The 72,089-nt window shown below is 31.8% G+C and overlaps 2 protein-coding genes across 2 annotated transcripts; one reads left to right on the top strand and one right to left on the bottom strand.

Moving 5' to 3' along the window:
- Window positions 1–17,658: 17,658 nt before the first annotated feature.
- LOC120090346 (thyroid adenoma-associated-like protein) lies at window positions 17,659–32,280 on the top strand. The gene is made up of 4 exons (XM_039047941.2): window positions 17,659–21,115; window positions 21,673–21,920; window positions 23,020–23,616; window positions 29,746–32,280. The coding sequence occupies exons 1-4, from the start codon at window positions 17,798–17,800 to the stop codon at window positions 32,153–32,155; spliced, it is 6,573 nt and encodes a 2,190-aa protein (XP_038903869.2). The 5' UTR covers window positions 17,659–17,797; the 3' UTR covers window positions 32,156–32,280.
- An 8,619-nt stretch (window positions 32,281–40,899) lies between these two features.
- LOC120091420 (uncharacterized) lies at window positions 40,900–46,656 on the bottom strand. The gene is made up of 5 exons (XM_039049441.2): window positions 46,065–46,656; window positions 44,909–45,978; window positions 42,926–43,342; window positions 42,559–42,809; window positions 40,900–41,320 (listed from the first exon to the last, which is right to left on the bottom strand). Exons 1-5 carry the CDS (start codon window positions 46,181–46,183, stop codon window positions 41,063–41,065), a joined length of 2,115 nt encoding a protein of 704 aa, XP_038905369.1. The 5' UTR covers window positions 46,184–46,656; the 3' UTR covers window positions 40,900–41,062.
- Window positions 46,657–72,089: the final 25,433 nt, after the last annotated feature.

The following is a 72,089-nucleotide window of genomic DNA, read 5'->3' as shown; positions in this document are numbered from 1 at the left end:
AAATAAAAGTTAGATCAAGAAAATTTACACCTTCAATTCTTATTGAAATAAATGAAATCAGATAAGATTTTTATTGGAAACGCTAAAAAATTGACTAAATCCATTTCCAATAATGAAGCAAATCAAGAAAGAATTGATAAAATAAATCAAAGTCTAATTCACTTTATTTCAACTATCAAAAAGTCACTTTCCAATATTAATAATAAAAATGGAAAGATCTTTTGGGACTTATCATACTTGTTGCAAGCATATTTATTTTACAACTTATCACAAACACAAATTATTAACTTATCTAAGACCTGTCTTTCAACATCACGAAACATCTCGTTTTCTTAAGAATGAAATATAGGATTATTTTGTTGAAGTTGTTGGAGCACACGAAGTATTACATTCCGACTTAAAACAAAAGAATCTTCAAAATTCTGTAATGATAAATCAATGGAAAAACTGGTTAAGGGGTCATTATCACTCCGATTTAGATCCGATTAGATGGGCAAAATTACTCCCCCAAAAATGGCGAAATAGAGTCAAGCAAGATCGTAAAAATAAAGATTTTAACCAATGTTATTCATATGAAAAAAACCGATTAATTGATTACAAAAAACAAAATTCTTTTGAAACAGACTACTCATCACCGAATAAAAAAGATAATATAAAAAAATATATAGACATGATTTTTTATCATATAAATCTATTAATTATGAAGATAATAAAGATTCATATATTTATGAATTACCAGTACTAGTAAAAAATAATCAAGAAAGTTCTTATAAGTACAACACAGAGAAATGGAAAATTTTTTATATGCCGATTGCTATCCCTATCAATAATTATCTATGAGAAGATGATATTATAGATTTGGAAAAAAATCCGGATAGAAAATATTTTGTTTGGAGACTGCTGCATTTTTGTCTTAAAAATAAGGCCGATATTCAAGCCTGGATCAATATTGAGGCTGACATGACGAGTAATAAAAATACTAAAACTGGGGTTAATAATTTTCAACTAATTGAAAAAATCGATAAGAAAGATTTTTTTTTTATCTCACAATTAATCAAGATCAAGAAAGCAACCCATCCAACAATAAAAAAAACAAATCTTTTTTGATTGGATGAGAATGAATGAAGAAATACTAAGTCGTTCCATATCGAATCTGGAACTTTGGTTCTTTCTAAAATTTTTGATACTTTCTAATGCATATAAGATTAATCCGTGGATCATACCAATAAAATCACTTCTTTTAAATTTGAATGGAAACGAAATTTTTAGTCAAAATAAAAAAACTCATTGGAAAGAAAAAAGGATCTCTTTTTATATCAGCGAAGGAAAAAACTCTTGAATTCGAAAATGGAAATAATGGAGAAAAGGAATCTGTGGCCGCGATCAAGGATTACTCTATCAACCATCATCTACTTTAGAGATCATCCCTCTTGAAACTTTTTTTAAATACAAAAGTGCAGTCTCTTCCTAAGAATTAGTAAATTAGGCAGTATACTTTTGTACAGAATAACAAAGAACGAGTGAATCTTCATAAATTTTTCATTGTAAATGGGAAATACTTATACAAATAAAAATAAAAAAAATGGGGAAGATAAAAAAGATGCAGGGTCATTTGTCTTCTTGGCTAGTCAAACATGGACTGGTTCATAGATCTTTGGGTTTCGATTACCAAGGAATAGAGACTTTACAAATAAAGCCCGAGGAATGGCATTCCATTGCAGTCATGGTTACAATTATCTACGTTCCCAATATGCTTATGATGTAGCACCAGGCGGACTGTTAGCTAGTGTGTATCATCTTACGAGAATCGAGTATGGTATAGATCAACCGGGAGAGGTATGCATAAAAGTATTTGCCGCAAGGATAAATCCTAGAATTCCGTCTGTTTTCTGGGTGTGACCACGCATAAAAATGACATTGCCATAAATTGACAAGGTAATATTTCCACTTATTAATCAGAAGTGGCGTATCTTTTGAAACCAGAATAGATTTCCCTTGATATCGAACATAATGCATGAAAGGATCCTTGAAGACCCATAAGATAGCTGAAAAATAATTAGCAAACACTTTGACAAGATGTTCTATTTTTCCATAGAAATATATTCGCTAAAAAAGGTCCTTATAAGAAGTTAATCGTATATGAGAAGATTGATTACGTAGAAAAAGGAAAATGGATTCGTATTCACATACACAAGAATTTTATAGGAACAAGACTAATCTTCGATTTCTTTTTGAAAAAAAAGAAATCAATTTTTTTGAAGTACTAAGACTATTCAAATTACAATACTCGTGAAAAAAGAACCGTAATAAATGAAAAGAAGAGGCATCTTTCACCCAGGAGCGAAGGATTTGAACTAAAATTTCCAGATGGAGGAGATAGGGTATTAATACATCTGACACATAATTTAAATGTGGGAATTTATCCTCTAAAAAAGGAAATATTGAATGACGTGATTGTAAATTATAAGATTTTGCGATTTCTTCTTCCTCTAAGGAAGATACTAATCGTAGGGAAAATGGAATTTTCATAATGACTGCAAACTCTTCTGATAACATTTAAGAATACAAATTTTTGTTGTACCCAAAAATGGATTTTTTTTTAATAATAATTAGTGGAAAAAAAAATGATTATGGTGGTACATTCGAGTAATTAAATGTTTTACCATTAGTAAACTGTATTTTTTGTATAGGGATCATCTATAAAGCGGATCCTTTTGAATGCATTCAGACGAAAAGGTTGACATAGATGTTATGGGTGGCATTTTTTTTTGTTTACATCTTACATTTAGGAATTTATCCATCTTCCATAAAGGAGCCGAATGAAACCAAAGTTTCACGTTCGGTTTTGAATTAGAGACGTTCAAAATGATGAATCAACGTCTATAACCTCTAGCCTTCCAAGCTAACGATGCGGGTTCGATTCCCGCTATCCGCTTATCTTATTCTTATGATTTATATTTTATAATATATATTATAAATATAATAAATTATTTATTAATATTATATTAATGTATTAATGAAATTAATGTATTAATGAATTTCATTTATATTTATAAATTCATAATGTAATCTCAAATCAAAATTTGCAATTTACTTAATTTTAAGTAATGTATTAGTTAATGTAATGCATCATTGAATTGAATACGCAATTTCCGGAATTCTCACGCATTTTTTTCACGAACAAGAGAGGGGAAAATACGAAAAAATAAAATTGGAATGAAAAGCGTTCGTTGTCTAATGGATAGGACAGAGGTCTTTTAAACCTTTGGTATAGGTTCAAATCCTATTAGAGGCAATTTTTTTCCATATATTTTTTTAGTTTGAAATTTCTATATCATGTCACGAAAGGTATTTTGAATGATTTGAATAAGAGACGCTTATAGTTAATATAATAACTATTATTTATTAATAGTAAATTATAAATTCATTTTAATATTAATTGTCACTCTAGTTTTAGATTTATTTATTATATAAATAAACTAATAATTCGATTCTGTTTTATTTGAAGATAAGATAATAATAGAAAGAATATTCAAATTCGAAATATTAAGATATTTATGATATTCTAAATATATTATATATTATTAGAAATAGAATCTAATTTTCACTTTTCACTATTAAAAAATTTCTTAATTGTATTTACATTTCATTTTAATATTGATATATATTTCAAGAAATATTTTCTACTTTTTTTAATATATTTATATTTATATATATTTATGTTTAGTATTTTATAGAAATTATATATATTCTACCTAATAAAACCTAATACATGAAAAGAATGAAATTATTTCATGTTTAAATTAGAACATTTTAAAGTTCTAAAATTGATTTATACTTTACTGGTTTTCTTTTATACTTGGTCTTGAAGTAGAAAACGTTCCAGCTATTCCTGCTTCTTTCAAAAGGGCTTCCGCTTCATTGGTGAATGTCTTCGTGGAAGATATTATTTCTTGAAACTGAGGTTTATTCGTTTTTACGTAAGTACGTAACTCAACGAGAAATTTCCTTATTTGTCCAATTTCTAATGAATAAGATAACCATTAGTTTCGGTATAAATAGTCATTATCTGTTCTTCTACTGTGATCACTTTTGTTTTGATATAGATATTTTCTATAAAACTCCATAAGTCTAAATAGAATTTACCAATTCCTTTGTATTTCATTTGTAGTTGTTGCAAATTCCAATTTGAGTATCAAAGTCTCTTTATTCCTACGTTCATATGTATTTCATGCATTACATCTATTACACCTATGAAGTTAGGTAAAATTTCATGTGATTCAGTAAACATAATATAAATATCCATCATTGCTAGATCGATCCATTTTATGATGAATAAGCAAATAATGAGATTTTTTTTTTATAAATGGGAAATAAATAAAATGCTTGGGGGTGGAAATGAGAGAATGTCTACAATACCTGGGTTTAATCAGATACAATTTGAAGGTTTTTGTAGGTTCATTGATCATGGCTTAACAGAAGAACTTTCTAAGTTTTCAAAAATTGAAGATACAGATCAAGAAATTGAATTTCAATTATTTGTGGAAACATATAAATTGGTAGAACCATTGATAAAAGAAAGAGATGCTGTATATGAATCACTCACATATTCTTCTAAATTATACGTATCCGCAGGATTAATTTGGAAAACCCATAGGGATATGCAAGAACAAACAATTTTTATTGGAAACATTCCTCTAATGAATTCCCTGGGAACTTCTATAGTAAATGGACTATACAGAATTGTGATCAGTCAAATATTGCAAAGCCCCGGTATCTATTACCGGTCAGAATTGGACCATAACGAAATTTCGGTTTATACCGGCACCATAATATCTGATTGGGGAGGAAGATTAGAATTAGAGATTGATCGAAAAGTAAGGATATGGGCTTGTGTGAGTAGGAAACAGAAAATATCTATTCTAGTTCTATCATCAGCTATGGGTTCGAATCTAAGAGAAATTCTCGAGAATGTTTGCTACCCTAAAATTTTTTTGTCTTTCCTGAATGATAAGGAGAAAAAAAATTGGATAAAAAGAAAATGTCATTTTGGAGTTTTATCAACAATTTCTTGTGTAGGCGGAGATCCGGTATTTTCGGAATCCTTTTGTTCATTGCCCAAAAAAAGAAAGAAAGAAAGAAAGAAAAGTTTTAAAAATTAAAAGAAAAAAATTACAATCCATATTTTATTCAAACAAAGATTGGTAGAATTAGTGAACAAAAATAGTAATCATAAAAGCATATTATTCAAAGTTCAAAAAAATGCATCAGATATCCCAGACGTATGAACTCAACTCTGCACCCAAACATAAACATGTGAACTCAAACCAAATAATTATGTGCCACAAACACAGACATATGAACTCCAAACATCATATTTCAACTCAGCGTCCGAAACAACCTCAAAGAGTATTAAAGAACCATCGATACATCCTTTCTCGATGGTTGATGCAAATAAAATTAAAAAAAAAAAAAAAAAAAAAGTCTGCTTCCCCTGACGACTTTAGAAACTGTATGAGAAAGTTCACTTTTTTAATGCTAACTTAGAAGTGTCGGAAAAAATTACTTTTCCTAACATTTGAAAGCTAGTGTAAGATTTTTTTTTTTTTTTTCGATAGTGTGTATCTATCATTGGAAAATGGAACTTTTCTCGATGACAATTCAAAACGGTGATCAGAAGCCACTTTTTCCGACACATTTAAGTTAATATCATGGAAAAAGAGGATTTTTTGACCATTTAAAGAAAGCTCTCGACAAAACTTATCTTTGCGGACGCTGACAAGAACAACATTGGCAAATGTTGGATCAACAAAGGTCTTCTAAAGAGGTTTGTCATGATGGTTTGTGGCATCAATTTTTTTTTTTTTTTTTTTTTGGAATTCTTATTGTATACCTTTTTTGTTATATAAAGTGAAGATTTTGAAGTGGGTGAGCACTTGGCCCGACGAGCAAACATGAAAAGCTCTGGCTTAACACATCTAATAATATCTTTGGAAACACTTTCTAATATGCAAATTTGTCGTTCAACCCCATTAAGTGTTCAAGTCATTCTCTTTATGGGGCTAATCTTTTGAGAGGGTTCAGGACTTTTGGTGTGCCTTCTCTTCTTGAGGGTTGAAGTCACTTAGTTTTAAATTCATTCTTGTATGTTGTGTTGAAATTTGTGTCCTAAAACCTCATAATTAGTTAGTTGTTTAGAATTATTAAATATACAATAATAAATTATCCATTGTAGTAAAAATCCAAGGTTATTACATGAAACTTAAAAGTTTGTAGTTGACATACATGTGAATCATGTTCATATTATCCATCTAAAGGGTATGTCATATACGGATAAGATTGAATGTTTTATCTTAGTGACGTCATGGATACTACCCACTTTGTAAATGTTACAAATGATATGATCCAAATTATTCATGTGGAGACATGCGAGTGGGGATATCCTATACAAAGAGTTTGTATAAGATTGGACGTCTCTCTTTGTAACTTCATTAATTGAATAGATTAATATTTCATAGAATGATCGTATGTAACTTGATTTGAATCCTGAGTGAGTGATGAAATTATGTCTATTAGAGCTTGTCCTTTGATTTGCATGAGTGAGAATGGCCCACAAAAAACCTACCATTTTATGGATTTGACCGAATAGGGAGCTAGAAACGTAATTTCACAAGATGAAACTCACTTCTTCCCATTTAGGGTAAGTAGATGAGTAGATCTCTTAAGTGCTGGTTCTGGGACCTGAGTAATGAGGCCTCACCCTCTCATTGGCCTGAGAGGGACTTAGTTTTGTTAGGGTTGATGTCCTAAATCTCGTGGGTCATGTATTTTGTAATTGTAATGTACAAATGGTTTATTTATTTAATAAAATATGAGATATTTTATTCGATATTTAGTAGCATTAACCCACAAAACCAATAAATTAACATCCATTGTTATCATCTATAGCTTAAACATGTATGCTGAGACATACAGGTGGATCATGTTTAAGTGATAACCTAAATGGTCTGGAGTAGATGGATAAGATTGGATACCTTATCCTGGTGACACTACGAATACGACCTACTTTGTAGATGTTACAATTGTCGTAAAGTGCTACAGATGATCTGATCTTAATCATTTATATAGAGACATGTGAGCGGGGGTATTCTATACAAAAAGGTTTGTATAAGATCAGACCACAAAATGAATAGTCTCATTATTTAAATTCGCTAATAGTAGAGACTTACATTTCACCAGGATAACCATAGGTGACATGATCTGAATCCTGAGTGAGTTGTGAACTTCTGCATATGAAGGTGGTCCTTTGATTTGTATGGGTGAGAGTGGCCAGATCGTCGACTCAATAAACCTACCATTTTGGGAATTCGTCTAATTGAGGGAACTGGGAATACAGCTACACAAGACAGAATTCACTTCTTCCCTATTAGGGTAAGTAGATAAATTGCTTCCTTAAGAGCTAATTCTGGGGTTTGAACAATGTGGTGCCACACCCTTATTGGGGTTGATGCCCTAAATCTCGTCGGATTCTATAGTTTGTAAATGTTTTGAACTCTTTGTGTATTTAATAAAATATATATATTTTATTCCATATTTTATTTGCATTAACCACAAAACAATAAACTAACATCCAAGGTTATCTTATAGCTTAAACATGTATGTGAGACATACGGGTATGGATCATGTTTAAGTGATAACCTAAATGGTCTATAGTAGATGGATAAGACTGGATACCTTATTCTGGTGACACTACGAGTATGACCCGCTTTGTAGGTGTTACAATTGTTGTAAAGTGCTACAAATGATCTAATTCTGATTATTCATGTATAGACATGTAAACGGGGATATTCTATACAAAGGAGTTTGTATAAGATCGGACCATGAAATGTTTAGTCTCATTATATAACGTCGTTCATAATAGAGACTTATATTTCACCAGGATGACGATAAGTAACATGACCTGAATTCTGAGTGAGTTGTGAACTTTTGCCTGTGAGAGCGGTCCTTTGATTTGTATAAGTGAGAGTAGCAAGATTGTCGACTCAATAAGCCTACCATTTTGGGGATTCGTCTGATTGAGAAGTTGGGAACACAGATACACAAGAAGAAATTCACTCCTTCTTCGAGGTTAAGGTAAGTAGATAAATTGCTCTCTTAAGGGCTAATTCTGGGGCTTGAACAATGTGGTGCTACACCATCTCCTTGCCCGAGAAGGGTTAAGTCATAGTAGAACTATGATTTATTGTTCATTAGAGTGATCAGTGGTACTTAAGAAGTTCGATGTAACTACAGAGACGAAACGATAATTTTAGCCCATTTGTATTTACAAGCAATTTGTGAAGGGTCATTGTACTGTTGATTGGTTATATCCAATGAACACAGAAATATATTTGTAGTGCAAAGAGTACAGCTGTTGGTCTTTAGTGGAGTGCCTGACAATTAACAGATGATGAATAATTTAATTTAATTAAAGAGTTTGATTAATTATTCATGTATCGTTAGAGTTTCAAGCTACAAGTTTATGAGGTCCCCTTGGTAGCTCAATAGAATTAAATGAAAATTAGTTTTTGGATTAATTTGAATTGTTCAAATTAATAGAGGAATTTAATTATATATGATACAATTAAGTTATTTTAATTATATATGATATAATTGGTATAATATATTTTATACATTATGAGAGGAAATAAATATTTGAATAAGATTCAAATATTATTTATATGAATTGGATTCATAATTATTAAATTTGATATAAATGTGATTTATATTAAATGTCATATGAAAGAGAAAAGAATCTATAGGTTATATTGTATATGATACAATATTAAAACTATAGATTATATGTTATATTTGATATATTATATATATATATATATTAATTGTTATTTTAATTTAAATAAGGGAGGGAGTTATAACTCCCCCTCTCTTTTCTCTCCACTCACGTAAGTGGGTGGATGTTGTTATTTTGACTTTTGATAGGAAAGAGTCTCCTTCTTCTTTAGTAAGATAGAAACGTTTTGGTTGTGAGATAGTCTTAGAGAACAATCACATTCCAAATCTTTCTCTCTACTCTCAATTTTCCCTCATTTCAAAATAGTCAGAGTCCACCACTCCTAAATTCTCTACGGGGAATATCGATGTCGCCATTGTGGTAGTGCCCATTCTTGATCGAGGGATTCTTGAAGAAGGTCTTCAAAGATATGGGTTTCTGAAACTCTAAATTTATTTGAATTAAGTATGCTATAATTCATGTAAATGCATAAATTTGTTCTTTTTTTCCTGTAAAAATTACATTTTATAAGAAATGGAAATTGGGACAATCTCACTTCCGCTCAAGGTTCTCTTCAAAAAGATCATTCAACCCTCTCTTAGCTCGAAAAAGGTTTGGTCATAATTGGATTATGACTTATTGTTCATTAGAGGGATCAGTGGTAGTTAAGAAGTTAGATGTAACTATAGAAGCAAAACGGTAATTTTGACCCAACTGTACTTACGAGCAATTTGTAAAGGGTCATCGCACTGTTGATTGGTTATATCCAATGGACACAGAAATATATTTGTAGTGCGAAAGGTGCAGCTGTTGATCTTTAGTGGAGTGACCGACAATTAATGGATGTTGAATAATTTAATTAAAGGAATTTAATTAATTATCCAATTACTATTGGAGCTTCAATCTACATGTCCATAAAATCCCCTCTGTAGCTCAACAGGGGTTATTGAAAATTAAGTTTGGATTAATTTGAATTGTTCAAATTAATTGAGGAAATTAACTATATATAATATAATTAAGTTAAATTAATCATATGTGGTAGAATTAATATAATGTATTTGATGCATTATAATATAGAGTTTATTTTGAGAAGAATTAAATATTTGGATATGATTCAAATATTAATTATATGGATGAGATTCATATTATTAAATTTAGTATAAATGTGATTTATATTAAATACCATACATGATTGAGAGAAATTAAAACTATAGGTTATATTGTATTTGATGCAATATAAAAACTATAGATTATGTGTTATATTTGATATAATATATAGTTATATATACATATATTAAGTTAGTTATTATATATATATATATATATATATATACATATATAAAAATTAAATTTAGTTTAATTTAAATTTTTAAAAAATTCAACTTCCTCCCCTTAATTCTCTCCCAGAAAAATGTATGTGGTAGTGGGGTTTGTTTTTACGAGTTCTTCATCTTCTTCACAGAAGTTTTTACAGAAAACTCTCTGGTATTCTCCTAGCACTCACAGAAGAAAAAAAAATCCTCTCTCAAATCTCTCTCCCTCTACCCAAAAGATTACAGAGCTCACACCTGTGATTCTCATCCCCTACAGAGAATACAAAGGATTACCTCTTGGTAGTGTCCAAAGTGTTGGATCTTTGGTTCTTTGTTCGTGATCTTCAAAGGGTCCGTGATCGTGGTTGTTTCATAACCAGTTCGAGGGATTATGTGAAAAAGTAATTCTTCAAGGGTAAGTTAATCTGATAAAGGAACTACCTCAATCACGTTTGAGAACTCCCCTTATTCTAGGTGAACCCCCACAACAGTAATAAGAATAACCCCTAACTATTTAATAAGCAACCCAAGAAAGCTAAACAAATTTGGCTTGGAAGATTGATTGATGATCAAGAAGAAAGGAGAACTTGTTCCTAACTTCAAGATTTCGAATTTTCCACAATCTAATCGATCAAACTTAATTGAAAGTCCTAAAATATGCATTCTAAACACAAGAATACAAAGAAAAAGCATAAAGTTTGAGAGAATAAACTCTAAGGAAATTTCATTCAAATTCCAAAGTGTTGTTCCAAACAGATTACAACCCTATTTAAACTAATTGAATAGACACCATGAAATGATGCAACCTTTCACCTATATTGGCTACATTCATCTAATATCCTTTCAACTACTCTAATAAATGTAAATTCATAACATTAATTAAATACATGGGATATTAATAATGTAAATGAATCTAAATTTTTAGATTCATGATGGGTTTTGGATAACCAAATGACTCTTGGAGCTTCAATAGTTGCAACTCTTTACCATTGGCTTGAAACTTATCTTCAAAGCAAGCATTTAATCCTTCTAGAAGTCTTTTAACTCTAGCTCATCATTGGTTTTTGGGGCATAATGATTGCCTCATGATTAGATTGACTTGGAAAACTTTCTCATGGATTTTCAGCATGAGCTTTGATTGAGTTGGATTGATCTTGTTGAACTTCATTTTTCTTTTGTAAAACTTCATGATCTTCTATGATGGTTAGCTTCTTATTATTCTCCCCTTCTTCAAGAAGATTCATCCTCAAATCTTTGATGACCTTGTAACGTAACATTGTAATCATCATGTCGAGCTCTTTCAAATAAGTGGATTGTAATATATTCATGTTTATGGAATATGAACTTCATGTATTGAGTGATGCACTTTTTTCGTTGTGTCATCAATGATTCATTAAAAACGCGACAAAAAAATTGGAAAGAACATTATTTGGATAATAAATCCAATATGCATGATTTTCTTTACTTGATGATTGTTTTCTACAGTAACTCTTTGGTGTTTATTTTGTCTCACTTTTCTTTCTTGTTTTACCCTCTTCTCTCTCCTCGCTCCTATCTAATTTCTTAAACTTCATACTGCCTTCACTTTTCTTTAGAGAATTGGTTATGATCTCATTCTCTACACATACCTCAAATATTTCCCCAATCTCCATAACAACTTTACCTTTTGATTCCTCTCCCAAACTTTGATGATCAGAATAATTCATCTCAACAATCCCATCATTGGAACATTCATTTCTTGTTGGTGGTGCATTTCTCTCATCTTGAGGATCAATTTCTGGTAATGAATCATCTTCTTGATTTTTAATAGCTCGCATGGCATGATTCCTTCTTGCTAGCTTTTGCAACTTTAACGTTTCATTAATTGGCCTATGTAATCAATGAATTGGTGCAATTTAGTCAAACTTTCTCTAAGATTCTTCGAAAAATTATCATCATTGTCGTAAGTCGCATGACAATTTCTTCTTTGATGAGACATATAATAAGACTTCTAGTATCTCAATTTTAGCAAATCTTATAGTATTCTTATGAGAATCATGCGAGAAATTCCAATATAGTCTAGAATGTGAAATGTCAAAAAATCTCGAAGTTTTTCTTTTAAAAAAAACTTATGGAAAGATGAAAAAGACAATTTCTTTTTCTAATTTTTCCAGCAAGTATAATATCAAGGAAATAAAAGAAGATAAAAGGTCACTTTTTTTTTTGCTATTTTTTCACTTCTTCCTTTTTTTTTTTTTTTTTTTTTTTTTTTTTTTTGCAGCAAGCACAAATAACGTATGAAACAAGAAAATGAGAAGATGAAGAGTCACAAGAAATAAGAAATAGATGATATTAAAGAAAGAAAGATGTCATGTAAAAGAAACAAGTTAGGATATAATCTATTTAGAGCCAAAGGTCTTATACTAAATGATAAAGAGAACTACCTCAATCACGCATCTGAGAACTCCCCTTATTCTAGGTGAACCCTTATCCCCCCTAAACAAAGGTGAACCCCCACAACAGTAATAAAAATATCCCCGATTAAATAATTGGTAAGCAACTCCAAGAAAGCTAAACAAATTTGGGCTTAGAAGATTGATCGATGATCAAGAAGAAATGAGAACTTGTTACTAACTTCAAGATTTCGAACTCTCCACAATCTAATTGATCAAACTAGATTGAAAGTCCTAAAACATACATTCTAAACACAAAAATACAAAGAAAAAGCATAAAGCTTGAGAGAATAAACTCTAATGAAATTTCATTCAAATTCAAAGTCTTCTTCCAAACAGATTCCAGCCCTATCTAAACTAATTGAATAGATACCATGAAAGGATGCAACATTTCACCTATTGGCTACATTCATCTAATACCCTTTCAACTACTCTAATAAATGTAAATTCATAACATTAATTAAATACATGAGATGTTAATAATATAAATGAATCTGGATTTTTAGATTCATGATGACTTTTGGATGACCAAATGACTCTTGGAGCTTCAATGGTTGCAACTCTTCACCATTGGCTGGAAACTTATCTTTAAAGCAAGCATTTAATCATTCTATAAGTCTTTTAGCTTTAGCTCATCATTGGCTTTTGGGGCATAATGATTACCTCATGATTAGATTGACTTGAAAAGCTCTCCCATGGATTTTCAGCATGAGCTTTGATTGAGCTGGATTGAGCTTGCCAAGCTTCATTTTTCTTTTGTAAAACTTCATGTTCTCCTATGATGGTCAACTTCTCATCATAATCCTTAACCCTTCTTCTTCCTCTTTATCTTTAAGCATGTTGTAAATTATCTATATATGCGTAATTGTATGTTTATTATATTTAATTATGTGAAAAAAGAAATTGGAAACGATCCCACTTCCACTGTGAACCTCACGGTTCCTTCAAGTTTATGGTTTGACGTTCATTAGTGGATCAGTGATACTTAAGGATATAGAGGTAATTACAAGGGTAAAACAAACATTTGACCCAGTTGTAATTACGAACAACTCGTGAAAGATTGACCTAGATGAATTGGTTATATCCATGGACGCAATATGTCCTACAGTGCATAAGAGTGTAACTACGGGTCTATAGTGGTTTGTCTATAGTTAATGAATGTTGATTAATTTAATTAAAGAATTTAATTAATTAATCTCATATCACTAGAGTTTATAATCTATATGTCAATTAGGTTCCCTTACTAGCTCTCAGCGGATTAACAATGACCAATGTTTTGAAAGAATAATTTGAAGTGTTCAAATTAATTTAGGGAATAATATGTTCATTGTATATGATACAATTAACATAATGTATATAGATACATTATAATATATAGTTAATTCTGAATTAAACTATATAATATGGGAGATGTAATGTATTTAAATATGATTCAAACAACAAATTAATATGAATAAAATTGATATTAAAATTATCGGTTAAAAGTTAATATGAATAAGATTCATATTAGAACTCTAAGTTATGAGAGAAATAAATATTTAAATATAATTTAAATATCCATTTGATTAAATGTGAGATATTTACTTATTAATTAATAAAATTATTATTTATTTAACTAATTTATATTTAATTAATTTAATTAAATAACTCCCCTCTGAGAGTGGAAGAGAGAAAGGAAGTGAGGAGTTATCATACTCCAATTTAAAAGACAAAGAATGTCTATATTTTGTGGTTGGTTGTTTTCTGTAGGAAAGAAACTCATCCCTACTCTCAAGATCTCATAACACAGAGAAAAAGTTTTCTGAAGTAGTACTCTAAAGTTTGAACAATAATTCTTCTCTACCAAATTCCCTCCATCTCTTAAAAGAGGTTTCCATAAGTCGGTTTTGCCAGAGTTATACTGAGAAAGATTTCTTGAAGGCATTTCATTGCAATGAAGTGAAGATCGAGATTGCTAGGAGGGAGGAGAAGTTGCTTTAAGAGAAGTGTCCTACAAAAGTATTTTTTTCTCCTCTCCTAAAAAATTATGCTTAACCATTAACGTATTACAGCATATTTGATGTTTTTGTAATTTTAGTTTTCCTTTTTCTGGATTTTAATTCGAATCAAAATAATTGCAAAAAACGATAAATCATTTTCGTTGTGGGATTCGATTCCTTCATGTTGTCCTTTTTGTTTATTGACTTTCAATAGTTTAATAAGTTTATGTAGCTTCTACCTATTTCTTCTCGATAAACAATAATGTCACAGTGTCGTTTGATGTCCATTACCATTAGTATACCCATACCATATTCAAGTAGTTTATCGATGAACTTTTCTTCAAATAATAGATTTATCTTATGTCAAAAGCCTTTGGATGTTTTTGCATTTCTTAATATCCGTGTTCACAATTGAACGAGGCTCATATTTTGCTTCAAAAACAAAGAAGAAATTTCCTCAAAAGTAAATTAATTTTGTTTTTAAATTCAATTAAAATTGATCTTCTCTCATATTCTGCTTCAAAAACAAAAAAGAAATTTCCTCAAAAGTAAATTAATTTTGTTTTTAAATTCAATTAAAATCGATCTTTCTCTATATTCTGCTTCAAAAACAAAGAAGAAATTTCCTCAAAATAAATTAATTTTGTTTTTAAATTCAATTAAAATCAATCTTTCTCTTCTATTATAGTGTATTTCTAAAGAGGGGCCAAAAAATATTTCAATCATCATGATTCACCTAATAATAGGTAAATGGAGATTGATATATTACCTCTACACTACATCCTTTTCACATCTTAATACTTAGTTTCCATTCCTTCCATACTTCTGACTCTAGTGATTATCAAACTTCTTGCCAAAATCACAATCATGGAAATGCAAGAAACCATTGCAGCATATTCAACTTTTGGAAGAAGTAAATGCTAGTGAAATAATAGTAGAAAAAGGCAGAAAATATGAATTAAAATGTCTACTTTCTACATGGGAGAAGGAAGCAATAAGGCAGAGAAGAACAAGATGTTAATGTATATTGTTTCTTAATGAAGGTTCCCTCATGTAATCATGTAAGAGAGGTATGGGGATTACATCATAGTAGAGGAGCTTCGGCAAGAGATTAAAGATGTGTATTGGCCAAAATTATGCTTGTTTTGTTTAGCTAAATTTTAAAAATAAAAAATAAAAAATATTATTATTATTATTATTATTTATTAATTTTCAAAACTTAGTTGGGTCTTTTAAAACAGTTCAGAAAAGAAGATGATAAATCAATAGAATCAATAGATGAAAGTAGTATTTATAAGTTTAAATTTCAAAAACTAAAATCCAAAAAATCAAATGGTTATTGCTTCAAAAAAAAAAAAAAAAATCAAGCAGTTATCAGATAGATTTTCCTTTTGGAGATGAAAAAGGGCAATGGGAAATTCAATCCATTCTGGTAAACAAAATTCCTTTTCAATCAAGGATCTTATGCTTTTCCGGTGAACGAGGCCAAATGATTATCAAATGGAGTATTAAACATTTTTTAGAAGCTTAGGTCTCGTTTAATGACCATTTGATTTTTTGTTTTAGTTTTTGAAAATTAAACTTATAAACAGTACTTTCATACCTCTAAATTTTTTGCTTTGTTATCCACTTTCCATTAATGTTTTAAAAAATTAACTTGAGTTTTTCTTTTTAAATAAATTTTAAAATTTTCAAAATTTGGTTAAGAATTCATCTCTTTTATTTAAGAAAATAAATAAATAAAAACTATGGTAAAAAATTTAGAAAAAATATGCTTAATTTTTAAAAATCAAATGATTAACAAACAAGGGTTTAGAAATTGAAGATATAATTTAACCAAAAATGTAATCATCAAAGTTTTCCAAGGACCAACATTCATAATTTAGTTTTGCCAAAATGAGCTAGTTTGTAAGTATTACCTTCTTGAGGCTAGAAGTTTAAATCTCGAGATTTATGTAGAAATGACTTTGATGTTTTTTAAAAATGAATTTTTTTTATTCTAATTCTAATTCACTTTCTAGCTCTTAGCCTAATTTTAGCTCACTTTATAGCTCCTGCTTTGGTTATCACTCTTCTCCTCCGTATTTGGTTCATTTGACTTTAAAAAAACTTCATTCGTTGCCATCAATCGCAGAAAAAATAACTTGTTTATGTCGTTGGAGGCAGGGTTGTGAATGAAATATAGAGAAGAGATCAAAAGAAAGATAACAAGAGAAAGAAGATTTGGAGAGAGAAATAAGATGAAAGTTGAGAATAGGGGTGTTCGTGGGTTGGGTTTAGGGATATTTTAGGCCCAACTCTATGCTTCGATTTGTGTATTTTTCTAACCCAAACTAACCCTTGTTAAATTATGAACCCGACAACCCATAAAAAATAGGTTGGGTCGATTCCATCGGTTTCCTTAAAAAAAAAAAAAGCTTGGAATCACCAATAAAAAACACATAAGATTCCACAATCCACAAGAACGATATCCAAAATCTATTATAACAAAACAAGTCTCCAAAATTCACAAGAAAGACCATAATAGCATTTGAAACACTATTTGAAATTAAACAAAACAAGTTATTTATTTAAAATTTTATTCTAAAAGGAAGCAAAACGTAAATATGTAAAAGTCTAAATTATTTTCATATATTGAATTAAGATTAACAACTCAATTTCAATTTATATAATGAAAATTTTCTAGAAAGTATAAAGAAACTACTTCTAAGAGTTCGTTGAAAAATAAATTATTCAAAAAATATTGAAATTAAATAAAATTAAAATCAATATATGTATAAATAATTGTGTTATAAGTAAGAAAAAAATATATTTTAAAGTTAATAATAAATTCGGGTTGGTTCGGGTTATATTAGGTGAATCCATGAACCAATCAAATCCATAAAATTTTCATTTATTTGAACCAACCAACCCAAAGAGTTGGTAACCCAACACAAACCATAGGGTTGGGTTGGATTGATCGGTTTTTTCGGGTTATCGAGTTTTGAACGCCCCTAGTTCAAAGATATAGAAAGAAAACAAAATATTTAAAATAAAATTGAAAAAATTATAAAACCGATTTTTTCAAATACATTTTGGCCTAATTTTTTAGACAAAGGTTTCAAATAATCCCTAATCTCTTCATTGTATTAAAAAACAAAACTTGATTGTTTTGAAAACTAACCTCCTGGCAGCCCTAATATAAGTACTATTCCGGCCGCCATTTTCTCTCTTCTTCTCCCGCCCTTTGTCTCTCTCTCTAAATCAAGAGTTTTCAGCGAAGGGAGAGAGAGAAGGTAACCCCAACTCTGAATCATCGCATCAATGTCTGCTAAATGGCGAGCTCTGCAGCATCGCCACCGCTATACTTACAGTGCAATTGTTTTCCCTCACTCCTTCGTTGATTCTCTCAATTCCTTCCAATCCTCTTCTAAATTCTTCACTGAATTACTCCAACTTGTATCCTTGAACTCCGTTTACGCCCAAGTGAATCACGCCAAGAAAGTCGCTTCCGCTTTCTCCGAGTTACTAGCCAATGGAGACGAGGATTCCGTGTCCAAAGCCGCGCGGTTTTACTTGGAGGTTTTGTTCTGTGAGAATTCCCAGCCTTTGCATCGAACCCTTGTCTCCACTTTGGCCAAAAGCCGTAAATTTCAGGATTCTCTGGGAGAGTGTTTCAGGAATCTCTGTGAGGAGCACAGTGGGCTGCAACAAGGTGGAGAGAAGCGGTTCTGCGTGTCGAGGGTGGCTTTATCGGTAATGGGTATGCCCAAATTGGGATATTTAGTGGATGTTATTAAAGATTGTGCCATTTTGGTTGCTCGGGATATTGTCTCTAGCTTGGACTCTGTGGTTAAGGAAACCAATGAGTCCGCTAGGCCTTCTCCAATTATTATGGAGCAGTGTCAAGAGGCTTTGTCTTGCTTGTATTACTTGCTTCAGCGATTTCCCTCCAAGTTCCAGGAAGATTCTAGTGTTATGGGGATGATTGTGAGTACCATTTTAAGCATTCTAAAATCCTTGGCTTTTTCCAGGGATTGTTATGTGGCAGCTGGCGTGAGTTTCTGTGCTTCTCTGCAAGTTTGCCTCAACTCAGCAGAACTTGGGGTGCTCATCTTTTATGGAATTTTTGAACAAACTAACCACATTTCATTTTTGAAGTATGAAAGTGAATTTAAGAATGCTGTTCTGAAGGTTCCTCATCAAGCGAATGTCTGCACTGAAATTCAAACTTTTTCAGTGTTGAGTAGACTCTGCTTGATCAGGGGGATTCTGACAGCAATTCCAAGACCTGTGCTCAATATACCATTTTATATGATGGAAGGAGATTTGAATGGCCATCCAGGTTGTCTAAATAGCGGTGACTCAGTCAAGACGGTACTCTATGATGGCATTTTGCCTGAGCTGTGTAACTATTGTGAAAATCCTACTGATAGCCATTTTAACTTTCATTCATTGACTGTACTGCAGATTTGTTTGCAACAAATAAAGACATCTTTAGTTAGTAATCTTACTGATACATCCTGTAGTTATGATCCCCTCCCTGAGGAGATGGGAAGTCGAATACTAAGAATTATGTGGACTAACTTGGATGATCCTTTAAGTCAAACGGTCAAACAAGTGCATCTCATCTTTGATCTATTCTTAGAGATTCAATCGTCACTTTGCTGGTCAGAGGGTAGCGAGAAAATAAAGTCATACTTGCGGAAAATTGCTTTTGATCTTCTTCGTTTGGGTTCTCGCTGTAAAGGAAGATATGTTCCTTTAGCTTCTTTAACCAAAAGGTTGGGTGCAAAGGCATTGTTAGATATGAGCCCTTCCCTGCTTTTGGAAACTGTACAAGCATATATTGATGATGATGTGTGCTGTGCTGCCACTTCTTTCTTGAAATGTTTCCTTGAGCATCTGCGTGATGAGTGCTGGAGCAGTGATGGTATTGAAGGTGGGTATGCACTTTATAGAGGTCATTGCTTGCCACCCGTTCTTCATGGACTTGGTTCTGGGATATCAAAGCTTCGATCAAATTTGAACACTTATGCTCTTCCGGTATTGTTTGAAATTGACCTAGATAGTATATTCCCTATGCTTGCTTTTATCTCAGTCTGGCCTAGTTCAAGTGACAATGGAGTTCTCTATCCTGGTAATAATCAGGGTAGTATGGAACTGAGAGTTGAACAGAAAGTTGCCATTTTTATTTCATTGCTCAAAGTATCTCGTTCACTTGCTTTAATTGAAGGAGACATTGATTGGCTAGAGAAACCTAGCTTAGACGAGAAATCTGTCCATGAAATAGAATATTTTAGTTGTCATGCTCTTGTTTTTGTCAAGGGAGTAAAGGTCGAAATCCTTGTTGAGTGGCTTTTATTAGCATTAACACATGTTGATGAGTCACTTCGTGTGGATGCTGCAGAATTTCTTTTCTTGAACCCTAAAACTTCTAGTCTGCCATCTCATTTAGAACTTACTTTGTTGAAGAAAGCAATACCATTGAACATGAGGTGTAGCTCTACAGCTTTCCAGATGAAGTGGAGTAGCCTGTTTAGAAAGTTCTTTTCTCGAGTACGAACAGCTTTAGAGAGACAATTCAAGCTGGGTAACTGGATACCACTTGCTTCTTCTTGTAATAGTGAAAACTATCTGCCAAATGGAAGTGAGCACATTATAGCTGGTAGAGCGGATGATCTTTTCCATTTTATGAAGTGGTTAAGTTGCTTTCTGTTTTTCTCATGCTATCCTTCTGCACCTTACAGGAGAAAAATTATGGCGATGGATCTATTTTTAGTTATGCTTAACATTTGGTCAATTGTTCCTTCTAAAGAAAAGTTTAATGAAAATCTTCTTCTTCCTTATAATGAAGGAATTACTTTACCCGATTCAGTTCTTTTGTTAGTTGGATCCATCATTGATAGTTGGGATAGACTCAGAGAAAATTCTTTCCGTATATTGCTGCACTTTCCTACTCCACTTCCTGGCATTTCTAGTGAATATATGGTTGGAAAAGTAATCACATGGGCGAAAATGTTAGTTTGCAGCTCACGTGTCAGAGAAAGTGATGCTGGAGCATTGGCATTAAGGCTTGTATTCAGAAAGTATGTTTTGGATTTAGGCTGGATGGTCAAAGCTTCAGGTGTTGTTGTTTGCTTGGATTCCCTAAAAAAATTACCAAATGTGGATGAGGAAATAAAAAAATCAAACCATCCGGTGGCAGAGTATTTGAAATCTTTGATTGATTGGTTGAATATCTCTGTAACTGAGGGAGAGAGGAACCTCTCTGAAGCCTGCAAAAACAGCTTTGTTCATGGTGTGTTGCTCACTTTGCGGTATACTTTTGAGGAGCTGGATTGGAATTCAGATGTTGTGCTATCTAGTATCTCGGAGATGAGAAGTCTACTGGAAAAGCTTTTAGAGCTTGTGATGCGAATAACTTCCTTGGCACTGTGGGTGGTTTCAGCAGATGCCTGGTATCTTCCTGAAGACATGGATGACATGGTCGATGATGATGCCTTTATGCTGGATGTTCCAAATGAGGCTGATGTGTCTATGTCCTTGTCTGAGATGGAATACAGTGAGGAAAAAACTACAGTAAATTTAAGAACATCAGAGCAGATTGTGATGGTTGGCTGTTGGCTTGCCATGAAAGAGGTACTTTGCCTTTTGATGGGCTCCAATTATTCATTTGGCAGCCTTTTCACGTTATTCTGTCTTTCTGCTTTCCAGGCCGAGATTTTTTTGCTTATGACTAGCAAGAGTACATGTAACAAATTGGACTGAAGAAAATTCGACTTCCATAGTAATCTGTTCGGTACTTGATATTTAATATGGTGTTAGTTAAGGGGTATAAGGGTAATTAGATAAATAGGTAGTTACTGAGTAAAGGTAGTTATTGTGTAAAGGTAATTACTACATATTGTTATATATAAAGGGAGGGTAAGTGAGTGAAAGGGAGGTTATTCTGTGGAGTGATCTAGAGTTTGGGTGAGTACACTCAAGAGGGTGGTTCTAAGTTTCGTTATACTTGGATTATCTTGTATTTCTTCATAGTTATATTTCAATATATTCAGATCTTGTTCTTGTTAGGAAGTATACTAACATAATCATCAATATCTACTAGGAAATCATATTTAATCTGACCATGGTAGTTGGGACCATTTGTTCACGATGGATATTTCCCTCCATCTCTTTCTATTTGGCATTTGCAGGTTAGTCTTCTTTTGGGAACAATCACAAGGAAGGTGCCTTTGCCTGCTGCGTCTGATTCAGTCGAATCTGATCCCAGTGCTTCCATTATATCAAGACAAGAGGAAGTACTTGATTTAAGACAACTTAAAGTGATTGGGGACCACTTTTTGGAAGTTCTTTTGAAAATGAAACACAATGGTGCAATTGATAAGACAAGGGCTGGATTTACTGCTCTTTGCAACCGTTTACTCTGTTCAAATGACCAAAGGTAACTTTCTTTAATACTTTTTGCATGAGTGAAGCTTTCTCCTCCTATATTTGATTTCCTAGAAAGGCAGGGGAAATAAAATCATTTTGCTCTTCTTTTAATAATAAATCTTGTAGTGTCTTTATGTTTTGGAAAAAAATCAAAGATTTGGGTGAAAACTCAAATTTTATCCTTAAACTTGGCTAGGTTGATCGGCTTTTATCCTGAACTTTCAATTTAATTAAATCGAACCATAGATGTGGATAAATGTTGCAATTTTTACTCTCTATTCAACTTATGCTGCAATCACCCAATAATTCGTCCACTAATTGCAGCAAAATCTCTCCAGATTTGTTAATTTGAACAAAAAATTAAACTCTAACAAATCAAGACAGCAAATAAGCTTGGACAAATCAATACACTAGATCATTCATTGAACCAAAACTTACACATTCTCACAAAAGTTCCAGCTAGTGTTGTCTTTCTTTGAAGGGTGGTCAAATGTGTATTAGGATCCCATTGTAATTCATTGATTTGTGGGGTTTTTTTTTTCCTCTTAATATTAATGATTGTTCAAAAATTTTTAACTGAAACTAAAAGTTAGAATATTTAATCTAGGTCTAAGGCAAAAATTTCAATTCTCATGAAGTCTATGGTTTAATTCTTAAAAATCCTTCTACTTCTGTCCCCCTATTTTTTTATCACCGTCCTTTTGATTTTTCCAATTTAATCTCCATATATTGAGTATTGTCTACAAATGGTCGCTTTGCATAGTCTGCTATGTTAGCATCCATGTGAGTTGACATTCTAATAACTGAACCAATGATAGAGATCGACCTTGAGTTATTGATATTCTAAAGTATAAGAATTAAAATTAGATATGAGTAACAAAGTGATACTATGCTATTTGGTTACCCATCTTATTTAATCAAAAGAGAGATTTAGAGGTCTACATTTTCTTGATTAAATAATAGCCACTTAAATTTTATAAAATGTTATGAAATATCAACAAATTCTATAAAATGATCATGAAAATTCTTGTAAACATTTTTGAAAGGGCAGTAAAATTTTCTCGCATCTGAATCCTTTCCCAATTCTCTAACTTATCCTCTCTTTCTAGACTTTGTAAGTTAACAGAATCCTGGATGGATCAGCTAATGGAAAGAACGATTGCAAAGGGCCAGACAGTTGATGATTTATTGAGGAGAAGCGCTGGTATTCCAGCTGCCTTTATTGCTCTATTTCTGGCAGAGCCAGAAGGTTCCCCTAAGAAGCTTCTACCAAGAGCTCTGAAGTGGCTCATAGATGTAGCCGAGAGGTTGTTGCAGAATCCAATTGATACGAATCATAAAAACAGCAACTTCTCCAAGTTACCATCCACAGGGTTAGGCCAAGAAACAGAATCTGTTTTACCCCATGAGACTTATCCAAGTGAAAAAGCCTCTAAAATTCGTGATGAAGGGGTCATTCCAACAGTTCATGCGTTCAATGTCCTTAGAGCTGCTTTCAATGATACCAACCTAGCAACTGATACATCTGGTTTCTCTGCTCAGGCTATAATTGTTGCTATTCGCTCATTCTCTTCTCCTTACTGGGAGGTGCGTAACAGTGCTTGCTTGGCATACACTGCTTTAGTTCGGCGGATGATAGGATTTCTCAATGTTCACAAACGAGAATCAGCTCGTCGAGCTTTAACTGGACTTGAGTTTTTTCACAGGTACGATATCTTTGGTGTCAGTTCGAACTGCAAAATTTCATTGGTAGACAGCATGCATTTTACATTGTAGGATTTGCATGTATTCTGAAATTCCATACCACCATGTATGAGTGTCTTAATAATTAGATTTGGTAGAATTACTTATACTAAGAATATCAATATAATATGTTTCTTTTGGGCTCAAATGACGTTTATGATCAAGTCAGTATGACTTTTGGTTCTTGGAGTTAAATAAATTGTGAAATTGGAGAGTTACCGCTCATTGTTTCTTCTGTAATGCATTAACTGTGGTAGATGCCTTTCTTGTCATATCTGAGAATCATATTATTAAGTCTTGTGTCTGTTGAGCCATCTTAGTTCTCATTGCCTTCAATGATATGAATTTTTTTGTCTGATGCTCGGTTATATATTTATGTTCATGTGAGTCGTGAAATGTGTGTGATCCATCATTTAATTTTCCAAAGAAATAAGACTTCCATCGAAGAGAATGAAACTAGCAAGCAGATGGGTAGAAAGCAATTAAGAGTAGAAATTAAACGTGTGTATGGTGTTCATGGTGGAAAATAAGGTATTTCTTTGATTTGTATTTTGTACCTTTTAGATTCATCTTGATACATTGTGATAGAAATGGTATTAGGGTGGTAGAGGGATATTAAGGGTATATTAGTAATTAGCAAAGGGAGTTGGTTATGGAATTTGGTTATAAATAGAGATAAAGAGAATAGGGAAGATAGGCAATATTTTAATGAGTGATTTAGAGTCTCAGGAGGGGAGGGTCCAAGTACCTCGAATTACTTGGTTTATCTTGTATTTTGGTTATAGTTAATATTACAATATATTTGGGTTCTATCGCATTTTTTTATATAAACAAAAAGATCCCACCTATATTGAACTAGTGGCTTCACAAAAAACTTTGTAAACCACTACTATGTCCTTTCCTCTGACCGATCAGTTGAAGATTTCAAATATTTTTCGTTTTTGTGGGCTTTTTTGCCCCGTGTATTCTTTCATTCTTGTTCAAGAAAGTTGACTTCAATCAATATATATATTGATGAAAAGAGAAATGAGAAACGAACACATAGTTTACGTGAAAAACCCTAGAATAAGGAGAAAAAACCACGTTTGAGACTTATTTTTTTTATTATTGTTCAGAACACAAAATACAAGGGAACAAACCAAATAAATAGACAATGGGAAGCCCTAGGTGCACAGGAAATTACAAAAACGCCCCTAGGTTAATAGGCTATTTTCAACACCCCCCTTAAATTGGGGCATAAATATCAATAAGATAATAATCAAACTTTGTCTAAGCAACCCCTTTGTGAGCACATCTGCAACTTGTTGACTTGAAGGGACATAAGGAATGCATATGCTTCCATTGTCTAGTTCCTCCTTGATGAAATGCCTATCAATCTCAACATGTTTGGTTCTATCATGCTGAACTGGATTATTTGCAATACTTATTTGCTGCCTTATTGTCACAAAACAGTTTCATCGGAAGTTCACTGCCTTGATGAAGATCTGACAACACTTTAATCAACCAGATTTTTTCACATATCCCTAAACTCATGGCCCAGTATTCAGCCTTAGCACTACTTTTGGTCACAACTCCTTGTTTTTTACTTCTTCAAGTCACTAGATTACCCCAAACAAACGTGCAATACCCAGATGTTGACTTTCTATCAACAATAGACCCTACCCAGTCGGAACCGGTGTAAGCTTCAACGCATCGTTTATCGGACTTTCTGAACATCAAGCCCTTACCAGGGGTTTCCTTCAAATATCGTAGAATGTGCTCAACTGCTATCATATGATCCTCATAGGGGACCTGCATAAACTGACTGACAACGCTAACTGCATAGGATATATTAGGCCTCGTGTGAGATAATTAGATCAATTTCCTAATCAATTGCTAATACCTTTCTTTGTTGACAGGGACATTGTTACTTGTATTACTAACCTTTGAATTATACTCTATCAGGGTAGTCATACCTGTTTCTTTGAGTAAGGCAACAGTGTACTTCCATTGGGAACTGAAATCCCTTCTTTTGATCGAGTCACTTCCATTCCGAAGAAATATCTCAACTTCCCAAGGTCTTTAATCTCGAATTCAATGGCCATTTTAGCTTTAAGTCTCATAATCTCAGCATCATCGTCACCAGAAAGCATAATATCATCGACATAAACAATGAGAACTGCAATCTTCCCTGAAGTTGACTTCTTTGTAAACAGTGTGTGATTTGAGTGCCCTTGAGTATACCCTTGTCCTTTGACAAAAGTGGTGAATCTGTCAAACTAAGCCTTCGGGGACTGTTTCAACCCATATAGGTTTCCTCAGTCGGCACACTTGGTGTTTGAATTGACTCTCAAAACTGGGGGAGGACTCATGTAGACTTCCTTTTCAAGTTCCCCATTAAGAAACACATTCTTTACATCTAGTTGACAAAGAGGCCAATCCTTGTTCACAGCAACTGACAACAATACCCAGATAGTATTAAGCTTAGCTACGGGGGAGAACGTCTCGGAGTAATCCACATCAAAGGTTTGAGTAAAGCCTTTGGCAACTAGCCTAGTCTTGTATCGGTCAATCATTCCATCAGACTTGTATTTTATAGTAAAACCCATTTGCATCCAACTGTCTTGTGCCCTTAGGTAGACTCACCTGATCTCACATTTCGTTTTTCTCAAGTGCCTTCATTTCTTCCATAACTGCAGCCTTCCATTCAGGAGTTTCCATTGCAACTTGTATGCCACTCGGTACCATTACTGTATCTTGACTGGTGGTAAGGACCTTGAACTCGGATGACAAGTTACTGTACGTTATATAACTGTGCATGGGGTACTTCGTACATGATCGAGTTCCTTTTCTCAGAGCTATAGGGAGATCAAGGGATGCATGACTTTCTTCCATCCTGTCAAGTTTCCCACTGTGATTGGTTTTCTGCTCAACAGGGGTTTCACCTTCAGAGGTTCCCTCCATATCATCTTCTTCTATAGTACCACTCTCATTTTCCGGAATTGTTTCCTTATTATTATTTTCAGTTGTTTCTCCATCTGCCATGGTTCCCTTGGCGGTACTGTCAGCACCTTCTTTGCCTTTTTTCCTTTCTACAATCATTAGTCTCAGCACAAGTATCAATATCATTAGTTTCAAGAATACACGTACCTGATGTTGGGTCTGACTTATAGACCGGAGCCGGAGATACAACAAGTTGCGTTGTTTCCTCCCTGGGATTCTTCCTATAGTATGTTATCCGTGGGACTTGGTAGGAAGGATAGGACCGACATGTTCAGGAATAGGAGATGACTCTAAGGGAACTGCATATGTGGACCAGTTAGTCTCTTCACTGGGGTTCTCCCCCTGGAGATGATTAACGGGGAAGAACGACTGATCCTCAAGAAAGGTGATATCCATGGTAATAAAATATTTGCGAGACGACGGGTGGTAACACTTATACCCACGTTGGTGGAGAGGATACCCAACAAAGACACTTTTGAGCACGAGGGGTGAATTTCGTGCGATTTGGACTATAGGAATGAACAAAGGCAACACAACCAAATACCCGAAGTGGTACATCTGAGATTAAATGAGTGGTTGGATATGACTCTTTAAAACAATCCAATAGATTGTGAAAGTTGAGGACGTGAAAAGGCATGCGATTGATTTGGTGGGCGGTAGTGAGAATAGCATCCCCCCATAGGTAAGACGGAAGAGATGTGGACAATATTAAGGAACGGGCGACTTCCACCAAATAACAATTTTTCCTCTTGGCTACTCCATTCTGTTGAGGGGTGTAAGCACACGAGCATTGGTGGATAATCCCTTTAGAGGTGAGGAAGTCCCGGAAAGAGGCGTTAAAGAACTCCCACCCATTGTCACTTCTCAAAATTCCAATTTTCGTGTTAAATTGGGTTTCCACAGTAGTATAGAATTGCTGGAATACTGACGACACCTCGAACTTATCAGTGAGAAGAAAGACCTAAGTAAGCCGAGTGTGGTCGTCTATAAAGGTGACAAACCAGCGTTTTCCTGTGGAGGTGGTAGTTGCTGAGGGACCCCAGACGTCACTATGAACTAGGGTGAAAGGTCTGGACGGTTTGTAAGGCTGAGAATGAAAGGAGACACGACTCTGTTTGGCACAAATACAAACATCACAGTTTAAAGAAGATATATTAATATTGCGAAACAAATGCGGAAACAAATATTTCATGTAGTATAAGGGCGGCTCCGATCGGTTGGGCTTCAAGCGTCAAACGGCTCTGACCAACGATCGAAGCCCCGATCTGCAAAGGACGACCTGGCTGGCCTTCAAATGGCTGTTGGAATCAGATGAGGCAGCGTGGCTTGGAGGTAACGCTCGACGGCTGCCTGAACCGTTGCTGTAATATCGACGTTTGCAGCTCCACTAATCCCCACGGAGGTTGCTGAAGAAGACTGTGGTTGATTCTCGTCGATAACGGCTAGGGTTTCATCCCCTTGCTCTGATACCATGATGAAAAGAGAAACGAGAAACAAACAGTTTACGTGGAAAACCCTAGAATATGGAGAAAAAAACCACGTTTGAGACTTATTTTTTAGTATTGTTCAGATATACAAAATACAAGGGAATAGACCAAATAAATAGACAATGGGAAGCCCTAGGTGCACAAGAAATTATATTAATGCCCCTAGGTTAACAGGCTATTTTTGACATATATATATATAGAGAGAGAGATAAATAGAGAGAGGGAGAGGGAGAGGGAGAGGGAGAGGGAGAGGGAGAGGGAGAGACTAGTATTTTTATAGAAGCCTTAAGCAGTATAGTTCTATATGCTTGAAACTCGTAATCTGTTATAAGTTCTGTCCTAAAATAGTTGCCTATTTTTCTGTCAAAATGCCCCAAAATGGTATTTAAGATGAAAGATCCCTTGAACCCATAGTTAATATTTGGTTAAATTAAAGATTGAGTCCCTAAACTATGGTGATTTTGTTTCTTTAGTCACTAAACTCTTAAAAGTTGTAAGATCCCATGAACCCATAGTTAATATTTGGTTAAATTAAAGATTGAGTCCCTAAACTATGGTGATTTTGTTTCTTTAGTCGCTAAACTCTTAAAAGTTGTAAGATCCCATGAACCCATAGTTAATATTTGGTTAAATTAAAGATTGAGTCCCCAAAATATGGTGATTTTGTTTAGTTGCTAAACTCTTAAAAGTTGTAAGGACATCCTTGATCCATTGATTTTGATTCTAACAAGTCCCTGCCACTAATCTTCAGTCAAGTGTTAATGTGGGAAATGTGTAGAAGAAGTATATTGATAAAGAGTTTCTTTTACAAAATGAAAAGAGCGATTGAGTTGAAAAATTAAGGATTACTAACCGTAATTTTTATCCTAAAATACAAACTATTAGATGACAAAAGAAATAAAGGAGAGCATAAATAGTTTTCTAACTGGACTAATTGGTGATGGTTTTTATTTTTTGGCATGAAGTGGCAATGTGGGTCACGAGGGATAGGCCCACCAGAATTTTTAGTTTAAAATTTATTGTCCATCCATCCCAAGGATGTTTTTGTTAGGTACTTAAGCACCTTGGAAAACCACACCCCAAAATCAGCTATTAAGATGTGAGAGTCAAGTCACTTAAGTACCACATTGGTCATCCCATTCTAACCGATGTGCGACAAAGGTAGCTGAAACTACCTTGGTTCCTAACAATACCCCATCATCGGAAAGCTGACGTACCGATGGCTAGACCGGCGGTACTTCACTCAAAAACACCCGGTTAGAACTCTCCGCTGGTTCTTCTATTTGGACGATAACTGGTTCTAACACCATCGTTAGGTACTTAAGCACCTTGGAGAACCACAACCTCAAAAGCTAGCTATTGAGGTGAGAGAGCCAAGCCATTTAAGTAGCACATTGGTCTTTCCTTCTAACCGATGTGGGACAAAGGTAGTCTATATTACCTTCGTTTGCAACAGTTTTTGGCTTTGCATTCTACTAGGACCTTGCAAAGTGCCATGCCTAGAGAGTTCTACAGCATCTTACAATTTCAATTTCTTTATCTTGATGGTTCTTATTTCATGGGGATATTTTATCCATTTATAAGTTATGTTAGAGGAATCTAATGAAGTTTTATTTCCAACAGGTATCCCGCATTGCATCGATTTTTATTGGAGGAATTGGAAGTGGCTACTGAGTCTCTTGATGATGGCTATTCTGGAAATTCAAAATTCAATTTAGCAAATGTTGTGCACCCAAGCTTGTGTCCTATGTTAATTCTTCTATCCAGGCTTAGACCTTCTACGATTGCAAGTGAAGCTGGGGATGACCTGGATCCATTTCTCTTCATGCCGTTCATCAGGAAGTGCTCTTCTCAAAGCAATCTACGGATTCGTATTCTTGCATCTAGAGCATTGACAGGCCTGGTGTCCAATGAGAACTTACCATCAGTTATCCTCAATATAGCAGCCGGGTTGCCAGTTGATGACATCACAATGATGGCTCGTGAATCAAGCATCTCACTAGATGCGACTGAAACCCCTCAACATGCTTCATATAATAGGATCCATGGAATCTTGTTGCAGTTGATTTCCCTTTTGGATACAAATTGTAGAAATCTGGCAGATATTTCGAAGAAAAGCCAGATTCTTAGTGACTTGGCAGAGGTCCTTGCACGTTGCTCCTGGATGGCAAGGCGTAGATGTTGTTCTTGCCCAATTCTTAGTACGTCTGTCTTACGAGTCCTAGGTGATATGCTCAGTATTGTTAGAACATGCCCGAGAAGCAAAAGTTTCTACATCATCCGAAACCTGCTTCTGGATCTATCTACTGAGTGCTTAGATGTGGAAGCCTCTCACGAATTGTCATATTATGATCCAACAGTAGCAGAGCTTCGGCAACAAGCATCTATTTGCTATTTCAATTGTGTATTTCAACCATTTGATGAAGAAGATGATGCAGATCTTCAGACATCACAAAGATCTCGGTTTGCTGAAGATGTGCCAGCCACTCTAATGGATTATCCTTTTTCACAACTTCAAGAAAGGCTAATCCGCTCATTACAAGATCCCTGCTATGAAGTTCGACTTTCAACAATGAAATGGCTGTTTAAATTTCTGAATTCAACAGAATATTCTGCTGGGTTGTATGACTTGAGTTGTCATGAGATTAGGACTGTTTATCACTGGATTAAAACCAACCTCCAAACCTTACTGACAGAGCTTTTGTCATTGGAGAAGAATTATAGATGTCTATACTACATTTTAAAGAATATTTTTGCATGGAATATATCTCAGTTTCAGAAGTTTGGCAATGAGGAATGTACTGAAGAGGTAGTGTATATTGGTAAGATGGACTGTGGATCCGTGTTGCAGTTTTGGGATAAGTTGATTTCCTTGTACAAGCTCACAAAACATGCAAAAACTCGGGAAAATACCATTCGCTGCATGGGAACTTGCATAAAGCGCCTTGCTATGCAATATTCAGCCTGCATTGTTTCCGATGCCACGGTGACTGAGTCTTCAAATGATAGAATATCAGATAACTTGGCCAAATTCCACTCCTGTATTACCCTATTCACTGACCTGATAAGGCAACATAGTGCTGCATCAGAGCCGGTAAATATGCGTATGGCCGCTGCAGATTCTATTATAGCCTCAGGTTTGCTAGAACAAGCTGAAATTTTTGGTGATTTTGTGTTCAACAACCAAATCCCTCTGGAGACTGCTAACTCCCGTTTTGAACAGAGAGAGTATGTGAATATGTATGCTCATCAAATCCTTAATATATGGTCTACATGTATTATGCTTTTGGAGGATGAAGACGATGACATCAGGAAAAGGCTCGCAGCAGACGTCCAGAAGTGTTTTAGCTCGGAAAGAACTCCAAACCAAGTGGAGCAAGTTATAGGATCAAGTTTTGAGTATCTATCATCTATATTCGGCCACTGGGTTCTGTATTTCAATTACCTTGCAAACTGGGTGTTGAATACAGCGAATTATACTGTTTCGGCAGCAGACCCAGTTAGGAGAGTGTTCGATAAGGAAATTGATAACCATCACGAAGAAAAGTTATTGATCAGTCAGACTTGTTGTTTACACATGGAGAAGCTTTCAAGATCTAAACTAGTTGCTTTGTTGGACACCGAATGGTTCATAAACTATTTGGTTAGCTTGAGAAAGAGATTTTTCCGTCAGTTGATCAAATTTTCAGATGAGCATATGAACAAACATGGTGGATTTGATTGGATAGGTGGTGCAGGCAACCACAAAGATGCATTCCTTCCACTTTATTTAAATTTGCTTGGCTTCTTTGCCCTCTCAAACTGTATTGTGAATGGCAAAACCGAGGTCACTATGCAGCCTCTCGTCGCCGAGGTTGTCGAAATCGGTAAGATTATTATTCCTTTTCTTAGGAACCCTCTGATATCGAATCTGTATTGGTTAGTGATTAGAATACACAAAGAAGCCTTATATGTTAATAGAGATCACAGAATCCTTGAACTTGGACATGAAGCAATCTGGGAAGGTTTTGATCCATATTTTCTTCTCAGATAAGTTTCTTGTAGAATATTTCTTTTAATTTTCATTTGAGTTAGAGAATTTTGATGGAAATTACTATTATACTATTTGACAATATGAAAATGCAATATTACTACCCAGGCCATTGGATTTATCTACAATTTTCGCCGTCTAATGTGTCATCACGGGTAGTCTATTCTTTTTGTATATTTTGTTCATCAAATTCGTACACTAGCAAAAATTATACTTTAATTTGACTAAGTTATGTCTTATAATGACTAATGAGGAGAACAAGAATGATTATAAAAAGACAGTGAAGAAAATGTATGAAAATGGCTATTAATTTTTTAAAAGATATTTTTAATAACTAAGCTATGGTTTAAAATGGCTGATGTGATTTTGGATGGAACAAATGACCTGCAAAGACAAAAGAAGTGTGCTGGACAAAGGTGGTAGTGGTCAAACATGTTCCGTTTCTTAAGTGTCGGTTTGACGGAAGAAAATTGTTTTTCAAAAGATTCATTTTTATTTAAATACTTTTAACAAAGATAGTTAAAAATAAAACTTTAAATTTGATTGATTGTTAAATATTTTAATTTTTTTCAAAATGATTTATTTTTTAAATTAAACTTTTGAAAATGTATTTCAAACTTATTTTAGATCAATTTGAATTCTAAGTTTAGCATAGTTTTGGAACAATAAAATTTTTATCTTTCCTTCATCCTTTATATATGGAGAGAATGGAGATAATAGTTGTAGTTGTACACTAAGAAATGCAGTCACAGACATAGATACATAATATGGATACAATATAATATGGTGATACACTAATTTCTAAAAAGTTAAAATACAGCTACGTTGAAGATATATATATATATATATATAATAATGTTCAATTGATTGTTACAATACTTATTTTAAGTTAAATTAACGTGGTTGAGCGACTAGCTCAGGTAGGTAGAAAAGAAGTTGAAGATGAAGATTGAAGAATGAAGTTAGGATGAAGGAGTTGTGTGAATAATGATTTAGATAGTGAAAGAAGAGAATAATGAAAATTTAATTACGTTTCGGTTTTTTTTTTAATTTTTTTAATTTTTATTCTTTATTCTTTTTATCATTTTCATTCTATTTTGTTTTGGATTACTAGATTTAAGTGGACTTTTAAATAAAATGGGTCGTGGGTTGGGTTTTTTAAATAATTGATTTAATTTGAAAAAAAAAAAACACAATGTATCCCTTTCACGCACTTAGAAGTAGATATGCGTATTTGAAAATTAAAAAAATTAAAAAATCAAACACTTCAAATCATGTATCAAACACGTATATATTATATATCTGAACGTATCTGATATCGATTCTCTACGTAGTTAGAAATATATGTGTTTCCTAGATTGAAGGAGACCAACAGACCGGTTGGCCAATTGTCACGTAGCTCGAGTTAGGTAACAAATTCACTCGAGACTTGCTAAGGTACTAAATGTTGTACTGTTGCGAGTGGTTGCCAATAGATTGGCTAGCCAAGTGTCATATAGCTAAGTTGCCAAGATCTAAACTAGTTGCTTCACCTTTTTTTTTTTTTTTTTTTTTTTTTTTTTTTTTTTTTAATTTATGAGTTTGTCAGGTCAACTTACATGTACCTCGATTAATGACAATCCACTGACTCTACAACATTTGGGTGTTAAGAAAACTCGTAATAAATTAGTTTCTAGGTAGGTTGTCACTATAGATTGAACCCTTGACCTTTTAGCCATTTATTGAGATTATGTCTAATGTCTAATTTCTTACTACTAGGCCAACCCATGAAAACCTATTATGGTTCATGGGTTGGCCTAGTAGTAGTTGCTTCATGGATTAAAAAAAATAATAATAATAAACTAGTTGCTTCATGGGTTATACATCTTTTTGTTAATTGCTTGTAAGATGAAACTTCATGTTTCTCTAATAAATGAGATTGTGTTGCAATCTTGATCTTTTTTTCCCCTTAAATTTAAGTTTAATTCTTATTCTAAAGTGGACTTTTATAATTATCCTATTTTAGTCTTAACATTATATCTATGATAATTATATAAATGTCCATGCATAACCTCCATAGGTTAAAACTCATCCATTAACCTCTCTAATTAATCCTCATAATTATCTTGTCCCTTCTTTATGTTTCATTATTGTAACCACCATTCTCACAAATGTATAAATAGAGGTTGTAAAGATCATATGAAAATATACCTCAATTGAGCATAATACATATGTTTTCTCTTTCATTTTTCCTCCATTATCTATCTTTTTTATTATGTTTTTATATTTGTTCTTCTCTCATCTCTATTTTATAATACGTTATCACCACGAGTTTCTACCACTGAAATATTTGTAGAAATATATGTAGAGGTTGGAGTTGGTTCACTAGAATACCAAGAATATTAAAGACCCACCTGAATTATATACATATTTTCAAGGTATTTAAAACTAAAGTTCAAAGAAGGTGAGTATTCTATTTTAATCATATATGTGATTTATATGTTTAAAAATTGATTAGATTTTATATTTGATCTAATCAAATTATAAAACTCATACAAAGATTTATGTGAGCATTAAAACTAAAATCTTCGATAGTGACTTGAAGCATTTGTGCGCTTTTTTTTAAGCCTTATTTGCAATTTGTGTTTACATTCTTTGCTGGCAATTTGGGATTTTGCATTATTTGTTGGCTTATTATAAAATTAAAGAAAAATCTTTTATAACTTTTAATTACTTTTGTATTTAAATGAATTAGGTCGTTGTCCGTCTCCAAGTTTCTCAAGTATATTGAATTTGTTTAGACATATACTTGTTGGACTCCAAACCCCACTCCCTGAAAACTTAGCATGTTCATGATGAGTATTCCATGAGTTAGGGGTAAAAGTTAAATTGTTGAGTAATAAAATTTAGGTTTGAGAAACTCGAATAACCTTATTTTAAGTGATTATTAAATGATATCGAAAACCAAATATTTATTGACTTTAAATTTTTAGTTAAATTTTATATGGATATGTCAAATATATTATATAGTTTTATATGTATGTTTAAAATTGTTGTATAAAATATGTCATTTATATTAAAATTTATCATAGGTTGCAAATCATACATCTTATTTTTAAATATAATTATTATTTTTAAAGGGTTTGATTGAGATGCTTTTCGAATCAATTCATATTCCTATATCTTTGAATATAATTGTTATATATGAAAAATTAAATTAGGACATTTATTTTCTTAATTGGATTGCATACTTCTAATTAAGATTTGAGTTTCCTTTAAATAAATGTAAAATACTCTCATAATAATATTTTCTTTTATTCGTTTAGATTCTCTTCTAATAATATTATTATATCTTTCAAATATGAGAATAAATATTCAAAGTTATCTTTAATTTTATTTGCAAAGATTCAAGCTATTAAAGAATATTTCTTAAAGTGATTTTTTTAAATAAGATTAACAATGCACCTAAATTTATTAATCTATTAAATTAACTCTTAGTTAAAAAATCAATGAACTATAAATAAAAATGGACTAAGAGAACTCTGTCTAAAGATTGTTCTAGGCTGAGATATGTAAGTTAGGGAACCCCTCTATCTGGGAACTAACGTGAGAGTTGAATTAGTCAATTTTTGTTTGCTATGCTAGCATTGAAATTTATTTGATTGTTGAATATTTAAATTATTCTCATATGGATAAATTTGTGATATATATATATATATATATTTGATTGAATTCATTTATGACAAAGTTTAAAAGTTATGCATAATAGCCTATTACTCTTCCTAAAACTAATTTTGATTTGATACACATTATATATATCTATTTGATTGAATTCCTTTATGGCAAAGTTTGAAAGGTATGCATAATAGCTAATTACTCTTCCTAGAGCTAATTTTGATTTAATATACCTGAAGTTGCATTAATCAATTAATATTCATTATTTTTACCATGCATTGCACATATTTTAAATTAATAAATGCTTATAAACTAATAACCATATATCAAACATGTTATACTCTTGTATTAGCAGTTTGAGATTAAAGTTTGAAACAAGTGAATATTTATTTAATATCTTTTGAGGTTGAATAAAACATACTATGAAAAATAATGAATTTTGACCAAATAATATAATATCATTTTTTGAAGTGAATATTCCAATATTTAATAAGTGAGGTTGGAATCATGTTAATAAGGAAGAAGTAATTATTCTATTAAAACCACATACATATATAACGTTTTGAAGGAAAATTTCATTTTTCAAATGTGATGCAAAAGAGACAATGATCTTGTATATCTATCATACAATAAGAAATAAAATCCTTATTACTAAAAAGAAAAGGTATGTGGAAGCAAACTTTAAGAATTTATTTAAATCTTGAAGAGATCCTAACTTATCTTTTTAACCCCTAAATATGATATTATGTTACAAGTTTTTTAGAATCTCTTGAAGAGATTATTATTGTTTTTGAAAACTTGTATATGAGATATTTGGATTTCTTTTAAATCTCCGGAAGAGAATAAAAATAAATAATATTTATGTTTTGCATATAGTATATCTATGCATATTATAATTAAAAGTAGACAATAGGTTTTCAAAAATTCAAATGCTTGAAACAAAAAATCAAATATAATATTAAGTTCTGTATACTTGATTAAAGATTTTGAAAAAAGAAAAAGAAAATACTTTGCAAGAGGGTCAATTGAAATACTTTATTCTCTTGTAAATCAAAGAGAAGTTTAGTAAATTAGGAAGGTATACATTGTAATGAATATCATCTAGAAAGATTGATAATAAGAATAATATATGTTATTTATATACCATATATTGTCTTCAATGGAAGTGCATATAGAAAAATTATGTTTTTCATTCTAAATTGTATTCACACATATTTGTGTAGTTGAATAATAAACCTGAAGTTCATTGATCCAAATCTATCCTTTGACATCCTGAGTCATTTTGGGTCAATAGTGAAAATAATTATTGAAAACATATATTGACATCCATTGAAGATTCTTCCATCTAATAAATTGTCATGGTGTCGTATTCTCAAGAGATTAATTATCAAACTCTCACTAATTGAAATGGAACATTTCTTATTTTGGGAACAGGTTCATAGTTTTATGATTTTTGTTGGCGCATCTAGTTGATGGTCATATATATACTTATTATTTTGTTTTGATAATGCTAGTGAGTTTGCATCTCAAACATTTGATAATTGATTGGGATAAGTGTTGAACATCTTGTAGCTTATGTTCAAATAACAAAACTTCTAGATTTGAGATCATGTTATTTTGTATGCTCGACCAATGACTAATGAGCTTATGGCCAAAAGCCAAATATATTTCATCAAGATATGCAATAAATGTTTAAATTGTTCCACAACAACAATTAAGATGATCGAGCAATTAAAATCTATATTGAAATTAATTTTACATCAATTAATTAATTTGGACCTTGACGGGTGGATTATTTTCTATACAATTTAATTGTTATTAATGAGACAAAAATTTCAATATTAGGGAGGGGAATTAAGAAAAAGTTGGAAGAATAAATTGAATAAAATAGGTAAGTATTGTCTCATTTTGATCATCATACAAACCATTTTGAACCAGAAGTTTAAAAGAATATTGCAAATCAATGCTAGATGCATTTATAGAACATTTATAGTTGCAAGAAAGTGACCAAGTTGTATGCCAATGCAATAAGTTGTCAATGCTAATGAGCCTGAAGCGTGATAGACACCTAGGTTCCAAAGATAAAGATCATCGAAAAAAGTAATCAATAATCAAAATGACTCAGATAAGAATATGGATATTCCGGAAGAAATCTTAAATATGAGTACTCATGAAAATCTTGAAGTAAAAGAAGATAATGAAGAGATATCAATAAATTATATGCCATGACAAGAAAAAGATGGAACCATACTTAAATAAGTTGACAACATTTTTGCATACATTGTCGCTGATATTATTTATGAAAATGAGTATTATATACTCAAATATATTGAAAAATGCCGCGACATAGAAAGGATTAATTTATGTGGAAAGAAACAATCCAATAGAAATAAATTCATTTTCCAAATTGTGAGAACTGGTAGTTCAGGCATTAGAGAATGTCAAATATGTGGGGTACAAATGAGTATTTGCAAGAAAAACAAATAGAATAGGATCCCAATATATAAAGCGAGACAAGTTCCACAATACTTATCGCAAAGAACTAGTATTGATTATGATGAGACATATTATCCTATGGTGGATACAATACCATGGGATATTTAATTTATCTAATTGTGCATGAAAAGTTTAACATACATCTTATGGATGTAGTTATTGTACATTTATATAAATCTCTTAACAATATATCCCTGAAGGATTAGGATTAAAGGTACCAAAATCATATAAATAAAATATTCGAGAATGATATATTTATTATATATATATATAGAGAGAGATTTTTATAAAACACTCCTGATGAATGCAAAGTAATTATCTTATTAAATATTTGATGATATGAGAGTATAAAATAACCTTATTTGTCCATTTGCTTTTATAAAGAAATCACAACATGGGATTATATATATATATATATATATATATTGATGATTTAAGCATAAATTCTTGAAGAGATTTTAAAGGCAATAGAGTTTCTTAATAAAGAAATTGAGATGGTAAGTTTTGCTTTAGCTTGCAAATAAAGATAAAGCAAATGAAATTGGATCAATTCATACATAAAAGATCTTATATGGGCCATCTACATTACCATAGTGGTTCATTCACTTAGTGTGAAAAAAATTATATCATTTGATATCAGAAAGATAATGAAGAACTTAAGATCCTTAAGAACCATAATTTTGAGAAATAAGTACACTTATATCTTTACTAGCTATATACTACATTTTGTAGTATTTTAGTATTTTTTTATATAAATATAATATTTCTCCAAAGAAAGATATTGGAGTAAAGTTAAATATGTTCTATGTTTTTATTTGAGAATTAGTTTATGGATTTATTTTATTCTCATAAATCTAATTGTGATCTAGTTGGTTGTGAAGATGCAGGTTACTTATCTAACCCATAAGAACTAGATCTTAAACATGTTACTTAATACGTGGAGAAGAATTCTTTATATTATGGCAGTCTATGAAGCAGATTATAATAACTTCTACTTTAATTCATGTTGAAATCCTAATGATTTATGAGGCTAGCAAATAGTGTTTTTATATGAAAACAATAAAATATCAAATGACAACATCACTATTCAACAAATTTATTCAAAAGATGACTTGAAAGACTACCCTACTACAACATTTGAGAAGATAACGCACAACATTTTGCACGTGACAACCAAGAGTTATCAAGTGATGCTTTCATGAGGAGGAGTAAATATGATACACTCTTTTTCCCTTAACTATGGTTTTGTCCCACTCGATTTTCCTAACAAGGTTTTTAATGAGACAGTTATTAAAGTATATGAATTATGTACTTTTTTTTCTTCTTTAGGTTTTTATCCCATTGGGTTTTTCCTAGTAAGGTCTTAACTAGACATATTATATATACTATAAACATCTAAAGGGGAATATTATAAATATAATAATTATGTAGATGTCCATGTATTACCTCCATAGGTTAAAACTCATCCATTAACCTCTCCAATTAATTCCAATAGTTATCTTACCCTCTCCTTATATTTCATCCTTGTAACCACCATTCTTACAACCCAATAAATAGAAGTTGTAAAGATCATTTGAAAATACACATCTCTTATGTTCTTATGTTTGTTCTTCTCTCCTCTCTATTATATAACATTTAACACCTTTTTTAAATGATATTTTTAGTCTCCAAACTTTCAAATTCTTATACAAATTTAAAAAAAAAAAAAAAAATCAGTAAAACGATGTCTTTATCATTATTTTTTTTTTCAACAAATGGATGATATGACTTTGGGTATATGTATTAGGGTGATGACGTAACATGAATCAAAAATCGTACATGAACTTGCAATTTGTATACCTTGTGAACTGACTCCACGGCAAGAATTAATGCTTCTTATTTCACTTGTTATGCCTTCTCGTAGTTTGGGTTCACTGTCAAATTCCTGTCAAATATGTTGCACAATATACTTTGGTCTATTCGTACGTCCAATATCTTCGCAACTTAGACTTGATTAAATGACGCAGCCCAGTTTCTAGTCAGCTTGTAGTCATGGTTTACCTGAGTGTTAGAATATTTGAAAATCTTAAATATTTCACATCCCTTTAGCTTAACAGCTCAAAGTCTCCATTTGCATGTCTCATTAAAACAACTTCATGCAACTTTGTTAGACTTTTCAACTCGAAATCTGAAGTTTTTCTCATTGCTAGAATCAACACTTCATGCAACTATATTTTTAACAAAGAGTATTGGTCCAATTTTCATGTTATCAAAAGAAGAAATTGATCTAACATGATGATCGAGATTGAGTTACTCAAAAGGAACCAACAAAGTCGAACCTATACCATAATGAAGACTTCTTAAATTTAAGGAAGTTTCCATTACATCCTAAAACTAATGATTTTACAAATAGTGACATAATATATTTTTTCAATAAATTTTAGCTTATTAAGAATGTCCATGAAGAAGATGGTAAAAAGAATGACAAATTGAAAAATAGTTGTACATACTATAAACACGTGGATTAATTTTGTAGCCTATTTGACATTTCAAATTATCACATGATCTTATTATAAATTGTAAGTTTGAACATAAGTTAGATGGTTGAGACGATACTATATCTTGATTACAAGATTTATTTTCTTTGGTGTCAATTTAACATATACATACCTCTGAATTTTTCCGAAAAAATGGTTGGAAAAAGAAAGTAAAAGAAATAAAGACGGCCAAAAAATTCAATATACAAGGGAAAAATTAGGAATGCTAATTTAGTGAGCATGATCAACAGGGAAAAAGAAAAAAAGAAGGTTCTACATGTAATTTTCTGTTAGAGAAACTAATCCTACCCAATTTGTTCCTACACCAAATTAATTGATCGGTTGTTATTCTTGACATTTTAAGAACTCTTCCCACCAATTTCATATCCACTTCACTAAAGAAACACAATGCACCTCCTGTCTCTTCATTTTCTTCATTCTTTTGCAATTTTTTCAATATGCAATGCCCACTTCTCATGATTTCCTTTAGCTTCTTTTCTTTCTGCAACACGAAAATCGAAACCAATCAGATTATTGCGAGGATCTTAATTCTTACTATGTCGGTTTGATAACATTCATGTTTGTTCCTCTTCATTGTTTCCTGTTTGCTCATTTTTAAAATAGGAAAAAAAAAATCGACTATTTCTTGTTTCATTGCTTATTCATGGTTGGTAATTATTTTTTGTTTTTTACTCCCTAAAATTCAAAATAAAAAATCTAAGAAGTTAGGTGAAAATAAGTTTTTTAAATTAAATATTCAAACCTGTTTTAGCTGATATTTAATTTTAGATGTTTATTATCCATTTTAGAAGTAAAAATGATAATATAATACTTTTATTAAGTTTAAATTATAAATTTAGACCCCTTGAACTTTGAAATATGTATCTTATTTGATCTCTAGCTTTTAAAGTTGCAAATGTAGTCCCTGAATTTCGATTTTTGAAAAATAATCTTAGGGTCCCATATGACATTAACTTTTTAATTAAAAATTTTCTAATTTATCAAGAACCTATTAGAGACAAAATTGAAAGTTTAAGGATCTATTAGATACGAAATAGAAAGTTCAAGAACTTTTTAGACACTTTTAAAAGTTAAAAAACCAAATAAACACAAACCTCAAAGTTCAAGGACCGAATTTATAATTAATCTTTTATTTATAGAAAAAAAAACAAAACAACAAATATTTTAAAACGGGTTTAACTGAGAAACAAGAAAAAACAATTTAAAAAATATAAAGGAAACTAACAACAAAAACATAATCAAACAATCCATCCATTTCTCATTTCTTATTTTCAATCGTTTAGGTCTAGGTAACTTTTGGTTTTTGGTTTTTAGTTTTTTAAACCTATAAACAACCCTTCGACCTCCAAATTTCTCGCTTTGTTATCTACTTCTTACCAATATTTTTAAAAATCAAGCCAAAATTTAAAAACTAAAAAAAAAAGTAGTTTTTGAAATTCAGAATTTAGCCAAGAATTTAACTTTATTACTTAAAAGAGATGTCAATTATTGTAAAAAATTGAAATGAAATAGGCTTAATTCTAAAAAAAATTAAAATTAAAAATAAAATAGTTTACGAACACAGCCTTAAAAATTTTACACAATAGTAGTTACAATTAGTCAATACTTATTCCTCATAAAATTAAAAAAAAAAAAAACTAAAAACTAAAAACTAAATGGTTAATGTATGGTAAGTTTAAAAAAAAGGAAAAAAAAAAAAAGGAAATTAAAAGAGCTAACCTTTTGGAGATCTGTTTGGATGTGAGTAAGAAGTTGTTCATCAGCTGGATCTTGGAGTTCTACTTGCAACTTTTTTGGGCGTTTTAAGCTTCCATTTGAGTGGTGATGACAATCTTTATCTGCTCTAATGAATTGCCAAATTACTCTTATTGATTCTTGCAACATCTCTACAACCATATCACTTGTTATTGCTTCATATCCATCCTCTAATTTCCCTCTTCTTGCTTTCCTTCTATCCCCCTTTTTATCCTCTATACAAAACAAAAAAAAGGACCAGATTTATATTAATTGAAGTTTCGAGAAAACTTCATGTATAACTAAGCACTTGTCATTCCAAACAAACTCTTGATATGTTATGTAGTTCTACCTCTTATCACAGGAACTTGAAGAAGATTACGAACGACACATCGATGCTTGACGTAATTCTCGACTCTCGGGCCTTCGAAAGCTTCATTCTCCAAGAATCTTTGCAAGAGGACTTGGAATTGTTGGAATTCACCAGCAACTTCATTGTAATGGTGAAGCCCATGAGGTTCAGATTCCCACAAATCTAAAGCCTTTTGATATTGCCATTGAATGAATTCCCAAGAAAGACACATTTGCCCCACATATACCATCTCCAAATCACAATGAACTTCTCTTATGAAGTCCTTCATTGGGTCCACTTGACATTTCTTTTGTCTGTATAGCCTTAGGTTGTGTGAAAGAAGAGAGAGGATTGATGGGGATGAAGATTTGCTAGTGCTTGAAAATGATTTTAGTGGGTCCTTTGATTGCAAAACACCTATGATTTCCAAACAAATATTAGGAAAAAAAAAACATAATTAGAGTAGAAAACATCCAAAAGTAAAAGCCACACCTAAAAAATGTTACTTAAATTTAAATAGAGTAATCTAGTGGCATATATCTTAAGATTTAATTTTTTATCAACTGATCTAATTTCACGTGCGTAAAATTTTTATTACCATGTGAAAAGTCTTACAATCATTCAAGTTTTTACTGGCTATCAATATGTATTTTTATTGAATTTTTGTTCAAAAAGTAGTTTTTTTAAGAATAATTTCTACATAGCAATAGGGTTATGTGAAAAAGTCATACCATAGGTAAGAACCTAGGACATTAATTATATTTTAAAAAGAAGGAAGGGAGAAATAAAAAGTGGGGAATAGGTTAGAGACAAAAGCACTTTGTTGACCCCTAAGCATTATGAGATAAAAATAATATTATTGATAATTTTTTTTTTAAAAAAAAAAACCCAATAAAAAATTAAAGAAACCCCAAAGTGAACACATATGCATCAACCATATAAAACCCAAAAAGGAGTGACCATTTAAAACCCACAAGAAAGTTAGCTTTGTTTCTTCCTCAACTTTGTCTTCTATGTCACAAGGAATTTGGTTTATGCACTACATGACCAAACAATAAGCATTAAATACATTTTTCTAAAATAAACATGATGGACCATTAAATTCATTCATACAATATAATAAATCTTTCAAGTTCCAAAACCAAAGTCATCTAAAAAATTAAATAATTTTTTCCAAATAATTAATCTTTTTTAATCTTTTTTTTTACAATATAAACAAATAAAATAAAGAAATGGTAGGTAATAAAATTATAAAAGAAACATACACTACCACTCTAACTTTGAACTTTCAATGAACTACCCATAATTTGAAAAATGTGCAAAAATCCAAACAATAATATTTGTTGCATCTAGACCATAATTCCATTCAATTACAAAAGTTGTTGCATTTAGACCATAATTCCACTCCATTACAAAAGTTGTTGGAATTATAGACTATAAATCTATCCTAACTATCCCTAAACTATGGAAGTTTTGGGATAATACCCTCAACATATGAAAATGTTATGTCCACCAACAAAGTTGGATGTTAAGATTGGGTTTAATTACAGTGATTTTGTAACCTTTGTAGAAATAATTGATGATGAAATATCAAAAGATGATATTTTTAATTTTCTCAACATAAAATTGTCATCAAACAACTACTACCTCTCTAGAAAGTTTGGAACTTTCTCCTCCCAAAGAAAGTTCCAAAACAAGTTGAAAAATGAGAATCTCCCTCTCTCCCTCTCAGTAACTTCCAAGTTTTCAACCCTAAATTAAAATAAATGAAATAATATTTAAAAAAAAAATCCAGAAAGTGTTAAACCAACCCCCTCTTCCTCTCATATGATAATCTCCCTCTAACTTGTTTAACCAAACTAAGGTAAAACATACCCATCATCCAAATTAATCATTTATCTAATTAAAACATAAGAAAATCAAATTTAAAAAATTTAAGTTAAACAAGAAAAAAAAAATTATGAAGAACAAGAAGAAACTCACCCATTGCATACATCTTCTGGTAATTCAAGATATCCAATTTCCTCATGCGCTCTCTGTAAGTTCTATAGAATTTATGAAGCTCTTCCATTAAATCTCCATGTTGAAACCTCTCATCAATCTTCCATGGTTTCAATTCATCCATTATCTTTGGTGACTCTGATTCTTCAAAAATGGTGGCTAGCCCTGTTGCTCTCACTTTCTTCAATTCCATTTTCAATTGTTCAATCAGTTCTTGATGTTCCCACTCTGTTTCCAATCCTTCTGAATCCTCTTCATCTCCATTACCCTCCGGCGACTTCTCCAATTCTTCGTTTATCTCCTCGTCTGGTTCGTACCCGCCGATTTTGAAATCGAGATCGAAATCAGTATCGGAGAGAAACCGGCCTCCGATATCGATGTCGCCGTCTGAATCCGAACCGTTGAAATCTGTTTCCCTTAGAAAGTCATTGTCTTCCTCTTCTTCTCTCTGAATTTTCCCGGAAGATTCTTCTTTCCCATTTGTAAAGCTCTCTGTAATTTCTTCTTCTTCTTCTTCAATAGGTTGTGATTTCGAAACTTCCACAGGAAAGGTTTTTCCTTCCTCAATAACTTCAAATTTCAAAATTTTCTCGGAAAATTCCTCTGTTCCATCAGCAGAGGACTCTGTAATTTCCTGATCAACTGCTTCGAATTCCAAGACTAACTCAGAAAATTCTCGAACAGAAAAATCCCCATTTCCCGAAATTTCGTGATTCGAACAAGAATTCAGAACTTCCACCGTATAGCTCGGAATTTCAGTTTCTTCCACAAAGTGGCTCGTACTCTTCTCCGGCAAAAACTCATATCTGTTACTCAATGATGAAGAACAACCACTCCAATCCAGTTTCTCACAACCAAAATTTTTTTTACTCGATTTGCTAAATTCCTCATACGTTTGAAACCTAAAACTGAAGGCAAATTCATTCGTTCCCTTTTCCTCTAAATTCTCAGTCGCTCCCCGGCCGTCAGCCTCCTCCTCCAGCGGCCGTGAATCATCATCACCACCACCACCACCAACAGAACTTTCCACAACTTTCCCCTCATCAAAAAACCTACAAGAATTCGGAAACCCCATAACTAAAAAACAAAACACAAACAGGAGAAATCAAGGAGACGAGACAAAATCAAACAAACCCACCTGAAGAGGAAACTAAAAAGGGAAAGAAACAGAGAAGAGAGAGAAACCCAGAGAGAGAAATTATTAAAAGACACCATAACCACTGAAAACAAAAACAGGGGAAGAAACAGAGAATTCATCAACAGATTAAATCCATGACATCGTGAAAAAGGGTCATGGAAGCTCTGATGGCCACTTTGAAATCGAGTGGGAAAGATGGAGAAGAAGGGGACTTATCAACTGGGGAAATTGAAATGAGACCTAAAACTAAAAGAAGAGAGATTTGGGGAAAAGAACATTTGAGCGACTATGTGTGTGGGATTTGAACGAATCTTTTGACAAAGATTATGAATTCGGGGGGTTGCTTGGAGTTCGAGGAATGGGATTGTGTGAAATTCGTTATGTGATTTGGATATTTAGAAATAAATCCCCAATATGAAAATGGTTTGGTTTGGTTTCGTTGATCAGTGTTTGAGGGCTCTGTTTTACCTTCTTTGGTTTCTCCTACATCGATAAGTTCAAGAGAGAATGTTTATAAAATCGGTTTCAGCGTGTAAAGTACGGTTTTAGGGTTCATGTTGAAAAGTGAACAGACTACACGTATCAGACCCCAATTCAAACCCCTCGCGTTTATTCCTTTTAGTACGGGAACAAAATTGCTTAAAATACTATTTTGCCCTTCCTACATCTTTTGTTTTTGTACCATTTTCGTCTCTTTTAAGAAAAAATTAAAATTTCTTGTATAATTTTAATAAGTTTTAAATGGAGTATCGGAGATTTTGATTATTTAATTTTAAAATTATTAAACTAATTAAAAAAAAAAAGTTATTAGGGGACTATAGTAGTGAACTACAATCATATTTTTAGAGTGTGTTTGGTTCATCAACTTTATAAAGAGATAGTAAATAGCTCAATTTCAATATTAAATATTATTAAAATTTATTTATTTATACTTCGATATATGAACTCTAAATTTTATAATTCAATTTAAGATCCCAAACAGAAGTAAAATGGTTCCAAAATTGAGGAATAAAAAAAATTGAAAACTCAAGAGCTCAAAAATAGTTTAATTTTGTTTTATTTTGGACATTTTACTTTCGAATGTTGTATTTTAGTTTTAAATTGTGGCTTCAATTTATCCTATTCCTTGACATTCAATATATATAACTTAACCATGTGGGGCCTCACCATTTCCGTGAGAGATCCGATCTCAGTTGTTTTAAACTTCATCTCTGATGGGGCTCTTGGAGGAAATTGGATTCAGGTTGGTTTCCCAACCCAACGGATCGTAACTCTAAACCCTAAACCCTAATATGTATATGTATGACAATATGTAAGATAAAGATCAAATCTCAAACTTCGAAATCAATAGTATAAATTAATGTTAGTTTAGCTATGTTCTTATTGGCTAAACAAAAAAAATATACTTAGTTTAGAAACCTAGATCAAATATTTTCTATTTACATTAAGAAACCAGAATTGGTCTTTTGGATTTTTTTAAAATTTTTATAATATATAGAGTGTTGAAATTTCAAACTTTGAAATTGATAATATAAATTTAATCCAATAAAATAAGATTTTTAGGAAAGTAAAAAAAAAAAAATAGTATATTGTTAAACATAAGAAACAAAAGTAAAAAAGGTTAATGAATGACATAAAATTTTAACTTTTTTCCAGTTCACTTTTTTTTTCTTAATATATGGGATTTAAAATGTGTAAGGAAAAATTCTAATGATTTTAAATTTATAAATTCATTTATATGATTGGAATTGGGAATGAAGCTTTTTAGAAAGAAAATGAACTATTTAGTATTATATCTTTTGATTAACGAAAACTTTAAATCCAATAAGGCTAAAGTCAATAATTTGATTTTCTTCAAAATTAAACTTCTTCTATTTTAGGATGGAGGACATTTTTGGTTCGCTTAAAAAGGGAATTGAAATAAATGAAAAAGAAAAATTTATTTAAAATTCATATGAAACAAATAAATCAACTTCATTCAACATTCTAAAAATGCTAATAATATTCCGACTTAAATCATTCTTAGCTTCAATACTTTTCATTATTCCGGTTTCGTTGTCATCTTTTTTTAGGTAAGCATCTCTGTTTTCATAATTATTTTATCACTAACTCCTTATTTTTCAATAAAAACCATCCAACTTAGAAAATAAAAAAGTTAATATATTTGTATGCTAATTGGGTCACGCTCGTTTTAATTAAAACAAAACTTCACTCTGAACACACACACATACATATACATACATACATATATATATATATTAATGTATTACTACATCGATTCGATAAGTATTGTGTGGATGTATTTACACGTGACACAATAATAAAAAAATTATATTTTTTCAAAAAGAATAGGTACTTTTAGAGTTCATGAATTGACGAACATGTTGGACAAAAATTTCAAAACAATTGATTAAATAAAAACAAAGTTGTTTTCATGTTTTCATATATGTATTTTGTGGCAGATTTAGGAATCGGATTCTTAGTACTATATTTATAAATCATAAAACTGAAACGATTTGTAATTACTTACTAAATAGTAGTTAACAATAAATTATTATTAGTTTATTTATGAAAGATGATTTATATGTTAAAAGAATTTATGTAATTATTATTTTGTAATATCATATAATTTATAATGCATTACATATTACTACAACATAGCATAGTATATTTATAAATGGTTTTATATTTATTTAAAATAATGTTAATGTTGTTTTAAAAAATTGTATTGTTTGGATCATAAAATCTGAAAAACAGTTTTTCGTAATAAAATTTAGGTTGTCTATTAAATACATGATCTGAAAACATAAAACAGAATTTAGAAAGACAATCAAACATATTCTAAAATCTTTTTAGTATTAATATAAATGTTTTAAGAACATTGAGATCAAAATGATGAAAAAAGAATCAAATTGAGAACCCTTCTTAATTTTAAAGAAAAAATCAACTTATACTCATAATTCTTAGGGGTTGAAATCTTATTTATTTTGATTTTGAGTTGATATTAAATAAAATAAAGTAAAAAGTAATTATAAATAACTAATGGAGTGTCTTTCTTAAAAAATAATAACTAATGGAAGTTCTAAATTTATTTATTTACTTAATGATAGTTTAGAACACTAATAAAATAATTAATTCAAAATTTAAACGATACAACTCTAAAATTTTAGAGAGAGAGAATTAATTTTAGATCTCAATTTTATAAAGAAAAATATTCATGATATGTATTATGAATACAATTCTACGTGTTTTATAATCTATTAATACAATTTTTTAAGAAGAATAGGCTCGGATTTTATACTTTGTTGAACTAGAAATAAAAATGTTTTCTTTTTCTCACTCTTTTTTCATTTTTTTTTTCTCTAATTCAAAATTGAATACATCAATGGAATAAAAATCAGATTTATTGATAGTTCTGAAAAAGATAATAGTAGTTTGTAGGTAAATGAATATTAGTAAATGGAATTTATTAGGTAGAGATTTTTATTTGGGGACACAAAAAAAAAAAAGAAAAAAAAAAGAAAAAAGAAAAAAGAAGAAATTTATTTGGTCAAATAGAGAATGATAAAGACAAATGAAGTTTCAACTGTCACCGTGTTGGGAACGGGAATGAAGGATAGTAGCCGACTTTCGACTTTCAAGGTCCTGACTCTACTTTCCAATCCTATGAAACTAAGTCGGTTCTAATATAAAACTATATTTTTCACTCTGAAATTTGAGCGAGGTTTACCTCCGACCACCATTTGATCACCAAAATTTTAAATTGGCGTAAATAAACTTTCAATCGAGTTTCGGATTGAATTTCACACATTTATCGAATAATTTTATATTTTTAATTTTACGAATATAGTAAAATTTCAACTTCATAATTATCTATATTTCATATTTATCGTATTATTCTACTTTCTTCTCTTTTTACTTTTCACTAAAATTTTATTTTATAACTCTACATCTCAATATTAATTCTATACTTGTTAACTTCATTAAGTAGGTCAAACGCTTCATAAATTTTAAAATATTACATTTCCACTCTAATTTTTTCCGCTTAATTTTTATTTGGTATTTAGATTTTACATTGTTATATTATTATCATTGATTTTGAATTTTATTTCAATTTGATCTTTAAAGCTTCATATACTTTTAACATTGATTTTTCACTAAATATTCATTCAACATTGATTTCTAGATAAAAGATTGAGTTTTATTTCAATTTATCCATGATTAATGGATTACTAAATAGATATTCTATATAAGAGTACCATATCAAATCATAAAAACTAGAATTAAAAAGAAGACCCTTCTAGAGAAATGTGGGTTATGACCAATGACTGAACAATGGAATTACCCATCATACAAAATCAGATTGGATGATGCAAGTTGGAGGAGGTCCCTAATGAATGTGGATGTGTAGGTTTCAAAAAGAATCAAAAAAGATAAATTGAGGTTACGAGAGCAAGTGGGTTGGGAGAGTTACTATCTAGTGCCTCATTATATATAGATCTAAGAGAAAATTTTCAGTACTACACTAGAAAATTACTTGTCATAATAGTATTTAAAAATTATACGGGTCTACGAAATAAATAAATATAAATTAATAAATTATTAATAATATATCAAATAATAAATAGAAGGAGTTGACACTATGATGGTAGTAGATTTTTTTCCTACATCTAAAGGAGTGAGTAAGCGTTTTGACTGATTAAGAAGTTGTTAAGTAACAAAAGAGAGAATTAAAATTGGTCCATTCTAGAACACACAACTAAATAGACAAATTTAACAAACTCGAAGCATTTCCAAGAAGTAAAATGACTTGTAGTGGAACACACTAGCATAATTAGCATTTCCTCGTTTGAAGTTACCAAGTGAGCTTGATTTAATAATGTCTTATGAACTTAGGAAAGGTAATCACAACATTTGAAAATGATAAGGGGGTATTTGGAGTAAGAAGTTGGTTATTATAATTTTAAGTTATTATAGTTAGATTATAATAGTTTGTGTTTGGGTGTAGATTATTTTAGTTTAGGTTATAATTGTATATGTTTGAGGTATAAACTATTTTAGTTTGAAAAGAAAATAGTAAACACGGTAATAAAGAATAAAAAAAATATGAATATAAAATAGTAAATACTGTAGCAAATAAGGATTTTGAAATAGTATTGACTGTATCTAATTGAGGAATACAAAATAGTATTTACTATAACAAGATATGGTAATTATGATCTTAGAATAATTCTTGTCCAAAACACATCCTAAGTAATTTATAAATAAAACAAATAAATAAAAATAATTTATAATATTGAATCGAAAAATTAAGGACTTTTCTTTTAGGGCTTTGATAAATGTTTTAAGATGCTTTAATATTTAGCACGGTTTATAAGTATGGTTGTAAAGTGTACATTAAAAAAAAAAAAACTTATGAAACAAGTGATCATTTAGTTAAAATGAAATTGTATCAAAGAAATATGACAAAACAAAATCAAATACAAACTTTGGGATCGTGTAGCACTCTCGTTGTGTGATTTTCTTTAGTCATATATTCCTCCATACAACTTTGTTTTAGTTAGATGACTACTCGTTTTCACATGTTATTTTGTATATACAAACTAAGCAAAATGTTAAAGTATTTGTCAAAGCAAACATAACTCAAGAGGTATTTGAATATGTTAGCGATCAAAAGGTGTGTGACTCAGATTTCCCATTTTTATTGTATTAAAAAAAATATTAAGGTGTCTGAACTTTTAAATGAATACCACGACAATACAATATAATGATTAAAATAAATAAAATCTAAGGTTAGAAGCATTATAGAGAATTTGAACCCTTTGAAAATATTAAAACCAAAATACACATCAGAATACTTTCAAGGTATTAAAACCAAAATACACCAAAATCGAAATTACTATATCAAAATAATATTTGAACTTTTTAATTATGTTATATGTACATCCCCCAACATTTAAATTATAAATTTAATTTATGAACAAGGAGAACCTTCAAAAAAAATAAAAAGTCGCGATGGAAGAATTCCAATACGTTGTAGGTTATGAATGTCAACAAAAGTGGGCTCATCACAAATCAACAAACACGTGTCCATTAGTCCATGACGTTGATCCTTATTTTATTATTATTATTATTATTTTTGTGAAGCAGACGTTGATCTTTATTACTTATATTACTCAATTCCTTCTCTTTTTCCTTCCCAATTTTATTTCTAGGGAAAAAGAAAATTAAAATATATCACTTTCTATCCTACCAATAAAAATCTGAAATGTAACAAAACTTTTTTAAATTGCATTGTTTTTATTTATTTTTATTATTTTAGTAAAATTGAATCCATAATGTTAGATGCCTAACAAAAATTATTTATTTTTCCGTTAAATGACAAATTTATGGTAGGTTTAAAGTGGCCATTTTAAGGTCTTTTTATAAATGGTGTTTAAATAAAAATGAGTTTTTTATTTTTATTTTTATTTTATAAAATACATTTTTATCTAGTCAATTCAATTAGATCCTTGATCTCTTCACTTTTTTAATCACACCAGTTTAATAATGAATCTGTTTTTTATATATTACTTTTAGAAGTTTGGAGTTTTAATTTTTGGAAAATAATCATTTTTCACTAAAAATTTAGGAAGTTGTATTAATTTCTATGGAATGCTATTTCTTCTGTTTGAACTTGTATCCATTTATATTCTTGATTAAATTTTTGTTTCAATTTCTATTAGAAAAGTTTTCCACACATATTAAAAACCACGTGTTGCTCCATAATATGTACGTATTTACAATTTTGTTTTAAAAAAATAAAATTATAGTACACTCTCGAGAGTGTTTTTCAATTTCTAAGGCAAGGTTGTTCTTAAAATTTTTTTTAATCTTCATTGATCATGTTGTTTTTCTTTTTTAATTAATTAATTATTTCATTTTGTTTTATTAATGGCGAGTTTCTCAATTTCATGATATAATAATTTGACTCAATCCATTAGCTCTTACTATAAAAGAGACCTTATTTTCACTATTTTGTTACGAAATCGACAATTAAAAAGTACAAAAATCGTAAAAAGCGGAGAGAATCAGCATATAAATTTATGTGGTTTATTAACAATGTATTTGTTATGTTCACGGGTAGGGAGAACAATTTTATTGGAGAGGATTTTATAAATTACAGAACAAGGTGTGTCACCCCCGAACCCCACAGATGACCCACGACCCTTGGACTCCGACTCGCTGATCGAGTAAGGAGACCTCGTACTAGGTCGTTCAAAACGTTAGATAACATATTCAAGGTATTCCAACAATTATTATGGATGTTTTTTTTTTAATTATTGGCATCACACTTAATTTATCCTCCATTCATAGCAGCGGGCGCAAGCCTTCAAAATCACTCAAATTGGGATCTTGATAATCCAATTAACTTGTATACAATAAATTCATAAGCAATAATTGTTTAAAAGCCTCTTAAAAAAAGCCCAACATATTGTGAACTTGAGAAGTACAATAGGAACACGGATACCGATAACATATAATAATAATAATAATAATAAAATAAATCAATATTAAAATAAATTAAACATAATATATAAATAAACAAAATAAAATAAATTAGCAAAATATAAAATAAGAAATTTCTCTAAATTCTCCACTTTCTCCAATTTTCATGGAATTTGTCCAATGTGTGTATGTCTTCCAAAACCCACCAAATGTCACTATTTATAAGCAATTTGGCAAGTAGGAGGTGGATTATATGGACACTAATAATGTGTAATGTTGAGACACATGGACAACACTTTGGAAAATGGGAGCATGACACATGGCCAATAGACATTGAGCATAAGCATCTACTGGGTATCTATTATCATAATATTTATAATACTCCTCCTTAGATGTCCATTATATATATTGTAAAACTTACTGCAAAGCTTACTGACTTTAGAGAATCGAAAAAACACAACACACCCAACAAATCTTCCAACTATATCTAGTTTAAGAGCAAGGGAAGAGAGAACAAGATACCAGAAATTTATAGTGGTTCGACTATAAAAGTCTACATCCACTTTCAGTCACTTTTATTAGGATTCAGTAGCTCATACAATACAAGTGGTAGTACCAGCTCATTCAAGTGAAAACAAAGAAGATGAAGAAGATCAGTGAATAGTTTCTTCACTTACCACGACCAGTGGACTCTTCTCTCCAGCTTACAATCTTCTACTCTCTCTGGAAGAAGATAAGACAGTTACAACTCCAAATTCTTAGTCCAATGTTGAAGAATTTCTATATCTCTGAACAGAGAACTCAAGCACGATTTTCAGATCTCTGGTAGCTTAAAAAAACAGGTCACCACACTCGTAATTTTCCCTTGCCCTCCAACCTAGCCAAAAGTTGAAATATAAAGTGTTTTAAAAAGGATCACAAAAAATAGCCTTGGTGAAATGCGCACTTTTCCACCTGATGCCCAATAACCAAATTTGTTATTCTTCACATGATGTACAAACCCTTCCTGATGTATAACCCCTTCCTGACCTCAGTTGATGCCACCTTTTCTAGAAGGCAATTAACAAAAAGGATATTAGCTATCATTTATAAAATATATGAAATATGCCTCGTTAAAACCTTATTAGGAAAAAAAAAATCCAATGGGAAAAAAATCTAGTGAAGGGAAAATAGTATATATTTTATATAATTTATACTGTTAAAAAGTATATTTAGTCCCCATCATGGAAACATCACTTGAGATCTCCGAGTCGCCACATTCTAATGTTGTGCATGTTGGATCTACACCAGCACGCAGCGGAAGAAATTAGGATCCATAAGCATTCTAATTCATTAATTTTGGTTGAAAAGAAACATGCCAAAGAGTTTAATGGGTGTCATGAACATACCTTGGCCGAACCAACGAAATCTCCATTTTTAGTTGCAAAATCCTCTGAATCCTTGTGTAGACCACCACAAGATCTTCCCTACTATCCTCTTGGTACTCTAGATTGAGTTGTGGGACTCAAAATAAGTTGGAATCAAAGGGAATATGGAGAAAACTCACTGAAGAAAACCCATTGAAGAACACCTTCTTCATCCGAATTTTTCAGCAAAAATTCAGTCGATTCTCCTCCCTTTCTTCACTCTAATCTCTTCAATATATTGCAGATTATCATGCAAAGAGACGTGTTGCATGAGATGCAGCTCATGCTTGGAGTAAAGCAAAGGAGAAGTGGTGGGTTATTTGTAAGCTACTTGAAGATGACTTGAAAAAACCTATTTTTTCAAGTTTTGTGATTTTTCAATTTCCAAAAATCCAAAATTGATTTTAAAATAATATTTTATTTCTAAAATCAACATTTATTAATTTTACAATTAATTTTCTAATAAAATTAATAAATAATTATTTAAATAATTTAAATAATTCTAATTAATTTAATATCTAATATTAAATTAATTTTTACACAAATTCATCTTCATATATTTAAATATATTTTCTCCAATTTGATTCTAATTTGAACGTTTCAAATTAACTTATCACATTACTTTAGAGCTATCCATTTTCGAGCTAGTAGGGAGACCTCATGGACCTACAGATCATGGGCTTCAACGATTCGAGATTAATCGGCTAAACTCATTGGACCTATCTAACCCCTATTCGTTAACTAATGGGTCACTCCACTAAAGCCCATAGTTGAACTCTCCTCACTGTAGATATATTATGTCTACTCGATATACCCATGATTAGTAAGTAAACCCTTCACATGTTGTTCGCAATAACGGCTGGGTCAAATCTTTGTTGAAATTACCTCTTGTTCCTTAAGTCCCCACTGATCCCCTAATGAACAATTGTTTTGTGATCCAATCAAAAAACTGGGTCCCTCTCATGTCAAATGAGAGGGCGGGATCCCTTGTTCAAGCCCCAGAATCAGCACTTAAGGGAACAACCTCTCTACTATCCCTAGAGTGGGTAAGAGTGAATTCCCTCTTGCACTCTATGTCCCTAGCTATCTATCTAGTCTCACCCCTGAAATGACAATCATATTGGGCCGTCGTTGTTGAGCCAACCCTCACCTATGCAAATCTAAGGGCAATCCCGAATAAACAGGAGTTCATAGTTAGCTCAGGATTAAGGTCAAGTTACCTAGATAGTAAACAACGTTATAAAGTAAGAGTGACTCATTTCGTGGCATGATCTTGTATAGACTCTTTTGCACAAGGACACCCCCACTCCTCATGTCCAACATGAACGAATTAGGATCACTTCATTTGTAGCACTTTACAACTCCTTGTAACAACTATAGAGCAGGCCGTATCCAATAGTGTTACCAGAATAAGGTACCCAACCTTATCCATGTACTATAGATCATTTTGACTATTTACTCGAACCTGATCCACCTTTATGTCTCCACATAAAGTTTAAGTACTCATCCAATAGTCAAAGGACTTTTAGGTTTATTGGATTTCTATTCAATAACACCTTTATTGAATTTTAAGAATAAGCTTAATTGTTTACATACCACGAGTTTTAGGACATAAAACCCAACAGTGCACTAGTTTTTCAAAGATTACGATAGGTAATGCCTTTGTTGAAAGGAAACCAGTGACGGTTTTTGTGTGAAAGCGGGGATCGGTCCCATTTTTAATTTTCACAGAATTCAGAAATAATAGAATAACAAGAAGAAGATTATACATTAATAAATCTAAATTTACAACATGCATTTGAATAAGAAATAGGAAAGAAATCGCTTACCCTTGAAGCCAATTTCTTCACGTTTCCGAGGATCTAGATCATGGTCTCTTCTCTGATCAGGACACCACCACAAATGAACCTTCTGTATTCTCTAGGATTGAGAATTGACAGGAGTTGTGGGCTCTGCCCTAAATTTGGAAGATGGAGGAGAGATTGAGATGGAGGAGAAGAACCTTTCTTCTCTATCAAGTTTTTTGGAGAGAGACTGAGAGAGTTTTTCAGTTCCTCAAAATGGTGGAATAAGACAACTGAACTCCCTGTTGTGGTTGATACCATAAATCTCGTAGGGTTCTATAGTTTGTAAACACGTGTATGAAAAAACATTTGTGATATAATAATATGAGATATTTTATTCACTATTGTCTATAATATATGAGATATTTTAGTTACATTAACCATAAGCCAATAAACTAAGATCCCTGGTTATCATTGTAACTTAAGCATGTATGTGGAGACATACAAGTGAATTTTGCCTTAAGTGATAACCTAAATGGTTTGTAGTATATGGATAAAGAAGGGAAACCTTATCCTGGTGACATTACGAATACGACCCCCTTTGTAGATGTTACAAATATTGTAAAGTGCTACAAATGATTTGATCCTAGTCATTTATGTGGAGACATGCGAGCGGGGTATCCTATACAAAGGAGTTTGTATAAAACCGGACCACGAAATGTTTAGTCTCTTTATATAACGCCATTCATGACAGAGACTTTCATTTCACTAGGATGACTATGGGTAACATGACCTTAATCCTGAGTGAGTTAGGAATTCCTGCCTATAAGGACGGTTCTTTGATTTGCATGGGTGCGAGTGGCTTGATCGCCGACTCAAACCTACTATTTTGGGGATTCGTCTAATTGGGGAGCTGGGAACTTAGCTACAAAAGACGAAATTCACTTCTTCCCCGAAGCGAGGGTAAGTAGATAAATTGCTCCCTTAAGGGCTGATTCCAGGGCTTGAACAATGTGGTGCCACACCTTCTCATGGGCCGAGAAGTGTTTGCTCATAGTAGGACAATGATGTATTGGAGGAATCAATGGTACTTAAAGAGTTAGATGTAACTACGGGGGAAAAATGGTAAATTGATCCAGCTGTACTTACGAGCGATTTGTGAAGGGTTATCGTACTGTTGATTGGTTATATCCAATGGACACATAAATATATCTGTAGTACGAAGAGTGCAGCTGTCGGTCTTATTGGAATGCTCGGAAGGTAAAAGATGGTGGATATCGTGATTAAAGAGTTTAGTCAGTTATTCACGTACCATTGGAGCTTCAAGCTATAGGTCTATAAGGTCCCCTTGGTAGCTCAATGGATTCAAGTTGAGAATCAGTTTTTTTGTTAGTTTGAAGTGTTCAAATTAACAAGAGGGAATTTGATTATATATGATATAATTAAACTGATTCAATTATATGTCATATAATTGATTTGATGTATTAAATACATTAAATAGCGAAATTAATATAAATATGATTTATATTAAATGTCATAAAGGAGAAAAAAAATATGGTTTAAATATTACATATGGTGTGATATTAAAACTATATGTTATAAATATAATATGATAAATTAGTTATTATATTTATTTATAATAATACAATTATAAGATAATTGTTTGGTTTGTTATTATTTTCTCCTTTAGCCATGTTTGAGTGGGAAGTTAATATCAGTTTTAATAACTGATGAATAAAAGTGAAAAGGTTTCATTTTTTGATAATTGCATCACATAACGATTGAGTGTAAGAAAAAGCTATACGATAGCCTTTGAGAGAGTGAATGACGAGGCATCGAGTTTACTAGATGACAGCTTCTCGTTTACTAGATGATCGAGTACCTAGTCTATACGATAGACTTAGACATTCTCCCACTTACTCGATCATTGAGTTCCTTCTTCCATTTACCAAATTCACACAGAGCCCACACCTCTTGGATTCTTACACTGAGAATACCAAGGCAACTGAGTGGTAGTGTCAAGTGTTTCTGTTCGAGGGTCGAGGATCGAGTCTTACTCGATTGGGTTTGAGGATTTGACAGTTCGTGAGTTGTATTGGTTGTTCGTTTCGTTCGTGCTCGTGATTGAGTTTGCTTGGATGCTGGACTGGTATTGATCGAAGGAATACACATAGAATAATTCTTCAAAGGTATGTCACTCGATTCCTTTTGGTTTTAAAAAGGAAGCATGTTGTAATTTAGAGTTTATGTATAACTGGTGTTGTTTGATTGTAAATGTATATGTTCTGTTGTAATAGAGTTTGGAACGATTTTGCTTCCACTCACTGGTTCTCTTTTTCAAGAAATCCTTCACTCCCAACACACACACTACACGTTTTTCCTAAGAGAATTAGGGGGAGGGAGTTCTTTAATTAAATTAAATATAAAATTAATTTAGTTAAAATAATATATATATATATATATATACACACACGCTATATGTTATATTAAATACAATATATAACCTATAGTTTTATTATCTCTCAATAATGCATGGTATTTAATATAAATCATATTTATATTAAATTTAATTATATGAATCTCATTCATATAATTAGTATTTGAATTATATTCAAATTCCTCTCAAAATACTTTATATTATAATGTATCAAATACATTATATTAATTATATCACATATAATTAATTTATGAATTATATCATATATAATCGATTCCCTCAATTAATTTGAACACTTCAAATTAATACAAAACTAATTCTCAATTAAATCCCTGAGCTACAGAAGGGACCTTATGGACCCGTAGATTGAAGCTTCAATGGTACTTGGTATCATACCCCCTCCTAGATTACCCTCTTAATCTAGAAGAAGATGTGGCGGTGGTAGTTACTAGTTCTACTGCCAGCACTTCCCACCAAAGCCCTCTAACTTGAAAACTAACCTGTTAAACATTATTAATGTACACATACAACATACCTCCATCAGGTTCTACAAAAGTTTATATAGTCACATGCAAATAGTCATGACATAGCATCTACAGGTAAAATATTTACAGTTGGGCCCACACTTCACTAACGAAGCCCTAATCCCCTCAAAACATGTGTACATAGATAGACCATCAACTTAAATTCTTCTTAACAAGCCGGGCCTTTCAGTGGCAAGCAACAGTAGGATCAACCTTGAGGAATCTGACCGCTACTTGGAAAAGGAAAACATAGAAAATCTGTGAGCTAGTAGCCCAGTGAGTGACGATAGAATTATATTACACCATACATTATATCACTATAAACATGTAAATATATCAATGAGCATCTCAAGCAACTTCTTCTAAACATAAACATTGATAACCATTCTTAAACGTCATTAAACATCATTATTCCTTAGTTGAGAATGAGCATACATCGCTCTAGCTCCTAACGTCTGTTATCGGCCAAGAGACCTATACTTCGGCCTCCATTTGCTGGTATATGACCTAGGAGACCCATACTTCGGCCTCTCATTCAGAACTACCTACGTGCATGTGGAGTTTTCTAAGTACCGTCAACACCTTAGGTACTATTACCCAGATACCTTTTCCGTGTTCTTCAGTATTGGGTTATTTTCTAGCATCAAATTAAGCTTTATTGTATGCTATTTACACAAAAACCTCATTCTATCATAGCCTTTCTCTAAAACACATGCTTCAACATAGGAACTTAACTTTTGTAATGAATTCACAATATACCTTTGCATACGTTAAAACATATACAAGCTGGAAAAGATACGCTATGCTATTCATTAAACATTTGTTGCTTGAGGAAGTATAAATTCATCATTAACATAATTGTAACTTACATGGTATTTTATGCATAAGTATTGAAAACATTAGGTTCATTTTAGTCACTCACAGCTCGACGGGGCTCTTAACAGATAATATACCTCTCCTAGCTCCTCATGACCTGAAAGGACATAATTCGTGGTTAGATTCCTTAGAATTCTCAGCAAAATGCTTCAGATAGTTCGCTTACTAATGAAACTTTCATCAACAAAATCAGCATTACTAGCAAGATGATCATCATGAGCGAGATCACCCTCATGAGCGAGATTTACCACTTCTAGCGAGATTTACTACTTCTAGTGAGATTTGTGACTTTCCAGCGAGATTTGCGACTTCCCAGCGAGATTTATCACTTTCTAGCGAGATTTGTGACTTTCCAGCGAGATTCAGTGCAAAACCAGCGAGATTTTCCTCCTTAGCGAGATCCACCTCTTCCTTATCTCGCTCTCGCTCTCGCTCATTTTCTTATCTCGCTCTCGCTTTCGCTCATTATGGTGAGCTGCCTGCTTAATCTTTCCAAGCAGCTGTCTGTTTATGAACCGATTTCCTGTTTCAACTTAAAAAATTCATACCTCAAAATCCATGACTCTTTTTAAGAAACTTCCTTCTACAAACTTATTTATAATTGAGTTAGTTTTCTTACCTTAAAATATCAGCCAACAATTCCTTGTAGTTTGGCTTGGAGCTTCAAATCTTCACCTCTGGCCTTGCTTAATTCGAGAATATGCCTCTTCTAAAAATTCTTCACGTTTTGTTCTTCTCCCTATGAGATCTTTCTCTGGCAAAACAGCCATGAAAACTAGATTCCTCCAGCTTTCAAATGACACAAATCTCACTTAATTTGCTCAATTCATTTGCTAAAACCAAGCTTCTGAAATTTCTCTTCCTTTTATACTTCTTGCCGCCTCCGATGTTCAAAGGTCAAACCGCCACCTCATCCAGCACTTAGTGCCTAAACCCAGCTACTTCCTCTCTAATCCTTTCTTTTCTTTTCTTTTTTTACTTTATTTGTAATTTCCCTGTAACTATACCATAAATTTTTACTTATCAAATATTTAATATAACATCCTCAACTAAACATACTAATAAAGAAAACGTAAAATTCGGGGTTTACACTTGGATAATTAATTAAACTCTTTAATTAAATTACCCAATTTCCATTAACTATCGGTCACTTAAATAAAAACCGACAGCTGCACTCTTCGCACTACAGATATATTTTTATGTCCATTGGATATAACCAATCAACAGTGCGATGACCCTTCAAAAATTGCTCGTAAGTACAGTTGGGCCAAATTACTATTTTGCCCCTGTAATAACATCTAACTCCTTTAGTACCACTGATTTCTCTAATGAACAATAAGTCATAGTCCAACATGACCAAGTCACTCTTGGGCCAAGAAAGGGTGTGGCCACATTGTTTAAGCCCCGGAATCAACCCTTAAGGGAACAATTTATCTATTTACCCCGACATCTGAAGGAAATCAAACCAGAGGATTTCAATGAGCAGTGGAAGGGATCGTTCCAAATTCCATTCGAATTAAACACAAAACAATTACAGTCTAAACAGAAACTAACAGGTTATGCAAATACAGAAGTTACAGCATGTTATACGATGATACAAGGGATAGAGGATGCATACCTTTGCAGAACCATTCTTCAAGAATCCCTCGATCAGTCCAAAACGTCCAACAATGCACTTGAACGCAACGACCGGTACAGCCAACGAACACAAACACAACAAACACAACCAACAACTCCTTGAACCCAATCAAGTCCAACTCGATTCACAAATTGAGTAAAGACACTACCACAAGTGTTACCTTGGTATTCTCGGTGTGAGAATCCAGAAGTTGTGGGCTCTGTATGATCTTGGCTTGAGGAAGAGACTGAAGGTCTACGATCGAGTAAACGATCGAGCAAGTGGAAGATAAGAAGTTGGTCTATCCCATAGATGATATGCTCGATTGTTTAGTAAACGGCAGCCTATCGCATAGACTTTGCTACTCGATCATGTAGCAACAATCAGCTGAATGACTATCGTATAGTCAACTCTACACGATCGTTTCGTCTCTGTCAATGCTATCGCTTAGTAAAATTCTTTTACTTGATAGCTTGTCACCGTGAGTTCTTTTCAAATGAAGCAACATCTAAATTTAGTAAAACAATGTTCCTTTTATCTCACGGCTACCATAAAACTTCCAATAACCTCCCACTCAATTAGTTATTAGAGAAAAAGAATTAAAAGAATTAATTATCACATAATGAATTTATTATAAATAAATATGATAACCAACTTATCATATTATATTTATAACTTATAGTTTTAATATTTCATCATATGAAACATACAAACTATAGTTCTTTTTCTATTTTATGGTACTTGATATAAATCATATTTATATCAATTCCTCCATTTAATGTATCTCATACATTACACCAATTATATCATATATAATTTAATTTCCTCTTATTAATTTGAACACTTTAAACTAATCCCAAAATCTTATTCTCAACTTAAATCCATTGAGCTACCAAGGGGACCTTATGGACTTATAGCTTGAAGCTCTAACGGTACACAAATAACTGATTAAACTCTTTAGTCACGGGATCCACCATCTGTTAACTGCCGGACACTCCATTAAAGACAGACAGCTATACTCTTCTCACTACAGATACATTTTTGTGTCCATATTAACCAATCAACATCGCGATAACCCTTCACAGATTGCTTGTAAGTGCAGTTGGGCCAATTTACCGTTTTGCTTTTGTAGTTACATCTAACTCCTTAAGTACCATTGATTCCTCTAATGAACAATAAGTTATAGTCCTACTATGACTGAGTCATCTCTTCCTAAGAGAGGATGTGGCCACTATGTTCAAGACCCGGAATCAACCCTTAAGAAAGCAATCTATCTACTTACTCCTACTTTGGGGAAGGAGTGAATTCCGTCTTGTGTAACTGAGTTTCCAGCTTCCCAATTAGACAAATCCTCATAAAGGTAGGCTTGTTGAATTGGCAATCTGGCCACTCTCACCCATACTAATCAAAAGATCGCCCTCATAGGCAGGAGTTTCCAAAACACTCAGGATTAAGGTCATGTCACCTATGGTCGTTTTAGTGAAATGTAAGTCTCAATTATCAACGGCGTTATATAAAGAGACTAATCATATCATGGTTTGGTCTTATACAAACTCTTTGTATCGAACAGTCCCGCTCGCATGTCTCCACATGAATGGTCAGGATCAGACCAACTGTAGTAGTTTACAACACTTATAAATCTCTACAAAGTGGGTCGTATCCGTAGTGTCACCAGGATAAGGTATCCCTCCTTTATCCTTATACTATAGACCTTTTAGGTTATTACTTAAGGCATGATCCACTTGTATGTCTCACACACATGCTTAAGTTTACATACAATAACCAGGGATCTTAGTTTATGGATATGAGTAAATGCAAATAAAATAACTCTTATTTTATTAATAACAATGTGTGTACAATGTTTACAAACTATGAGACTCCAGGAGAATTAGGACACCAATCCCAACAACATTAGGGAAGGAGTGGATTCCGTTTTGTGTAGTTATGTTTCCAACTCCCTAATCAGAAGAATCCCCAAAATGGTAGGCTTATTGAGTTGACAATCTGGCCACTCTCAACCATACAAATCAAAGAACCACCTTCATGAGCAGGAGTTCACAACTCACTCAGGTTTCAAGCCATGTCACCTATGATCATCCTCGTAAAAAGTAAATCTCTACTATTAATGACATTATATAATGAGACTAATTATTTTGTGGTCCGATCTTATACAAACTTTTTGTATAGGATACCCCTGCTCACATGTCTCTACATGAATGATCAGGATCAGATCATTTGTAGTACTTTACAACACATGTAACATCTATAAAGCGGGCCGTATCTATAGTGTCACCAGGATACCAGTCTTATCCATTCACTACAGACCGTTTAGGTTATTTTTTAAACAAGATCCACCTGTATGTCTCTACATACTTGTTTAAATTACATAAAATAACCTAGAATCTTAGTTTATTGGATTGAGTGTATGTTCATAAAATAACAATTATTTTATTAACCATAATTTATTTATACAATGTTTACAAACTACGAGAATAAAAGAGATTTAGGACACCAATCCCAACATTTGTAAATAAGTCTGCCAGATTATCTTTCGAACAAATTTGTTGTATAGTGATATCACCATTTTCTTAAAGATGATGAGCATAGAAAATATTTGCTGAAATATACTTTGTTTTATCTCCTTTAATATATCCTCATTTGATTTAGGATATGCATGTTGTGTTGTCTTCGTATAATATCGTTGGAAGATTTTTATTAGAAAGACAAACCACGTGTTTCATGAATGTGCTGAGTCATTGATCTTAGCCATACACGCCATCAAACACTAATGACAAATAATTATTACCATTAATATCAAATACTATAAATTTTAATTTTATAATATTTTTCGTAATAACACTATTACAAAATATTATATTTATTTTAGAAATTTTATATATATCAAATATTTAAAACAACATTTAATTTATTAATTATAACGAAGAGAAAAAACCGCCGTACCTTTAGGATCAACCTTTAGTGGGGGAAATGAAAGAAACTCGTGCTAATAACATGTTGTGAACTTGAAGAGCACAACATGAATACGGAAACCAATAAAATATAGTATTAAAAAATATATAATATAATATAATAATAAAATAAATAAATTAAACATAATGTATAATATTTCCCACCAAATGCCACTATTTACAGTCAATTTGGCTAGAAGGTGGATTATATGTACACTAATAATGTATAATATTGAGGCACATACACAAAGCTCTGGAAAATAAGGATATGACATATGGTTAATGGACATTAAGTATGAACATCTAATGACCATTTGTTATTATAATATTTATAATGCAGCGTGAATTTTACTCAAACTTTTTTCCATGTATCAATTTTACTCTTGCTTAGGTCAACATTAGCCAACATTACCAAAATATCCTTAATTTTGTTTTGTTTTTTTTTTTTTTTTGCCTTCTTTCTCTTCCAATTGTCATCTTTCTCCATTTCTTTTCCAGTTGATACTGCAAAGGGGGTCGTCGGCCAAGTTTTCACCGGAGGGGTCGTGTGCTCGCTGGAAAGGAATCAAGAAAGTGGTCGAAGTCTTAAATGTGTGGGTTTTGGCTGGAACCTTGGTTTGTTTACAGAGGGGGTCACTCATTTTTCTTTCCCGGCCGAATCTGTGATTTTATTTTTTTTTTGCCAAAAGTGGGTTTGAAGCGAGATCGGGGATGTGTGAATTTTTCATTGAAAAAGGGCGAGAGAGCGAGAGAGATATAAATACAAGTAATTTCAAACTTTTGATTCTTTAGAAGTAAAGATGGAGATGCCTTAATCACTCGACTATCTTCTATTTTAAATATTTTAAATTAATTATTCATGAAAATGAAGAAGGGGAACCTAAAGTGCAAAACTCCTTTTTTATACTGCCCATCGTGGTTGATTAGATATGAGAGAATATATTTAATAAAATGTATGTGTTCAATTAATTAAAATCTTACAGAATATTTTTAAATAAATATTTTGGTTCTTACCACTCACAATTTGGAGTTTCGAGCCTACACCTTTTTAGAAAATAAAAATATCTTAATTGTTAAGTTAGGGTGAAATTTGATATTTAAAAGCACAAACTCTCAAAAGATTTTTCTTTTTAATTATAAGGTTACTTTTAAATAAAAAAAAATGAGTAAACTTATCTATAAATATAGCAAAATGTCACTATCTATCAGTAATAGATTGTGATAGACTATCGTACAATGATAGAAATCTATCGCGGTATATTAGTGATAGACAGTAAAATTTTGCTATACTTGAAATTATTTTTAATAGTTTTATCATTTAAATCAAATACCTTTATTTGAACCTATTTTAATTGAGTTTTCTTAATAAGTTATATAAGAATGTATATTTTATACATAGTTCCTTAACAAGACATAAATGGCAATGTGAGTCAAAAGGGGAGACTACTTTTTCTCTTTCTTCTTTTTTACTTTTTGCAAATGTTCAATGGTTTACCTTTTGCTTTCAAATAAAAAAACATATAGTTCATTTTTTTTTTAAAAAATCTCATAACAAATTGTATTAATTATAGACAATAAAAGGTTTACCCCCCTTTGTGGAGGTAAGGTTCATTTTTTTTTTATTTCTTGAGTGAGAATAAGATATCTTTATAAATTAATTAACTTAGACACATGTTAGGGATAATATAAGAGATACCATGAAAGTATATTCATATGGGTCTATTTAGGTGTACCTATTTAATTTGTTTTTAAATTGAATTAGGATAAAAATCACCTTGTTTGTTAATCATTTTATTTTTTATTTTTATTTTTAAAAATTAAGTCTATGAATACTACTTTTATCTCCAAATTTTTTTTTGTTTATTTATTTTTCACCAATGGTTTAAAAAATCAAGCAAAATTCTGGGAACTAAAAAAGGTAGTTTTCAAAATATTGTTTTTGTTTTTAGAATTTGGCTAAGAATTCAATCATTGTACTTAAAAAAGATGCAAATCATGGTAAGAATGTGGATGATATAGACTTAATTCTTAAAAACAAAAACAAAAAACAAAATGATTACCAAACGAGGCCTTTTAACTTTTATAAATTATTGAAGTATAATCAAATAAAAAATATTTGGAATTAAATAATATACTCAAGTACTTTTTTTAAAAAAAAAAAATTCTAACATCAAACTTGTATACAATTGTGTTATCATAATCTCTATTCTCATTAATAAATTAAGATGGACTTAGTTCAGTTAGAACCGAATAAAATATGAAAGGATCCTATAAACTTAGGGTTAATGGACTAAAAAATGTATTTATGTGACAAACACCATTTTTATTAGGAATGTTAATGAAAAACTGCAAATTTGTAAAAAGGTTAAACAATGTTGGTGAACTGATTCCAAATAAAACTACTTAGGGATTGTTTGGTTAGAAGATTTTTTTGAATGAAAATTGCACAGGCATTAAATATTTTTTTGGAGCATATAAGAGGAGTGATTTGAATTATTTAAATCAATTGCATATTATTGTGATTAATATAATATGGTTAATTATAGATTTGATCTATAATTAAAAGAGAAAAATATTTAAATAAGATTCAAATATTAAAGAGATGTATACATATAAATATGTGATAATTATATGTTTATTAATTCTATAATAAATATGATTTAATATAGTCGTTTAATTGATTAATTAATGTTAATTAATTTTTGAGAAGTAGAGATAAATAAACATGTGATGTTTATTAATTAATTAATTAATTAATTATATTAAATTGAATTTAATATATATGGTTATTTAATTATTGGACTAATCAATTAAATAAAAATTATTTAATTAAACTAGAATGGGAATAGGAAAGACTAGGAGAAGGAGGTCACCTCTCCTCTCTATAAATAGGTCTTCATGGCTCATGTTTGTGATACAGTTGAATTGAGAACTAGATTCTAGTCTCTTACTACTTCTCCCAAAATCTCTAATTCTTTGCTCTAGTACTTCTTTCTCTTCCAAGTCTTGGAGACCACACATCCAATTCTTGGGATTCTAGAGAATAACAAGGTTTCACTTACGGTGTTGTCTCTTGATCATTGAAGAGATGTTTCGAAGAAGACGCGGAGGGATCATGAAGAATTTGAGAATCTACAAAGGTAAGATTTAGTTCTTCCCTCTTTTCTTCTCTTAAATGCATGTTAATCTTGATTGTTTGTCCATTTTGTTATTATTTTTATACTGTATTTTATTTATGTAAAGTCAAAAACAAAATTGCAAGACGATCACACGCTTCTGCTTGGGATTCGATCCCTTCAGTTGGTAAAGCTCAATTTGTGAAATTTTGATTTTTGATTTTTCAGAAACAAAATCAGAATAGAATGACAGATTGCTTCTAAATTATATGCATGAGATATATGTGATTTTAATTGTGGTTTGCAGGTTGACTGTTTAGACTTTTGGCATTTATACAGCTTTAATTGATGACATCAATGTAAAACTAGTGTTTATGGGCATTTTTTCTGTAAATCGAGTCTATAAGTCCGTGTCTTTCAAGGTAAAAAGTTGTTGTGAAAAGAACCTGGGAAAACAAAGGTAAAACAAGAAAAAAAAGGAGAGAAACAATGCAGCAACTTTCACAAATCTGTTAATGATTAAAGTTCTAACCGTTGGATCATGTTGAAATTTGGATAGTATGTTCAAAACACCTAGAGTCTCGTTTTGAATGGATGGATCGTTGTTTTGTGCTCTGGTTTATCCACTATCACCACTAAACATAAATTGTTTTGTTTTATCTTTTTTTATTTTCTTTTAGGATTTTCTAAAATCTAGGGTTTTAGATTTTATTTGATTTTCTAGGAATGCCAATAGCCAGTAAACTTTGCTATTTTTTTTGTTAATTTAATTATGCATGAGATATATGATTTAAATTATTTTTGAATTGTGCATAAAGTCTGTCATTTAGATTGAAAATCCAACCTTAGGATAAACATGTTATGCATCATGTCAAAATGTAAGTGTTAGATTTTTTGGATGCATGATTAAATTAGCACGCTAATGTATCTTAATATAAGTGTTATATTATTTTAGATGTATGGTACATTAAGCATTTTCATGCATCATATTAGGTTATAATTGTTATAATGTATGATGACATGATGGATATGTGTGCTTAATAATTGTTAGATATAAGTGTTATATTTTTAAATTAAAATAAATTTTGAATTGAGCATGACATTACTTAGATAAATATAAATGTTATATTTAATCAATGTCTTTGAATGTAATTATAGATTTTATTTTTCATTATTTTATAATGGTTATAAGTATAATGAAATTAAAATTAAAATCTATAATAAAGAGTTGCATGCAAACATAGGACCAATTTAATTTCAAATTGTTTAAAATTGATTTACCTAGACTTGTGTTAAACGTGTTTCTAACGAGATTAGAAATGTGTTAAATCTTTTAATTCTTTTTAATAGGATTAAAATGAATTTCAATAAGAGATTAAATTTATAAAATAATTGTCCATAAGAGACCTTTGTATAAGGAAAGTTCTATCTAGACTGAGGTATTTAAGCTGAGAAAATGGAATATCTCTACCTGGGAACCGACCTGGAAGGTGAATTGAACAAATATTTTATAAACATGCAATAAGTGATTGACTTTGTCGAAAAGTTTAACAAATGAAGTTGCATATTGTTAAATATTTAACATAAGTGTTATTTGAGCAAATTAACAAAGATTTAGTTAAAATTAATAAGTCGATTTTTACTAAGTTAATAAACTCATTTTTGTAAAATACTCTATGAGAGGAAAAAGATATATACAATATGTCAGTTTTTCCACTCACGTTCTCCCTAAAAGTTCACATCGTGAGACTCATGCTTGGTCTCGACACGCCCTGGGAGCGTCCCCCTTCAGATGGTGTTTGCATGGGGTCAATATCAAGGTAAATAAAGAGAGTGTTTATAGTAAGTCGGAGAAGGATGTGTGTTAATATGTCTTATGGTTTCATTCATTCGTTTGCATCGTGAGACCTTCTTGCACGGCCTCGAGGTGCTCTTGGAGCGTCCCCCTTTGGATAGTTTGTGCATTAGGTCAATTCATTGTGACAGAATTACCACATATACATTCAAACATACTAAAATGCATTCATAATGCTAAAGAGATTGAAAGATCATACTAGTTGAAGACTTCTTCTTAACAACAAATCTAAAACTCAATCGTCTTCCTCGAATAGTCTCCACACGAACAAAAGAAAACGGAGATGACACCACCACTCAGAGCCCTTAGTATTCTTGGAGTGAGAATCCAAAGGGTGGGCTTTGTTCAGATTTGGTAGAGGGAAAGAAGAAGAGAGGTCGTATACAACGATCAAGCAAGTGGGAGATGAGCTCGTCTATCGTGTAGACAAAATGCTTGATCGTTTAGGTGAAGTATATGATCGTGTAGGATAAAGGTAAGCGATCGTCTAAACGATCGTGTAAAAAAACTAAGTGATCGCCTATATGATCGTTAGTAAATATCGAGCGCTAAACGGCCGCTTAGGAAAAGGTAAACGATCATTTAGTAAATAACATGCATGGGTGTAATCGTTGAGCGATCGTTTAGAACTATCGTATAGTTAAGCGATCGTGCAAACACTATCGTATAGGCACCGATTTACTAAGTGATGACAAACTTTTAACACAATGTCCATGCATTTCATGCTTAACACACCGTGAGCTATTTATGTGTCTTAAAGTGATCTTTCAACTCACTCATCCGTTATTAAAACAGAAGAGACGCCGTCCTATTACCCTTTTAATCGTTCAATGAATATAATCACATCATATTCATAACATATGAATTAATATCATATATTAATTATAGTATTTTTCCTCCACTAGATATAAATCATATTTATATTCAATTTCTTCTAAATTAATATATCTCATACATAAAGTTAATTATATCATATATAATTAACTAGTTTAATTATATCATATATAGTTGAATTCCTTCTTGTCAATTTGAACATTTCAAACCAAAAACTGGCTCTCAACTTGTATCCAAGCTACCAAGGGGACCTTATGTACCTATAGCTCGAAGCTCCAATGGTACGTGAATAGCTGACTAAACTCTTTAGTCACGATATCCACCATCCGTTAACTATTAGGCATTCCACTAAAGACTAACAGTTGAACTCTTCTTGCCATAGATATATTTCTATGTCCACTGGATATAACAAATCATCAGTATGATGACCCTTCACAGATGCTCGTAACTACAACAGACTAATTTACCATTTTGCCCCTATAGTTACATCTTCATCCTTAAGTACCGCTAATCCCTCTAATGAACAATACAACATAGTCCTACTATGTATGAACACCTCTTGGGCCATGAGAAGGTGTGTGGCGCCACATCGTTCAAGCCCCAAGATCACCTCTTAAGAGAGTAATCTATCTACTTACCCCTGTTTTGGGGAAGGAGTGAACTTCATCTTGTGAAGCTGAGTTCCCAGCTCCCAAATCAGATGAATCCTCAAAGTGGTAAGTTTGAGTCGGCGCTCTAGCCACTCGTACCCATGCAAGTAAAAGGACTGCCCTCAATGGCAGGAGTTCCCAACTCACTCAAGACTAAGGTCATGTTACCTATGATCATCCTAGTGAAGTGAAGTCTCAGTCATAACCAGGGTTATATGACGAGACATTAACACTTCGAGGTCAGGTCTTATACAAACTCTTTGTATAGGACGCCCCTGCTTGCATGTCTATTACACGAATGATTAGGATCAGACCATATGTGACAAGTCACAACACTTGTAATAATTCCACAAAGCGGGCCGCGTTCGTAGTGTTACCAGGATAAGGTTTCCCTCCTATATTCATATACTACAGACTATTTTGGTTGTCACTTATGACATGATCCACTTGTATGTCACTACATACATG

Source organism: Benincasa hispida, chromosome 11, assembly GCF_027475165.1.
Source record: "Benincasa hispida cultivar pf3 chromosome 11, pf3_genome.v1.1, whole genome shotgun sequence".
NCBI classification, from domain to species: Eukaryota; Viridiplantae; Streptophyta; class Magnoliopsida; order Cucurbitales; family Cucurbitaceae; genus Benincasa; species Benincasa hispida.
The sequence above is the reverse complement of the archived record's forward strand: the minus strand, read 5'-3'. Positions and strand labels throughout refer to the sequence as shown.

Bases quoted from the DNA above. Each gene is read 5' to 3' on its own strand.
- LOC120090346 (XM_039047941.2), top strand. From the start codon at position 17,798: ATGTCTGCTAAATGGCGAGCTCTGCAGCATCGCCACCGCTATACTTAC. The intron at 21,116-21,672 runs GTACTTTGCCTT...TGGCATTTGCAG, and splicing joins GTTGGCTTGCCATGAAAGAG to GTTAGTCTTCTTTTGGGAAC. The intron at 21,921-23,019 runs GTAACTTTCTTT...CTCTCTTTCTAG, and splicing joins CTCTGTTCAAATGACCAAAG to ACTTTGTAAGTTAACAGAAT.
- LOC120091420 (XM_039049441.2), bottom strand. From the start codon at position 46,183: ATGAATTCTCTGTTTCTTCCCCTGTTTTTGTTTTCAGTGGTTATGGTG. The intron at 45,979-46,064 runs GTGGGTTTGTTT...GAATTCTTGTAG, and splicing joins CTTTTTAGTTTCCTCTTCAG to GTTTTTTGATGAGGGGAAAG. The intron at 41,321-42,558 runs GTTAGCTCTTTT...TTCGTGTTGCAG, and splicing joins TCCAAACAGATCTCCAAAAG to AAAGAAAAGAAGCTAAAGGA.